The sequence below is a fragment of the Mustela nivalis genome, assembly GCF_964662115.1.
Source record: "Mustela nivalis genome assembly, contig: HAP1_SCAFFOLD_2171, whole genome shotgun sequence".
Taxonomy (NCBI): Eukaryota; Metazoa; Chordata; class Mammalia; order Carnivora; family Mustelidae; genus Mustela; species Mustela nivalis.
This window is the reverse complement of record NW_028134494.1, coordinates 677-72,765: the sequence shown is the minus strand read 5'-3', so window position 1 is coordinate 72,765 and position 72,089 is coordinate 677. Positions and strand designations below refer to the sequence as shown.

The window sequence follows — 72,089 nt, the reverse complement described above, 5'->3', positions numbered from 1 at the left end:
ATCAAGTTTTATTTTTAACATATTAATGGCTACTACCAAACAATTTCTGGAGCTAAAATATGTACCTGAAGTAAATGGTGAGGTGTTAGGATAAAAGCAAAAAGAGCACAGATAAAAATATTATTTGCAGTTGTTCCAGTTGGTAAACTGGCCATAGCTCCTTTACCAGACCAACTGAGAACTGGCAGCCAAGAACTCATGGCACATTTGTACTGAAATTTGCTCTCAACCAGCAGGAGGTGGCACATCTGGCAATGTCTAGAAGGTTAAGGATTCCGCGTCTGCGCTCCCCCAGCCACCAGTGGTCACAAGCCAATATGAGGGTATCAAAGACCAGTCCTCTTTCCTCAAGGAGACACAAGTCTGTGGTGACATTCATTCTCTAGAGCTCCCTGTGAGATCAGGCTATACATCTCTCATCAGTGTCTCCTCTTCTTTCCTGTTTCCCTCACTCCCTTACACATTTCTCCAGAGCAGCACTACCCTCAGGAAGTCACTCACATGATTTGTCTCACACTTGACTTCCAGGGAACTGAACTAAGTATATTACCTTCCATTTCCTCCCTCTGCTCCATTTTCTCTTCCACAGAAATTCTCACTGAGTAGAAATGACCATGTCCTCTGATTTTTCCAGCCATGTTGGATATAGTCAGACAAGTATCTTGTTCTGAGAAGTTCTGACTAAAAGAAGGTCTTGGAATTGTAGCCTTCGGGGCACCTGGGTCACTCAATCAGTTAAGCATCTGCCTTCTGCTCAGGTCATGATCTCAGGATTCTGGGATTGAGTCCCACATCGAGCTCTCTGCTTAGCAGGAAATCTGCTTCTCCCTCTCTCTCTCAAATAAATAAATAAAATACTAAAAGAAAAAAGAGAAATTGTAGCCTTCATTTCAAGGGAATTGAGAATCCAAGTCCACATCTTTTTCTTCTATGTCTTTCTTCTGTTCTAGGATCTGAATCAGACACAGACGCCATTTTCCAAGGGGCTGTACTTACTTTTAAATGCACCATTGTGTGGTCCAAGGTAAGTTACCCATTAGTATTACTAGTCTCTGCTTCCAACATAGCTACACAAAAAATACTACCTATTTTACAATTTGTATTTATCATTGAGTTCTAATCGCAATGAGCACAGTTTCTATTCTTATCTTTAGTAGGCAGAATTAACACTTATCCATGAATTACAACTGCTAAATTGCAAATGATCTCACTAGAGATTTTTTAAAACGATACTCCTGTGGCTTGTTAGATTCAATAAAATGGATAATGTAGTTTCTAAATATATCTAATTTTCAGGAAGAATATTATATGAAAGAAAACATTGTCTCAATATGTTTGATGATTTCTAAATTTAATTACACTATCAGTAGTGTAAAACATTTGCTTATATCTTTGTAAAAGCAAAGTGTTCCTATGTAAAATAGCAGTCTTAAAATTGCGAAGTTATAGATGTGGTTAAGGCACAGGGATAGGAGAGGGGTGAGAAGTTTGGCAGGTCAGATTCTGGTATGTTTATTTATTGAACATCATAAGGTAGAGTGCTACATTAGATATTTAATATAAGGCATCCCATGTCAGAAATTGGCTCCAGGTGGATTTAAATAATTCACAGTTTAATGAAATGCAATCTAGAAACCCAATAGCTTTAGCAAGTGACATAGCCAGTGTCTCAGTTTGCACTTCTCTCTTACCCCAATACTAGCTTCTATTTCATATGTATCCTTCACTTTGACCAGTCTCTACTAGTGGTTCTGTCCAATGGATCTCTTCCTACTCTCCCAGGAAATGTTATCTGTTCTCAGTCTTAAACTTCTCTATTGGCTTTTCCCAGTTAGGTTAAAAATATATTCCAGTCACTTGAATCTTACAAAAACCATTCAAGTCAAAACAAAAACTTTTCTGTCCACCTAACAGCCAATCAGCAACACTTAAATAAAAGGGTAATTATTTTTGTTAATTGATTTTTAGTTACTTAAAAATACCATGAAATAAATCTTGCATACAGAAGAATATGTAATATTTACATGGACAATTTAACAATATAAATATGTATGTATCCATTAATCAGATTAAGAAATAGAACACTTAAGTAACATAGAAGCCCTCCATGTCCCTCCATCAATTGCAATTGCATCCATCTCCCTTCCCTTGAAGATAAACATTACCTCAAAATTTATGTTAATTAGTTCCTTCCTTCAATTTATAGATTTGCTGGAGCCTGGGTGGCTTCAATCAGTTGAACATCTGTGTTGGGTCAGGTCATGATCCCAGGGTCCTGGGAATTGAGTCCCGCTTTGGGCTCCCTGCTCTGCAGGGAGTCTGCTTCTCCTTCTGCCCCTCCTCCCCCTCATTCTCTCAATCTTTCTCTCAGATAAATAAATGAAGTCTTTAAAAAAAAATTTATAGGGGCGCCTGGGTGGCTCAGTGGGTTAGGCCGCTGCCTTCGGCTCGGGTCATGGTCTCGGGGTCCTGGGATCGAGTCCCGCATGGGGCTCTCTGCTCAGCAGGGAGCCTGCTTCCTCCTCTCTCTCTCTGCCTACTTGTGATCTCTCTCTGTCAAATAAATAAATAAAATCTTTAAAAAAAAAATTTATAGTTTTGGGCACCTGGGTGGCTCAGTGGGTTAAGCCGCTGCCTTTGGCTCAGGTCATGATCTCAGGGTCCTGGGATCGAGTCCCGCATCAGGCTCCCTGCTCAGCAGGGAGCCTACTTCCTCCTCCTCTCTCTCTCTGCCTACTTGTGATCTCTGTTAAATAAATAAATAAAATCTTAAAAAATATATAGTTTTGCCGCCTACGTATGTATCTCTAAATAATATATTCCTTAGTTTGAAAAAAAAAAAAAAAAGAACAGAACAGCTGAGCGCCAAGTGAATAGCAAGAGATAATCTTTCCCTATGAGGAAGGGTGACTCCAGCTTCTAGGAGAAAATTGGCTCAACAGAGCCTATGGGTCATGATTTGGCGTCAGGTTCCCTGAGCATTTACAGAAGTCCTTTCTAGGAAGGTCAGAGGGCAAGGGCCTTCAGGCAACTTGACAAACATAGGGTTCACCATAGTTTGAGTGCTCTGACCAGATACTAGGTATTTAGCAAAAGTATGGCTAGAGAGGGGCACCTGGGTGGCTAAGTCAGCTAAGCGTTTGCCTTTGGCTCAGATCATGATCCTGGGGTCTTGGAATCCAGTCCCGAGTGGGGCTCCCTGTTCACTGGGCAGCCTGCTTCTCTCTCTGCCTCTGCCTTCTTGTTCTCTCTCTCTCACACACTCTCTCAAATAAATGAATAAAATCTTAAAAAAAAAAAAAAAAAAAAGTATGGCCAGAGAGAGTAGAGCGCTCTGTTTTCTGCTTCTAAACCTCCCCTGGTTCCTTCCAGACCCAGGAGAAAGTCAAAGCAGAAACCTACAGAGAGAAGCAGTGGAGCACGCAGGCAGAATAGCTACTTTACAAGCTAAGTACAGAAAAGAATCTGAGCATGGCCAGTGGGGGTGGGGTGGGTGTGTGTGGATTCTGTCCTCAGCTAGAGGAGAAGGAAAAGGAGAAATACTTCTGTTTCTTTGGAGATTAATATAGTCATCAAGACTAATCTGGTTATGCCCTATAATTTTATTTATATCCGTCAGTACTAGACATCCAAGGCTTCCAGCTCTCTACCCCCAAACTCTCATCACCATGCAGCTCTATCCATGCTCTTGCTCTCTCCCCCATCCCTTCCATCCCTAACTCTCAAATTCCTTCTTGGTGTGCTATGGAATTCAAGATCAAACATCAAAAAAATTCCTATAGTCAAAATTCTGAGAGGTGTTTTTGTTTGTTTGTTTGGTTTTCCCCCTGGAAATTCTCTAGAACGTCTCTTTACTTTGCTGTGACTAAAACCGAGCTTTCTGCTGAGGACATTGCTCCGTGCAGTCCTCTCAAGTGGCAGCCATTTTCTCTCCCACTCTGTCACAGTACTTGTGGGAGCTTTATTTCCAGAAGGCTCACAGTGATCCTGCTTTCTGGGAGTCAGGTCCTATATAGTTGCCTCCCACAGAGAATCAGATCTAACCCTTTAACCCAACAGGAGGTGTGTGTGAGACAGTGCATAATTCCCAAGGCTAGGTCATAAAAGGTGCTGCAGCGTTCAGTGTGGTCTTTTGCATCAACATGCTCTGAGGAAAGGCTCTACCATACGAAGAGGGCTCAAGCAGCCTCTTGGGTAGACCCACGCAGAGAGGAACTGAGGCTCTGGAGCAGCAGCCGACACCATGTTGCTGGTTGTGTAAATGACACACCTTGAATGTGGTTCTTCCAGTTTCAACCAGACCTTTTGATGACTGAAGCCCCGCATGGCTAATGAGGGCTAGCTCATGAGAGACTGTGAGCCAGAACTGCCCAGCTAAGCTGCTCCCAAGTCCTCGACCGCCAAGAAACCATGAGACATAATGAATGATTACTGTTGTTTTCAGCCACTAGGGATTTAGGTTATGTGTCATGCAGCATAGTAAATAACTGGAACATGACTGGGTCCAGAGAAAGTGATTGCCTGTTCTCTCATTACTGCCAGACTCCTCTCTTTCACTCTTCCCCATACCTAAAACCCTAGCTTTGAATTTCATGTGAGAAAATAATGTCACGTGGTTGGCTTGGTCAGTTGATCATCTGCCTTTGGCTCAGGGCCCTGGGATAGAGCCTTGCATCAAGCTCCTTGCTCAGAGGGGAGTCTGCTTCTTCCTCTGACCCTTCCTGCTCTCATGCTCTCTCCCTCTCATTCTCTCTCAGATAAATACATTTCTTACATAAATAAATAAATAAAATTTAAAAGAAAAAATAAAACAATGCCCCAGACTATCTATCTTTATTATGATTGTGTACCAACTCATTCATGTTCCTTTTTTTATTGAAGATTTTTATTCCTTGCTCATGGTCACTTTCCTCTATGCAGTCATTTTTATACTTGCTGTTTTAGTCCATTTAGGTTGTCATAGCAAATACCATAGACTGGGTGGCTTATAAAAACAGAAGTTTAGGGGCACCTGGGTGGCTCAGTGGGTTAAAGCCTCTGCTTTCGGCTCGGGTCATGGTCCCAGGGTCCTGGGATCGAGCCCCGCATCAGGCTCTCTGCTTAGCGGGGAGCCTGCTTCCCTTCCTCTCTCTGCCTACCTCTCTGCCTACTTGTGATCTGTCAAATAAATAAATAAAATCTTTAAAAAAAAACAAAAGAACAAAAACAAAAAAAAAAAACAGAAGTTTACTTCTCACTGTTCCGGAGGCTGGGAAGTCTAGGATCAAGGTGCTGGCATAGCTGCGTTTAGGTGGCATGCTCTTCCTGGTTCATAACTGACACCTTCTCTCTGTGTCCTTACATGGTAGAAGGGGCAAGGAGCTCTCTGGAGTCTCTTCTATAAGAGCACTAATTCCATTCTTGAGAGCAGAGCCTCCCAAAAGCCCCACATCCTGCTACCATCACCTTTGGGGGTTGGGATTGATTCAATATACAAATTTGGGGGGGACACATTCAGACCATAGCACTTGGTGATTTCAATATCCACTAAAATTGTATCTCTAATCCTTGCTTTTTTAGTTCCTTGACCTTGCCCTCATCATTTTGTCTACTCTAGGCAATCACCCCTTCTGAGGCTCATATCAGAGAACTTGTCTTTATAACCACAGCTTGTCCACAATCCCAATCACAAGCATCAATTCCTATTTTTCCAACTTTTCACTTCTATAGTTATTTTCTTTAAAAAAAAATTAATGTTCTGGAGAAGCTAGGTGCCTCATTAGGTTAAGCATCTGCCTTTGCCTGAGGTCATGATCTCGGGGTCCTGGGATCGAGCCCCATATTGGGATCCCCACTCAACTCCCTGCTCAGCAGGGAGTTTACTTCTCTTTCTCCTTCTGCCCTTCACCCCCACTTGTGCACTCTCTCTGTCTCAAATAGATAAATAAAATGTTTACAAAGAATTAATGTTCTTACCCATTGTTGTGATGAGCATCAGGTGTTGTATGAGTGTTGAATCACTACATTGTACACTTGAAAGTAATATTACGCTGTATGTTAACTAACTGGAATTTAAATAAAAACTTAAAAAAATTAATGTACTTATCCAAATTTTTATGGATTTTGCCACGTGAGAAACAGAATGAGCTTCTTCTTGTCACATTGTTTACATAGAGCTGACAACTCTTAATTGTAGCTGTCTATTACCAGCCATCCTTCAACCCCCAACTAGATTTACCAGCCTTTAATTCTAATATTTTTCACTTGTCTTTCACACTCCTATAACCTTACTTTACCTCTTACCCGGTTTGGATTCCAAGGACAATTGTTACTGGCTTACACATGCACACTCATCTCCCTTGTTCCCCTCTTGCTTTAGTACATTCATTTGGTAAAATTCAACTCTAATTAAATCCAACTCAGCCCTTTCTGTATTTGCACTAGTGCAACAGCAGAAAAACACACACCTGTGCAGACTGGTTTTGCTTTGTTTTGACAGGTTATAATAGTTTTTAATTTTATGAAATAAGGGAAGTTGAAAAATAGTATAGAGTTCCCATATACCCTTGACCCACATTCCCCAATTATTAACATTTCTGTGTTTGCTTTATTTGTTTGATTAATCTCTCTCTCTGCACACATAACTTTTTTCTGAATATCTGAGTGAGTTAAACCTAAACACATGACTTAAACAGAAATAAATATATAGCAGTATATTTCCCCAAACAAGGACATTCTCACCATAGTATGATTATCAAAATGGAAATTAATATTGAACAAATACCATTGCCTCATCTGTAGACTTTATTCAAAGTTTTCCAGTTGTCCAATCATGTCCTTTATAAAAAAAAAAAAAAAATTCTGGTACAGGATCCAATCCAAGGTCATACACTGCAGCTCATTGCCATGTATCTTTCAACTTTTTAAATATGGAGCAATAGTACAATCTTCCTATGGCTTTTAGGAGCTTGATATTTCTGAGGAATTCAAATCAATTATTTGTAGAATGTCCCTCAATTTAAATTTGTCTGATGTTTGGGGTGCCTGGGTGGCTCAGTGGGTTGGGCCGCTGCCTTCGGCTCGGGTTGTGATCTCGGGGTCCTGGGATTGAGTCCCGTGTCGGGCTCTCTGCTCAGCAGGGGGCCTGCTTCCCTTCCTCTCTCTCTGCCTGCCTCTCTGCCTACTTGTGATCTCTCTCTGTCAAATAAATAAATAAATAAAATCTTTAAAAAAAATTTGTCTGATGTTTTCTCCTGATTAGATTCATAGTTTTATACCTTGCTTTTGTTCTTTAACAATGTATTTTGTAGCTCTTTCCATAATCAATACCTAATGAGTTTCCTTATTCTTTTTTGTTGTTGTTGTTGTTGGCCATTATCTCCTCAAATATTCTGTCTCTCTCTCTCTCCTCTCCTTCTGAGGACTTTCCTTTAGGTATGTTGGTCCATTTGATGGTGCCAGAGATCTCTTAGATTCTGCTCATTTTTTCTTCAGACTTTTTTTCTCTTTCTGCTCCTCAGAATCGATAACTTCTATAGACCTATCTTTAAGTTTGCTGACTCTTTCTTCTGCCAGCTCTAATCTGCTACTGAATTCCTCTAGTGCATTTTTAAAAAAGATTTTATTTATTTATTTGACAGACAGAGATAACAAGGAGGCAGAGAGGCAGGCAGAGAGAGAGGGGGAAGCAGGTTTCCCACTGAGCAGAGAGCCCGATGCAGGGCTGGATCCCAGGACCCTGAGATCATGACCCAAGCCGAAGGCAGAGGCTTAACCCACTGAGCCACCCAGGCGCCCCTCTAGTGTATTTTTCATTTCTGTGATTGAATTTTCAACTTCAGATGTCCTAAGTGGTCTCTTTTTATAATTTCTTTATTGATAGTCTCTATTGGGTGAAACATCGTTCTCATAGTTTCCGTGTTTATACATGGTTTCCTTTAACTCTTTGAGCATATATAAAACAGCTGATTTAAAGTTTTGTCTGTTCAGTGTCTGGGCCTTATTAGGGACAGTTTTGATTAACTTTTCCTGTATATGGGGCATGCTTTTTTGTTTCTTCTTACAAAAGCCTTTTAATTTTTTGTTGAGAACTGGACATTTTGAATATTATATTGTGGCAACTCTGGGAAATCAGATTGTTCCCCTTCCTGTTCCACAGAGTTTGTTGTTGTTATTTGTTTTACTACTTCTTGTTTTTTTTTTTTTAATTATTGTGATAAAATATACACAAGATAAAGTTTACCATTTTATCCATTTCAAGTGTGCCATTCAGTGGAAGTAAGCACATTCATGTTGCTATGCAATTGTCACCACTGTCCCCCATCAGAAATTTTTCATCTTTCCAAACTGAAACTCCATACCCTTTAAACAATAACTCCCCATTCTGCCCTTCCTCCAGCCACCTGAAACCACCATTCTACTTTCTGGCTCTATAAGTTTCAATACTCTTAAGTTGAACTAATTTTGTAAATGTATGCTCTTTGTCATGTGTGGCCACAGAAATCTCTATTCTGTTAGCTTAGTGATCAGCTAGTGATTTGATAGAGATTTTTAAACTCCAAAAAGCAAAGAAAGGAAGGAAGGAACGAACGAACGAAAGAAGAAAAGAGAGAGAGAAAGAAAAAAAAAAGAGAAAGAGAAAGAAAGAAAGAAAGAAAAAAAGAAAGAGATGTGGAAGAAAGGAAGAAAAAAGATAGAAAGAAAAAGAAGGAGATAAAGAGAAAGAAGGAAGGAAGGAAAGAAAAAGAAAAAAGAAAAGAAAGGAAAAGAGAAGAAAAGGAAAGGAAATGAAGGAAAGAAGGAAAGAAAAAGAAAGAAAGAAAGATCGATGGATCCATAGTCTTTGCAGGTAGTGTTTTGGCATGCCTACAACATTCATTCTGACAGTTTATAGCTCCTCCTTTGCTTTGCCTTCCTGCTGTGCAGAGCCTCCAGGCAAGAGATTAGTGCCTTTTCTGTGCATGCTTCTGTGCATATGTGTGACTTTCTAGATTCCCTGGAATTTGGAGGAAATTCATTCCCCAGGCCCTCATTCCCCAGACTTTCCTCCCAAACTTTTCAGACAGCCCACTGTTTGCCTCAACTCTTTTCCTTTGCTCTAAGTTGCAGGGGCAAATTCATTGGCCTGCAAATGTTTGCTACCAGCCCTCCCCTTTAAGGTATCTGTCCCATCCCTGAGTTGTGAGTTAGGTGAAATAAATTCAAATCATTGTCCTTCAGGGAGCCACCAGACAGGTCAAAGCAAACGACCCCAATTCTTTAATGAGGTCTATGCTACCCCTTCCAAGACTAGGAACTTGAGCCAGGAATTTGGGCTGTTGTGGAGTGGGGGATGGTACCAGAGTCAAATAAAATGTCACAAAGCTCTCTTATTGAGACTCAGCTGGTTTTTATTTTGTTTCTGATTTTGTTTTAGAGAGGTGGAAAGGCAGGGGGAAGAGTAGAGGGAGAGAAGAAAGCAATTCTCAAGCAGGCTCCATGCCCAGAGCAGAGCCCAACAAGGGACTTGATCTCACAACCCTGAGATCATGACCCAAGCCAAAATCAAGAGTCAGACGCTTAACTGCTTAACCACCTGAGGCACCCAGGCACTGCTGTCTTTTCTATGGTTGGGTATCTTAATAAATCATACACAGAAGGTGGGAAGAATAAAGTGCCGTAAAAACTGTGGCTGGCAGAGAGGCAGCAGTGACTCCCATCTACAGCATAGGGAATGTTTGGTCCTTTGGGTCCTTTTTGAACCATGTCCACATTTTTGTCTCTGTTGACGTGACTATGGACTGGACTTGTTTTGGTCTTGTTCTATCATGGTCGCAGAGTGGCTCTTTTAAAACGTTGGTGTTGTGTGTGATTTTTTTATGTACAGCAGACCGCCGTGGCCTGCTGGGAGGACCCTGCCATCTCCTGGCTGTCATGGACTACTGGCAAGCAATCCCAAAAGAACTTGCACATGTCACATCTATTCACTTGTCTGCACTTGTGCCCTTATATTCTTTTGTGATAAGAAGGAGGAAGGATGAAGGACAAAGGACAACCGGTCCCACATTCCTATTCTAGGCCAACCCATCCATTAGCATACTAGATCCTATCTCTTAACCCAATACTAGATCCTATCTCTTAACCCATTCAAGGTCTTCACTCCAGCAGCTCTTCCTATCTCTCCAGCATCAGAAATTTTCCCTCTCTGTTGGATTATTCCCATGAGTATTCAAATATGCCGCTATTGTTCCCATCTAAGGAAAAAACATATAAAAATTTGAAAACAAAGCAATAAACAAATCCTCCTTTGACCCTAAGTCTACCCTCTGCTTCCACCTGATTTCACTGCCTCATTTAGAGCAAGACTTTTCCAAGTAGTTGTTTATACTGCCTTCTACTCCCTTCCCTTTTCTCTAGAGTCTACTTTCTACTTTTTGTTCTTGTTAAGGTCACTAATGATCTCCAGACTGCTAAATACAGAGCAATGCAGAACTATTCTCAGTTCTCATCCTACTTGACCTGTTAGCAATATCTGACATCTCTGATTTTTTTCATCCTCTTTGAAATATTTTATTTGGCATCAGGGTGAGGTCTTTTACCTCACTGGCTATTCCTTCTCAGAGTCTTTGGTGTTTCCTCTTTATCTCCTCAGCTTCTAAATCTCTATTTAAAAACAATGTCATCCTTGGGTGCCTGGGTGGCTCAGTTGAATAAGTATCTGCCCTTCAGCTCAGGTCATGATCCCAGGGTTGTGGGATCAAGCCTCATGGCAGGCTCTAAGCGTAGCAGGGAGCCTGCTTCTCCCTCTCCCTGCCCCTCCCCCTGTTTATGATCTCTCTGTCAAATAAATAATAAAATCTTAAAAAATAAAAACTATGTCATCCTTTTCACATTGGGTCTAAAACCTAGATTCACTGAGCCCAACCTCAGGATCTTTATTAGATTATTTTCATTTTTTCCCCCTTTACAAGTACTTTAAACCATTTAGTGGGATGGCACTGTGAGGGGTTTTAAAATCTGAGCAGGGTAAGACAGGTGTACACACAGAATGCAGTGACCATGATGCTAGGGCAAGGTGTGTTAGGGTGGGATGGAGGAAGAGGGAGTCTGTGCAGGGGGCATTTAATATTGCACATTGAAGGAGAAATGGTAACAATTGATAACATGTGATTCAGGGCTAGATTATTGCAAAGGATATTATTGGGACAATTGGTGGAATTTTAATGTGGTGTAAGAATTAGAAGGTAGTAATATAATGTTAATTTCCTAATTTTGTTGGTCATATTATGATTGCTGGAGAGAAATACTCACCTAAGTGTTCAGAGTTAATAGGGCACACTGTTGACAGTTTACTTTTAAATCGCTCAGAGAAAAGGTTATTGTAACATATTTACAACTTTTCTGTAAGTTTGAAATTCTTTCAAAATTTAAAGAAGTTTAAATAGTTTTAAAATACTTTATATAATAATCATATTCACCTTGTACCATTAAAAAATATTGGCAATATTAAATTCTTTCAATACAAAGTAGAGTTCTTGGCATGACTTCAATTCGAAAAGTAGGCATTTTTGATTCAGTCTATTCTTGCACACAAGGAAGGAAAACACAATTTGTGCTAAGTTTTGCAGGAAAAAGACAAGAGTATATCCCTTCTTGATTATCATATTAAGTAATTATTCTTTAACATGTAATACATTAAAAAATATAGGCAGTATCTGACTTTTTGTGCAAGTGGATTTGACTCTCCCTCTTCAACTTTACATTATGATTATTTTCAAACAGATTATTTTCAAATAGAAAAAGAAAAACCGAATGGTGGTATACTCTCTACATAAATTGAATAATTGTCAACAGTTTGCTATTTTGCTCTCTCTTTCTCCTTATCTATTGTCTTAGTTTATATAGGTAGTTAGAACAACAACAACAAAAATACCATAGGTTAGGTGGCTTAAACAACAACATTTCTCACAATTCTGGAGTCTAGGAAATCCAGGCTTGAGACACCTGCAGATTCTCTGTCTGGTGAGAACCCCTATCCTGTTCATAGACTGCAGTATTCTTACAGTGTCCACACATGGTGGAAGGGGGTTATGGGCCAACGTATGAATTTGGGGAGGACACATTCAGCCTATGGCATCTCTATTTGTTGAAGCATTTGAAATCAAGTTGCAGGCAAAATGACACGTCATTCCTAAATACCTGAGCACGAAAGTTCTGGTAATAAAGACATTCTCCAAGGGGTGTCTGAGTGGCTCAGTGGGTTAAGTCCCTGCCTTTAGCTCAGGTCATGATCTCAGTGTCCTGGGGTCAAGCCCCACATCTGGCTCTCTGCTCAGCAGGGAGCCTGCTTCCTCCTCTCTCTTTGCCTGCCTCTCTGCCTACTTATGATCTCTTGTCTGTCAAATAATAAACTCTTAAAAAAAAAAAAGACATTCTCCAACATAACCATAAAGTATTAATAATTCGTAAATGAATATCAGCAACTTTATCCACAAATTGTTACTTCTTTCATAACACTAACTTTCATATGCATATTTCATAATCAGTCTTCCTCAATTGCTCTAGAATGTGTTTTATAGCTGTTTTTGGGGAGGGAGGGATCCAGGATCTGCAACACTCAAGAGCTTTTAATCAGTAACTTCAAACCCTTATTTGAAAGAACAAGACTGCCTGCGATTCACTTCTTTGCACATTGGAGCAGAGTATGTATTGTGAGAAAGAGAAGGTGAGGGGGTCCTTATGAGCAGTGACTTGTGCACAGGAATTTGAGGTTGGGAGGTCGGTAAGGACGGGGGCTCATCTTGATCCCTAGTAAAGACTGGAGTCCAGGCTAACAAATTAATATCACATCCTTACTAGTTAGCCCAGGGCAACTGCCGCCAGAGGGCGCAAGGCACCGCCGCCAGGACCTCAGGTGGCCCTCGGACGTCGGGCGGCCGGGACGCGTGGGGCCCAGAGTCCCGAGCGCGCGCCGGGGAGGGGGTGTTGGGAGGAGGTGGGCTCGGGGCGCGCGCCGGGCCGCCCCCTCCCCGCGCGGGGCGCGCGTGCGCGGTTCCGCTGCGGCGGAGGGAGCCGCGATGGAGGGCGCTTTGACTGTCCGCCAGGTAAGCGGCGCCTCGCTTTGGGGCGGCTTCCCTAGCGGTGGCTGGACCGGCAGTCTTCTCCACCGTAGTGGTTTGAGCCCCCTCAGATTATGATCATTAATTCCTCCCTTCCCCGGCCTTGGTGCTCTTTGGAGTCACTTGGAAAGTTGTTACCGAGGAAACGGTTTCCTGTGCTTCCTGCGAGCCTTCCCCTCTGGGCGGCGGTGGAACGTCGGCCTCTCTGGGGGCGCGGAGAACTGGAATTTGGTCCCGAAAAGTCCTAGCCCAGATGTCTCAGCCTCAGGCCCCACGGACTCAGGCTCCAGGGTCGCGATTCTGACCCGACGTCCCGTCGGTCCAGTCCCAGTCGCTTACCGAATCAGCTCTGGAATAAAGGGCCCAGAATGGAGTTTAAATCACTGTTCTGCCAACCATGCTTTGGGTTTCAACTGGTTTTATTTGTTTACTGCCTTAGTGGACAAACAAAAGAACTTGCTGATTAAGATTCGGGGTGAAACCCTACTTTTGGTGCAGGAGCCCCTGCATTGCTGAACACGATGCTCGTTACTTTTACATTGGTTGTGTGTATTTTACTTTTGGAGAATTGCAATCAGTGCGATACCTTTTATCCGAGAGGCATTTTGCAGTTTACTAAATTGTAGAGGCATTCAAATAATTTTGTTGAATGAGCACATGAAGGTACTATTGCAATGGATTCTCACAACGTTACTATGAAATAGGCAAGGTAGATATTAACGATCCCAATTATTTGTTCATCCCTATGTCTGGTACTGGGTGTTGAGAGAAGATGATGAGCAACAGAGACATGATCCTTGCTCTCAATGAGTTTATAGTCCAGACCAGAGAGCGTTATTGCCCCAACTGTAGAGTGGAGAAAACATTTAGAGAGACTGCCAAGATCATAAAATCAATAAGTTAAAGAGGAAAGATTCTGTTGCAGGCACTCTATAGAGCCGAATGAACCTTCTCCTCCTCACCAAGAATTTGATTTGGTATAGAATGATGCCACATACACCCCCCCCCCCCACACACACACATACCGTGAGTGTATGAAAAGGGTTATTACTTATGTGTAATTTCTTATTAAATACTTACATAATGAAAAGGGAAGAGCGGGACAGGCTTCTCAAGCAGATCCTAAATGACTTAAAAGGGCAAGAAAAGGAAGCTAGATCCGGGTTCGTATTGAGGTTAAAGTTGGCATCTGGGTGAGCCTTCCTGTGTGTGGACTGGGGCTTGCTTGGTTTGACGCTCTCACCCACACTTTCTTACCAGATTCCCCACTTGAGGGACAGAAGAAAAAAGGAGGAGCTTAATGGGTGTCCATAGGCAAACATAAAAAAATTGAATGAGACTCCTTACTGTAATTCACCCCACATGTTCAGTTCATGACTGAAATGTACTATTTTTCATTTAGTTTTTGACCTTTTGTAAGTGAGCCATTATGGCTGTCTGTGAGGCCTGCCACCTGTACCCCGTAGGAAGATGAAAGTTCTATTGAATGCCTTGTTCAAGAGCCTGATGCTGTATTCTGAGAAATAAAATGAGGGCTTTAGTCACTGTTAATAAGGAACTCTAACAAGGATAGCAGTGTTTTTGATGAGGCCTTTAATTATGGTTTTTGCATATGTAGAACCATGTGTGATCTTGACTTGTATTTTGAATATCTGTGAAACAGATTTCTGGAGTTCTTTACCCCAAAGGGTGCAGCTCTTAGGCAGTGCCCCAGGAGTCTGTAAAAAGGTGCAGATGGAGCCAATTGTTGGCCCAGGCGTCCTGTTAAGATGACTGTGGGAAGTTCAGCCAGTTGTGCTGACCCTTGGGTGCTTACCTTTATCAGGGACATCTTGGTTAAGGGATGAAAAGCAGTACATATCCAGTGAGCTCCATTGTGTGTAATGGTAGTACTACTGTTCCTTGAACAGAAAAATTTGTCCATTGAGCTTCAGATGGAAGTTTGAGGCGTACAAACTCTGATTGCACTTCACTCAGGGTTTCAAGAGATTACTCCTCAGGGTTTCAAGAGATTCCGAAGAGTGGTGACCTCCTCTAGTACCATGACATCTAACAAAAGAATGAGGACAGGGGAGAGCATGTCCTTTTGCAGGTGGGATATGTCATGTGGCCCCGATTTGGTTTTATCCTGTAGCAAGGAGGGCTTGGTGGTTGTGCTGAGCTGCAAGGTGTTGCTTTTAGAACCCAAGACATGCACAGCTGGGTTTGGAGGATTACAGGCACTGGGCTCATAGATCCTCTATTTCCAGGGAAGTCCATCATGCTGTCAGTAACTGCTGCTCTAATGGCATATAGTGTGGAGCTAGGGAGATAGTTTCTTGCATCAGAACCTGTGGACAGCTTACAGACACTGTGGGTGGTGCAGGCTCCAGTTGCTGAAGTCTCTATGGTCAAGGATTCTTTGTGTGTGTGTGTGTGTGTGTGTGTGTGTGTGTGTTGTTGGTGGGGAATAGCACTAACGGAAGTGTCTGTGATAATTTTGACAAATTTTAGCATCATTTTTGGGAGGGGTCCTCATTCAGCATGACTCATTTGCAAGTAACAGTGTAGATAGGCTTAAGTAAAATTTGTAATGAGGAATATTTTTCTCCAGACCCCAAAAATGCCTGATAAATATTGAGCTTGTTTTTAATATTGTGGGTGCTGAGAGGGTTTTCTTGACATTATTAAGGGTGGAGAGGCCCTTGTGATGAGGGAGTAGGAGGCTGGCTGAGGACAAAGCAAAAGCTGGCGCCTTGCACCCCCTCTTCACCCGCTCTTCTCCATATGTGTAGTATTCCTCAGGCACCTCTGACTGCCATAAAACGATAAATAGTTAACTTGCAGGGATCGCAATCCTGCAGAACAGGAATCTCCCTTGCCCTACAAGATGTCTTAGAGACCTAAACAGGGAGGTTACCTTATCAATAGCACAAATTTCCAGAGGCAAATAACTCTTGGTTCCTGAAGCCCTAATGTCCCTCTCCCACCATAAACTGGAGGAGACTGGAGTAGAAAGGAATGTAATGCCCCACCAAGAATCATAATGCCCCACCAAGAATCCCCCATTATCTTGATGTTAGTGCCTGACCTAAAGACGACATTGATCAAGCCATAAGGGCAAGGACTCCCCCCGGCACCTTGTAGGCCCTCCCTAGCATGTGAGAACTCTGTCGAAATCTCCCATTCCTTCACCACCTCCCCCCAACCGTGGGGTATATAACATGCCCACCTTCACAACCCGGGGCAGCAGCTCTTCCTGCCCACGGGTCCTGTCCCCGTGCTTTAATAAACCACCATTTTGCACCAACGACGTCTTAAGAATTCTTTCTTTAGTCGTCGGCTCCGAACCTCCTCACCCCACCGAACCTGACTTAGGTTCTGGGACTTCATCACTTGGTTTATTAAATACTTTACAGGAATTTAACTAAGGTGGCAGTCCTTATGCTGTGTTTGGGGCAATGGTCCATCCCCTTTTTGTGAACTCCTTTGTGCATATTTGTATGTCCTGACTGGTATGTCAGAAGAATGTCTTCAGGGGCACCTGGGTGGCTCAGTGGGTTAAGCCACTGCCTTCGGCTCAGGTCATGATCTCAGGGTCTTGGGATCGAGTCCCGCATCGGGCTCTCTGCTCAGCAGGGAGCCTGCTTCCCTTCCTCTCTCTCTGCCTGCCTCTCCATCTACTTGTGATTTCTCTCTGTCAAATAAATAAAATCTTTAAAAAAAAAAAAAAAAAAGAAGAATGTCTTCAGAGGAGAATGTAATCTATGTAATGTCATACCTGTGCTCCTGGAGAAAAATGGATACAATTACGATATTGCCTGTAAAGGTTGCATGTGATGGCAAGCCTTTTGAGGTATCTTGTGGCTAGCTAGATAAAGGTATATCGTGTCTCACTAGAGGTGAAGGAAAAATGTGACTGAGAGGTTACTGAGAGAAACATTGACTAGAATATTAGCCAGATTTAAAATATCAAATATTTCCTAGTTTCTGATTGGATAGAGTCAATAAGTTCCATAGTACTGGGGACAGGGACCTTAATGGCTAGGTGCACAGCATCAAGGGCCCAGTAATCCACTGTGAGGCACCATTCATCTTCCCAACTTTAACAGGCTACATTAGGCTGTTAAATGGAAAAGCAGTAGGGATAATAAGTCTTTCACTAATTAGGTCCTATATAATAAATCCCAATCCTCTAAGGCCCTGTTTTATATTATATTGAGTTGTATTTACTATTTTAGCTAGAGGTTGGCGGGGAGGGCTCACTTTTAAAAAAGCCATTTGTACGCTCCAAAGACTATTTAAATTTTTTGTTGGGTCAGAGCATCCATTGCCCATATAGGATATTTTAGGGTGATGTGTACAATACTCTATATTACCAGGGAGAATTTAGGCAAGGCAGTACTTCTGGGGGTTAAAGTGACGTATACCTATTTACGGTCCATTTTATGTTGAGTAATTCCCTTAAGATTATAGGAAGTGCCTGGTTTAAATTTAGTGGGGTCTCCAGGTGTAACTATAGCTTGAGCCCAGTATTGATTAAACTAATGAAAATTTGCCACTTGATACATTTCAACAGATGTTGAAGTTAATTCAAAAACCTTTGCCGTACAGATACAAAAGCCAATCTTTATCTTTTGTTGTATAAATTATTTTAATAAGTTTTGCATTTTGGATTTCCAACTAGGCCAAATTGTGGATTTCTGTTTCAGTTTTTTTGTTTGGTTTCTTTTTTTCTTTTTTGGTTTGTTGCTTTGTTTCTTTTTCTCTCCCTCTTGGTGGTGAGTGAATGTGGTGGTGAGTGGAGGGAGTCCTATCTACCATTTCATATTTATAAATTTGAACCTTCAGGGAGCCTCAAGTCAGTATTGCCAGGGCTAAGGGCATGTGGTTATTTTATGGAGTTTAAAAACCCTATTTGGGGACACCTGTGTAGCTCAATTGGTTAAGCATCTGCCTTCAGCTCAGGTCATGATCCCAGAATCCTGGGATTGAGCCCCCCTGGGGCTCCCTGCTTCTCTCTCTCCCTGCTTCTCCCTTTCTCTTTGCCTGCAGCTTTGCCTGCTTGTGCTGTTTCTTTCACTGAGTCAAATAAGTAAATAAAATCTTAAAAAAACCAAAAAACAAAAAACAAAAACCCTGAGCTTAAGTTGAGGCTGAATTACCCCTTTGCTGTGCCACCTGGGTGCCATGGGTGGTTTTCTCTGTAAACCCAAGGATCAGGATTTCTGTTACAACAGAGGCCTAGATGGCAGCAGCAGCAGGACAAGTAGGAACAACAGAGGTATTTAAGGGGTCTGGTGAGCTCTAATTGTTCTCACAATGGCTGCTCCCCTCCCTTTTGTAAACTCCATAATGGCTCTCTTTCACCAGCGACCACCCATTGGGCCCACATCTTGCACAGGGTGTGCTCTCCCCGCCCACCACCAGTCCTCCATGGGGGCCAATGCCAGATTCATTTGTTTTTAACTCAGTTGTTTGTATAAATCAGAGTGAATTTGCCAGCTTCCCACAAATGGTTACTAAGTTTGCTTCCATTCTCTTAGTATTACAAATATTACAAACATTGTTGACTCTATGTACACAGGGTTTTAAATTATACCCATTTTAGGCCTTACTAGACACTGCAGGTTACTCTTCAAAGAGGTTAAACTAGTTGTCACTCCTGTTGCCTGGTATTTTTGCTGTTTAATCTTCCTCTAGCCGACTATGAACTTCTGGAGGCTAAGGACTTTGTTTTATTCTTTTTTTTAAAAAAAGCTTTTATTTATTTATTTGACAGACAGAGATCACAAGTAGACAGAGAGGTAGGCAGAGAGAGAGGAGGAAGCAGGTTCCCTGCTGGGATCATGACCTGAGCCTAAGGCAAATGCTTTAACCCACTGAGCCACCCAGGTGCCCCTGTTTTACTCATTTTTTAATTCCCAGTGCTAATTAAACTACCTAACAGTAGTAGTCATTGGAGAATATTTGTCACATGTGTGAATATATGAACTGTAGAGGGGAAAAAATTACTGTTTTCTAAAAGCTTAAATATTGTTTTCAAGTTAAGTTATCTAGTTTGAACATTAACTCTTGTCATTTTAAAATGAACGTTCCTCAGTAAGTAATTTAAATTATTGGTACTTGTTCCCAGGTAATAAATGAAGGGGAGTCAAACTTTGCTGCTGAGCCCCAGGAAGAGTTAGAGGAGAATCCTGGTCCAGTTGTGGATGAGAGTAATACAGTTTCAGCAAAAAAACAGGGACCAAATTTACATAACTGGAGTAGTGACTGGAGCTTTTGGGTAATATTTTTTCTTCCTTATATCTTCATTGTAATCTTAAATGCAAATTTTCTTTAAGTTTATAACAACTCATAAAATATAATGTTGTCTTATTAGCATCTAGATTTCAGATGTTTAAGTCCAGAGTCCAAGACATTTCTGATTATGCTCTCCTTTGGCCACTAGAATGCACTGTTGTCTGGTTTGTTGGAGTGGAATTGTCTGCTTCGGTTTCCCTGGAAGAAAACTGCACCACAGAATTGGATTCCACTTACACTGTTGTTCACTGTATTAGCAAGACTAATGTTATGCAGAAACCGTATTTCTAAATGTTACTGAGAAATCAGCTATTTTACATAATTTTGATTTAAAGAATTAGTTTTGGTACGGAAAAGGAAGTGTAACAATATTTGACCTGTAACATATTAATAATTATAAGATAGGTTTTAAAGGTAAGAGTTTCACATTCTGTTTGCACTGTACTTACTTGGTTGTATAACCTGAATATGGTTCAGGTTTCCCCCACTGTAACATGAGACTCCTGCTTGTTGATTAGGTGCACAGAGTCTTTTGGGAAGAATAACATTTCTATTGCTGTATGAATGCTAGCATTTATTATTTTAAAGGGCTCATTCTAAATCTAGCGGTTCCTATGACAGTTATGAGATATTTGAAAGAGTCTGGTATAATGCAACTTTAAGTGAACTTTATATAAGATTATAAGGCATTTATAGTTCAATATTAATTCATTGGAAAGCTGACTCTTGACGATTAGGTATATACTTGGTAGCAGAATTTCTTTTCTTTTCTTTCTTTTTTTTTTTTTTTAAGATTTTATTTATTTATTTGACAGAGAGAGACACAGCTAGAGAGGGAACACAAGCAGGAGACATGAGAGAGGGAAAAGCAGGCTCCCCTCGGATCAGGGAGCAGAGAGCTCGATGCGATGCCTGGCTTGATCCCAGGACCCTGGGATCATGACCTGAGCTGAAGGCAGATGCTTAACAACTGAGCCGCCCAGGCGCCCCAGTAGCAGAATTTCTTAAAATTTTAGAGTAACCTAAAAAAGACATGATATTAACAGGTTATAAAGATTAGTACAAGTACCATTATTCTGTTCATAATTAATAGCTGTTTTTGAATATTACTGTAACTTTTTAAAAAAAGATATTATCTATTTATTCATGAGAGACAGAAACAGAGAGAGAGAGAGAGAGAGAGAGAGGGAGAAGCAGGCTCCCCTCGGATCAGGGATCCCAATGTGGGGTCTGATCCCAGGACCCCGGGACCATGACCCAAGCTGAAGGCAGACACTCAACCAACTGAGCCACCCTGGTGTCCCAAATGCTATTGAAACTTAACATAAATAACAGTTTCTTAATTCCTGTTAAGAAATGCAACTAAGTTTTTATTATTTATTTATTTTTCGTGCTCTTGATCCTTTTTGGACAAGAGCTTAAAGACTGCTGATTTTGAAGATTTTATTTATTTATTTGAGAAAGAGAGAAAGTGAGAGCAAGCATGAGAGGGAAGAAGGTCCGAAGGAGAAGCAGATTTCCCACAGAGCTGGGAGCCTGATATGGGACTGGATCCCAGGACTCCAGGATTTTGACCTGAGCTGAAGGCAGTCGCTTCACCAGCTGAGCCACTCCAGCACCCCTCAACATAAGTTTTTAAAAATCATATCCTAAGGAAAATGTTTAATTGCTAAGAAATATACCAAAAAACTACACATCCTGAAAATTATCTCATCTATATTGATTATATTACTTTTGGTTACATTCAGAGAAAGTTTATGACTATTATAATGTTTTAGCCATTCTGCACTATGATTTTTGTAGCTTCATTATAGATTGGAAATCCTTTATAGTTCTAAGAGCTATCTACAGGACTAAAAAGTCGCTGTGGTTATTCTTGGCAGACTTAAAGCAAGAAGAAGGGTAAAGCAAGAAAAGGAACAAGCAGGGGAATGAGGATTTAGTAATAGGAGAGAGAAAAAGAAGATACATGCGTTCTAGAGCTTTGCTACTCAAAGTGTAGAATGTGGGGCCAAAAGATTTGGCATCACCTGTCAGCTGATTAGAAATGCAGTCTTGGGCCCAGCGTCAGATCTACTGAATTAAAATCTTTATTTCACAAGAGTTCCAGGAGATTTGTATGCACTTTCAAGTTTGAGAAGCACTTGTTTAGAGCGTTTAAAGTCTACTTTGGCTGAGTTTGTGTCTCTGTGCTGATTACAAGCACTTTACTTTGAGGAATTTTTTTTTTTTAGGAGTTTTTGTATGAATTCACATGGAATAGATTTATTTATTTATTTATTTGTTTATTAAAGATTTCACCTATTTATTTGTTAGAGAGAGAGAGAGAGCTAGTGAGTGCAAGGAGGGGGAGCTGCAGGCAGAGGGAGAAGTAGGCTTCCTGCCGAGCAAGGAGTCAGATGTGGGACTTGATCCCAGGACCCTGGGATCATGACCTGAGCCAAAGGCAGATGCTTAATGACTGAGCCACCCAGTTTTCCCATATGGAATAGATTTAAAGACAAATACAACATCTTAAAAGTTTTACTGACTTTTTGGAGGTCACTTGCCCAGAAAGTGTACTATCAGAACTGAGAAGCAAACAAAACCAAAAGGAGCCTGAATAGCTAAATCAAAGGTCACGCTTATGTATCTTGTGGAGGAGAATTCCTCAAGTAGTCATTTGGAATATCTTTAATAATATTTTTGATGTATTTTTTATAAGCCTAAATCAGTTGGCTCCCATTTTATAGTTGAATAGGGTATTGGAGATAGGGGAATTATTTGGTGATAACACATGGACAATGGGAAGAAATGACATCAGAAGCTCAAAACGTGTAGCAACATGGGCCTCTTAATGTGGAGGCCAAAGGTCTATGTCGATTAGCTGGCTCTAATATAATACAGTTATTGGTAGAAGTGATGATTAAAAAGTCTGCAAAATAATGCACTTTTTCTCTGCCATTTTAAATCCATCTGCTTCTACCACTGACACCACCCTGTTGCTGTTTTCACATTCTCCTGGCAGTAAAGTTGGAATTGAATGAGTGTAGTAAGATGGTTGCATTCACTGAGGGAGCCCAGACCAATACAGGAAAGACTAGTACCACGGCAGGGAAATATTCATGAGACATATGACCTGGTAGTTAAGCAAATAATTGAAAAAATGTCAAGAGTTGGTTCACTGGAATACCCAAGGAATCTGGATTTGTGCTTTTACACTAATGGAAGGTTTCTACCAAAAGGAATTGATAACTTTTTAAAAATTAACATATTATGTATTGTTTGCCTCAGGGGTACAGGTCTTTGAATCATCAGGCTTACACATTTTGCAGCACTCACCATAGCACGTACCCTCCCCGGTGTCCATAACCCAGCCACCCTATACATCCCTGCCCACCCAGCAACCCTCAGTTTGATTTGTGAGATTAAGAGTCTCTTATGGTTTGTCTCCCTCCCCAGTCCCATCTTGTTTCATTTTTTCTCTCCCAACCCCCATGACCCTCTGCCCTGCCTCTTAAGTTCCTTGTATCAGACCCCCACCCTGCCTCTCAAATTTCTCATATCAGAGAGATCATATGATAATTGTTTTTCTCTGATTGATTTATTTCACTTTGCATGATACCCTCTAGTTCCATCCACATCATTGGAAATGGCAAGATTTTGTTTCTTTTGATGGCTGCATAGTATTCCATTGTATTTATATACTAAATCTTCTTTATCCACTCATCTGTTGATAGACATCTATGTTCTTTCCATAGTTTGGCTATTGTGGACATTGCTGCTATAAACATTTGGGTGCACGTGCTCTCTCAGATCACTACATTTGTATCTTTAGGGTAAATACCCAGTAGTGCAATTACTAGCAGGTAGTGTAGCTCTGTTTTAAACTTTTTGAGGAAGTTCTGTGCTGTTTTCCAGAGTGGCTGCACCAGCTTGCATTCCCATCAACAATGTAGGAGGGTTCCTCTTTCTCTGTATTCTTGCTAGCACCTGTCGTTTCCGGACTTGTTAATTTTAGCTATTCTGACTGATGTGAGGTGGTATCTTACTGTGGTTTTGATTTGTATTTCCCTGATGCCGAGTGATGTTGAGCACTTTTTCATGTGTCTTTTGGCCATTTGGATGCCTTCTTTGCTGAAATGTCTGTTCATGTCTTCTGCTCATTTCTTGATTGGATTCTTTATTCTTTGGGTGTTGAGTTTGCTAAGTTCTTTATAGATTTTGGATACTAGCCCTTTATCTGACATATCATTTGTAAATATCTTCTCCCATTCTGTCAGGTGTCTTTTGGTTTTGTTGACCGTTTCCTTTGCTATGCAAAAGCTTTTGATCTTGATGAAGTCCCAATAGTTCATTTTTGCTCTTGCTTCCCTTGCCTTTGGTGATGTTTCTAAGAAGAATTTACTATGGCTGAGGTCAAAGAGGTTGCTGCCTGTGTTCTCCTCAAGGATTTTGATGGATTCCTGTCTCACATTGAGGCCTTTCATTCATTTTGAGTCTATTTTTTTGTATGGTGTAAGGAAATGGTCCAATTTCATTCTTCTGCATGTGGCTGTCCAATTTTTCCAACACCATTTGTTGAAGAGACTGGAATTGATAACTTTTTAAAGTTTTAGTATTTAAAGAGGTAAGCTCCAGGAACATGAAAAAATCACTGGTGTAGAATAACTCATATACTCTGGCCTGGCTAACTCAGTAGTTGTTCCACAGTAGTGAATTTAGAGGGCAGTGTGATTGTCATTGGGTGAATTGGAGATTGGGCACAAAAGATCTGGGATGAAGTGTATACTCTGTCCCTGGTGATTACACTGTGTGGTGTTCTTGAGTATGTTATTTAATCTGTCAGGTTCCTCATTTATAAAATGAGAGATTGGGCCATAGTATTGCAACATTGGTGTGTCTTGAATTAATATGAGAAAAAAAGTGGAGGCGGTGTTTGGCTAGCAAGTGCTCATAATTTACATTCCTGGTAGCTGCATATCAGTTATAAAAAACTCTGGGCATATATAGTGGGAGTATGTTACACGGAGAACACCTTTCCTTAAGAGTGGTAAAAAGGGTTGAAAAGTGCTGGATAAGAGGACCTCCTATTTGTAATATTGGAAAATATGTTTTTATGAATTCCCCATAAATAAGAAAATTGTGAGAACTTGACAAAAGGATACAAGACAGTGAAGTAGAGTTCACTAAAGGTTTTTTGTTGTTGTTGAGGCTGGTTTCTTTTTAGACCTTATCCATTTAATCTCGTGCTGCTTAACAGATTGACTAGTGAGTGTTTTTCTGACAGTAGGACTTTATTTTTTAAGTTTTATTTATTTAATTCCAGGGCAGTTAACAGCTGACAGTAGGACTTTAATTTAAAGGCGTTTGATTAGGACACCTAGGTGGCTCAGTCTGTTAACCGTGTGCCTTTGGCTCAGGGCATGATCCCAGGGTCCTGGGATCAAGTCCTGCACCCTGCTCAGGGCAAAGCCTGTTTCTCCCTCTGTTTCTGCTGCTCCCCTTGCTTGTGCTCTCTCTCTCTCCCCCTCTCTCACTGTCAAAAAATAAATAAAATCTTTAAAAAAAAAAAAGGAGTTTGATTAAATCACCATAGACCTGAAAGTGAAACCAACAGCAGCAGATTTTCTATCCTGTATTATAGAAAGAGGAATCTTAATTGTTACATTTGCTTTCTTTTTTTAATTTAAAAATTACAGTATTTCTCAGGTCATGATTTCTCAGGTTGTGTTCCCTGCTCAGTGGAGAGCCTGCTTCTCCCTCTGCCTGCTGCTCTCCTCGTTTTATGATTTCTTTTTTTATTTTATTTTAAAGGACTATTTTTTTTAAAAGATTTTTTATTTTTATTTTTAATGATTTTATTTATTTATTTGAGAGAGAGAGAGAGGGCATGAGAGGAGAGGGGTCAGTGGGAAAAGCAGACAGGGAGTCTGATGTGGGACTCGATCCCAGGACTCCAGGATCATGACCTGAGCCGAAGGCGGTCACTTAACCAACTGAGCCACCCAGGCGCCCCTTAAAAAATATTTTATTTATTTATTTGACAGACAGAGATCACAAGTAGGCAGAGAGGCAGGCAGAGAGGGAGGGGGAGGGAGGCTCCCTGCTGAGCAGAGAGCCCAATGCAGGGGCTCATCCCAGGACCCTGGGATCATGGCCTGAGCTGAAGGCAGAGGCTTTAACCCACTGAGCCACCCAGGTGCCCCTGCTTCATGCTTTCTTTCTCTCTTTCTCTGTCACTCTCACTCTATCTATAAATAAAATATTTAAAAATAAATAAATAAATAAAATAAAAAATTAAAATTAAAATATTTAATCCTCATATGTGGGAAATGAGTTTTATTAATAACTTTTAAGTCCCAATGTGACAAAAATTATGTGAAAGGGAAAAAACCTTGAAATAAACTTAATGGCAAATAAATATGAATACTTTTGCTCTTTAACTCTTAGTAAAAGTACATAGCAGAAACAATAAAACCAAATCCCTAAAAACTGACAAAACAAAAACTCTTTTTTTTCCCCCCTGACTAAAATAATGGTGTATTCCAGGTGGATTAATGTCCCAGAGGAAGAGCCTACAGAGATTTGCAGCAGACATGTTGATTTAATGTAACTTCTTTTCGTGATGTAGGGCTAGTAACTATTAAGAGTAGAAAAAACCTTGAAGATTTTCTTTTGCTTATGCTTAGAAAATGACATACTGGGGCACCTGGGTGCCTCAGTTGTTTAAATGCCTGACTCTTGATTTCAGCTAAGGTCATGATCTCAGAGTTGAGAAATTAAGCACCACACTGGGCTCTGCACTTAGCATGGAGCCTGGTTAAGATTCTTTCTCTCCTTTCCCTCTATCCCCCCATTTCATCCCCTACTTGCATGCTCTCTCTTTCAATATATAAATAAATAAAATAAAAATAAAAACATATTTTTGTTCTAAAACATTTTTTTTAAGATTTTTTTTTTATTTACTTGAAAGTGAGAGAGAGCACATGAGCAGGGGGAGGGGCAGAGGGAGAGGGAGAAGCAGACTCCCTGCTGAGCATGGAGGTTGATGTGGTACTTGATCCCAGGACCCTGGGATCATGACTTGAGCCAAAGGCAGACGCCTACCCGACTAAGTCACCCAGGTGCCCCTGTTCTAAAACAAGAATAAAGCAAGTCTAGATTTTGAACCATTATATATGTACAAATAATAAATACTAGTGTTTTGTTAGAAAAACATTTAGAGTTGAATTTTTCTAGATCACCAGCAATTTTTTTCCAATTATACAAGAAATCAGGAGTCTTGACTCTGTACTTTATCATTGGATTATAGCATGATCATAGTCATGTTATTCACAAGTAAGCTTTCTGCTTATAAGTGAGGATAAAAGTTGTCACAGACCTGATTTGAGCTAGGTACATCATGAGGATTAATTAATGTTGCACTGTTAAATAACAATAAAAACCAAAACCCAAGAGGATTAATTAGTATGTTTGCAACATACTTTGGCAACTTTGGAGAGGTGTTTTCTATAATCTCTCCCAATGTACCTTGGATTTACTGAAGCTAAAAAGGATATTTTAGACTTTCACTTTGATAACTGATGGAAAGAATAAACTTATTTTCCAACTTCTGTTGGATTTGAAAGTCATATTTTATCCAATTAAAATTTAATTATAGATAGATTTTCTTTGAAAACCTAGATATCTTAAAACTTTTAGATTTAATTATGAGGGAATAGGAAATAACGTTTCTGGCAATACGGAAAGAGAACCATTTAACTTAAAAGCTCTTCCACTATAAAGTATCTAGAAATGAGGATAAAATGTTGCAAACATGTTTTTAAAATGAATGCCTGGGCTCACAAAATAGCAAAGGAAATACCTAAGGGCTAAAAAAGAAGAGGGAACTGATTAACAGAGTTGTAAGCTCAGGAGCTAATGCTGAGGCAGCCCTGAGGAGTTTATTTGTCTCAGTCATGAAAGCTTTAATGGCCACACTGGGATTGGAGATGATGCCTTGGACTTGTGTGAATTAGAACTGGGACCTCCTTATAAAGCCATGACTCTCGAAGAGTTATACATTCTGTGAAGTGCAGACTAGGAAGGAAATTCCTAGTCTACCCACACCTGCCTGTTTGAAGATAAGGAAGCTTACTGTCCAAACTTGTGCTTGGAGTGGAGAAGGATGGTCATCTTCCTGAGAATACACAACTGTAGTCCATCTCTCATGACATTTTGGGACTGGAATTTAATACTATATGAGTGGGCAGGAGATTCAATAAATAGCACATTACTATTACACCCTCAAAACTTCAGATAAAACTACCAGATAAAGACTATTAAACCATCATTAGATATTAATAAAGACTTAATAGAAGGAATTAAGCATGTGAAAATGGGTAAAGCATTTTTCTTTTTAATTTAGAGAGAGAGAGTGAGTGAGCAGGGGGAGGGTCAGAAGAAGAGGGAAAGAGACTCAGACTCTGTGCCACATACTGAGCCCAACATGGGATTTGATTTCATGGCCCCGAGATCATAACCTGAGTTGAAACCAAGAGTCAGACCCTTAACTGACTGAGTCCCCCAGGCACCCCTGGCTAAGACATTCTTAAAAACACCAGGCAGATTTGGGAGACAACCAAATACAATTTCTAGAAATGAAAAATGTAGTTATTAGGGGCACCTGGGTGGTTCAGTGGGTTAAGCTGCTGCCTTCGATCTCAGGATCCTGGGATCGAGTTCCGAATCGGGCTCTCTGCTCGGCAGGGAGCCTGCTTCCTCCTCTCTCTCTGCCTGCCTCTCTGCCTACTTGTGATCTCTCTCTCTGTCAAATAAATAAATAAAATCTTTAAAAAAGAAAAATGTAGTCATTGAAATAATAATTTAATAATTCAGTGGAAGGACACCTGGGTGGCTCAGTCAGTTAAGCATCTGCCTTTGTCTCAGGTCATGATCCCAGGGTCCTGGGATTGAGTCCCGCATCAGTCTCCCTCTGCCTGTCATTCCTCCTGCTTGTGCTCGTTCACTCATTCTCTCTCTCTGACAAATAAATAATATTAAAAAAAATAAAAATTCAGTGAACATGAGAAATAGCAGCTAAAGAGAAAAATCAGTAAACTGGTATAGGAGGAAATTGTTACACTGTGCCACTGAGAGATAAAAATAGAAAAATTTGAAAAAGAATGGTTTAAGGAATAAGGAGAAAAGTAGAGTCCAGTATGAATCTAATAGAAGTTTCATATTCAAAAAGATATGCCTGAAAATTTTCCACTTTTGATGAAAGACCAGTATCAGGAAGTATAGTGAGTCTCTCACAGGATGAATGAAAAGAATATATGAGCAGAAACATTGTTATCAAAAAAATGGCAAAGGTAGATATACATGAATTAAGATAGGAATAGCTTTTCCAAAAAAGTTTATTCATTTATTTTTAGTAATTTCTATATCTAGCATGCGGCTTGAACTCACAACCTTGAGGTCAAGAGTCACATGCTCTTCTGACTGAGCCAGGCAAGCACTCCAGGAATAGTAATTTAATAATTCATTTAAGTGTCTTCTTAAGAAGACTGCACCAGGCTGTTCTAAGTGTCTCCGCCATTCTAGAGCTGATTGGGAAATGAATAGTATGCATATTACCAAATGTATAATGTATTTCGTTTCAAGCTTTTATTTAAATTCTAGTTAACATATAGTATAGGTATTGATTTCAGGGGTAATTCAACGATTCATCATTTACATACAACACCCAGTGCTCATCACAAGTGGCCTCCTTAATACCTATCACACACTTAGCCCATTCCCTGTCCACATCCCTTACAGCAACCATCAGTTTGTTCTCTATAGTTTATATAGCTAATAGTCTCTTATGGTTTGCCCCCCCCCCCTTTTTCCCCCTGCAAATGTGTAGTGTTATGTCAGGTAGTAAGAGAAGACAATAGAGAAATGTAAGGTATAGAGAATCACATGGAAGGGAGTAGCATTTTTAATTAGGATGGTCTGGAAAAGCTTTTCTGAGGAGGTGCCATTTGATATCCTTATATCAGGGACAAGGAAAGAACATAGATGAATCATGTGAGGAAGGGGAAAAGGAAGTGGTGCTCCGTGGACAGGCAAGAGGCAGGAATGAGACTGGCTTGTTTGACAAACAACTTACTGATGGAGTCAGATGTGGTGAGTGAGGAAGAAGAAAAAAGTCAAGGATAATGATTCCTAGATTTGTGATCAGTGCAACTAAGTGCATGGAAGCATCACTTAGGAGATGAGAAAGACAGGAGAGAAGTAGTTTTGGGGGTTCAGAAAATCAAGTTGGAGATCCATATATGATATGCAAGTAGAAAAGTCTAGTAAGTTATTGGATTTATGACTTGAATCTCAGGAGAGAGATTGAATAGGGAAGTAAATTTGGGAGACTTTGAGTATGGATGGTATTTAAAGAAAGATTTATAAAGATTAGATGAGATCACCAATGGAAAAAATATGGATTAAAAAAAAGAAGTAGGGGCGCCTGGGTGGCTCAGTTGGTTGAGCAACTGCCTTTGGGTCGGGTCATGATCCTGGAGTCCCAGGATCGAGTCCCGCATCGGGCTCCCAGCTCTGCAGAGAGTCTGCTTCTCCCTCTGACCTTCTTACCTCTCATGCTCTCTCTCACTGTCTCTCTCTCAAATAAATAAATAAAATCTTTTTAAAAAAAAAGAAAAGAAAAAAGAAGTAGACTCTCCAATGTTTAGAACCTCTCTCCAATGTTTAGGTGGTAGAGCAGGAACTAGATAAGAAACTGAGATTTGGCTAATGAGATAAAATCTTAGGAAGTGTGATATCCTCAAAGTGATTAATGTCTTTTAAGAACAGAGTGACCTATTGTGATAGGTAGAGTGAGGCCTGAAAAATGATTATTGGATTTGCAAAGTAGAGGTTACTAGTGACATTGAAAAGTACAGTTTGGGGGCAACTGGGTGGCTCAGTTGGTTAAGCCTCTGTCTTCTGCTCAGGTTATGATTTTTGGGTCCTGGGATTGAGCCCTGGGTCAGGCTCCCTGCTCAGTGGGAAGTCTGCTTCTACCTCTCCCTTTGCCCCTCTACTTTCTCCCTCCTCCCCACCAAATAAATAAATAAAATCTTTAAACACATATACTTCTTTAAAGATGACAACATCAACATGGGAAAATATTTTGGAAAAGCAACATGACTCCTAAGAAATTATGAATAAATTGACATAGATAATATGGAAAATACCTGAAATAGTAATGTGTTATTGGGATATTAATTAAGGGTTCATCCTAAGTATATCCTTTTGATTATCTAGTGTAATGAGAAATTTGAAAATTTTATTTATTTGAGAGAGAGAGAGAATGAGCGGGGTGGGGGCTAGGCAGAAGGAGAGGGAAAAGCAGGCTCCCCACTGAACAGAGAGCCTGACTGGGGGCTCAATCCCAAGACCCGAAAATCATTATCTGAGCTGAAGGCAGACACTCAACTGATTGAACCACCCAGTCTCCCCAACAATGAGAAATTTTAAATAGTACATATAAACCAAATCTAAAGGAATATAAAAATTCTAACCCAGCATTCTTTATCTGCCTTTTCAAAAAACCTTTTATTAGATATGAGATGTAAACTTAAAAGCCATGACATTGATCCTATAAGCCGCATCTAAGAGTGAGTTTCTATTACACCAGTCACATTGTTCTCAATAATTAAATAATTTTACTTGTGTTATTTGTCTGGTAATGTCATTATTAACAAGGAGTACTAAAATGGCCTAAAGATGCGCAGTTGGAGGGAGAACATAGAAGGATGTGAAGATACAAATGGCCAACAGATGCATGAAAAAATGCTCAACATCACTTGGAATCAGGGAAATGCAAATCAAAACCACAGTGAGGGGGCGCCTGGGTGGCTCAGTGGGTTAAAGCCTCTGCCTTTGGCTCGGGTCATGATCCCAGGGTCCTGGGATCGAGCCCCCACGTCGGGCTCTCTGCTCAGCGGGGAGCCTGCTTCCTCCTCTCTCTCTACCTGCTTCTCTGCCTACTTGTGATCTCTGTCTGTCAAATAAATAAATAAAATTAAAAAAAAAACACCACTTCACATGGAATTGCTGAAATTAATAAGTCAGGAAATGACAGATGTTGGCGAGGATGCAGAGAAAGGGGAATCTTCCTACACTGCTGGTGGGAATGCAAGCTGGTGCAACCACTCTGGAAAACAGTATGGAGGTTCCTCAAAAAGTTGAAAATAGAGCTACCCCACGACCCAGCATTACAATTCTAGGTATTTACTCCAAAGATACAGATGTAGTGACCCAAAGTCACCTGCACCCCAATGTTTATAACAGCAATGTCCACAATAGCCAAACTATGGAAAGAAGCCAGATGTCCATTGATAGATGAATGGATAAAGATGGTGTGGTATAAATACACAATGGAATGTTACTCAGCCATCAGAAAATTGAAATATTGCTATTGCAACAACATGGGTGGAACTAGAGAGTATTATGCTAAGTGAAACAAATCAATCAGAGAAAGACAATTATTTTGATTTCACTCACATGTGGAATTTAAGAAAGAAAATAGAGGATCATAGGGGAAGGGAGGGAAAAATAAAATAAAGTGAAATCAGAGAGGGAGACAAAGCGTAAGAGACTCTTAATTATGGGAAACAAACAGGGTTGCTGGAGGGAAGGGGTTTTGGGAGATAGGGTAGCAGGGTGATGGACATTGAGGAGGGCATGTGATGTAATAAGCACTGGGTATTATGTAAACCTGATGAATTACTGAACTCTACCTTTAAACTAAAAATACATGATATGTTAATTAATTGAATTTAAATTAAAAAAATTAAAAAAGAATGTGGAGAATGACCTGTGAATCAGCTTTAAAAGCACTTTAAGCATTTCTACCTCTTATGGAGAATTAACACATTTATTCTAACCCTACAAAGTTTCTCGTATTTTTTTTTCTACTTTTAGTCCGAGATAATTTTAGACTCACGTGTAGTTATAAGAAATGATACAGAAAGAGGCACCTGGGTGCCTCAGTTGGTTGAGCATCTGTCTTCAGCTCAGATCATGATCCCAGAGTCCTGGGATCGAGACCAACATGGTTGGGCTCCCTGTTCAGTGGGGAGCCTGCTTCTCTCTCTCCCGCTGTCCCTCCCACTGCTTGTATTCCCTCTCTTTCAAATAAACAAATAAAATCTTAAAAAAAAAATGATGCAGATAACCTGTACCCTTTAAATAATTTTCTCCCATGATTACACTTTGCAAAAGTATAGTACCATACCACATTAATACATGCTGATACCACATTGATACAGAACATTTTCATCACAGCAAGAATCCTTTTTACAGACAGAGCCTTTTATAGTGCCCTGCCCCCTACTCAACCCTTGTCAACCACTCAGCTGTTCTCCATTTTTATAATTATGTCATTTCAAGAATATTATATAAATGGTATCATAAGGTATGTAACCTTTTCAATTTTCATTCTTAATTTGCAGGCGTTCTATCTAATTTGGTGTGTGTACCAAGAGTTCATTCCTTTTTAAAGTTTATGTATGAATGTATGTGTGTGTGTGTGTGTGTGTGTGTGTGTGTGTGTGTGTGTGTATATTTAAAATTTATTTTAAGTAATCTCTATACCCAGTGTGGCGCTCAAACTTATGACCCAGAGATCATGAGTCACACACTCTTCTGACTCAGCCAGCCAGCAACCCAGTTTATTCCTTTTTAATGCTGAGTAGTATTCCATGGTGTGGAAGTACCACAGTTTTAACTATATATCCATTGAAGACTATCTGGGATAGCTCCAGTCTGGGGCTATGATGAATAAAACTGCTGTAGATGTTCATGTACAGGTTTTTGTGTGAGCATAAGTTTTTGTCTCTAGGGGTAAATGCCCAGGAATACAGTTGCTGGTCATTGATAGTTGCATATCTAGTTTTTAAGAAACTGCCATTCTGGTTTCCAGAGTGGCTGTACTATTTTATGTTCCCACCAATGTATGGGTGATCTAATTTCTCCATATTCTTGCCTCCTTGCTGAATGTTTTTATCATGAAAGGAGCCCTTCCTTGTTAATTTTGGAATAATTTTGTGTCAGATATTTTTTAGAATACCATTTTAATTCCTTTTGATATTTCCACTTCTGGTACTTTTCACTGTTTCTTGTGGATTTTAGTTACCATACTATAACATTTCTTTGCAGCTAAAGAAACTCCAGAATGTCTTTTTTTTTTTTCTTAAAAGAATTTAAAAAATGTATTTCATTTTGCATTTCTTTAAAGCAGATCTGTTGTCTCCATTGTTTATGATGAGAACAACCATTAATTGTCCTGGTTTCCACCTATATATATGAGTCATTTTTCTCTTGCTGTTTTCTCTTGCTCCTTTGTCTTTCAACAATTTAGCTATGCTGTAGTTCTTTAAATATTTTTTTAATTAAAAAAAATTAAAATTTTCATTATTTAAAATTTTTATCTTCTTAATTTTATATATAGGTGTATGTTTTAAGGTTTATTTATTTATTTTAGAGAGACAGAGAGCACACATGAGAGCTGGGTAGGGACACAGGAAGAGGGAGAGAATCCCAAGCAGACTCTCTGCTGAGTGCAGAGCCTGACATGGGGCTCCATCTCACAACCCTGACAGCAAGACCTGAACTGAAATCAGGAGTCAGACACTTACAAGCTGAGCCACCCACGCATCCTAGAATCTCTTTTCTTGGTTAATTGAGCTTCTTTGATCTATCAACTAATGTTTTTCCTCAGATTTTGAAAGTTTTAATCATTGTTTCTTTAAATGTTTTTCTGTCTCCCTTTTCCTTCTGTTGTTCTGTATTTTGAATCGATTAATGTTGCCTCACAGACCTCTGAGTCTGTTAACTTTCTACAGTCTTTTTCATTCTATTCTTCAAATTAGATAAGTTTTGCTAATCTAAGTTCGCTGATTCTTTCCTTGCCATATAGAATTTTGTGTTGAGCCCTTCTGGTGGATTTTTTATTTTAGTGAATGTAGTTTTCAACTCCAGAATGTATTTTTTTTTTTCTTAAAAGAATTTAAAAAATGTATTTGTTGACATTCTGTGGTTATTGAATCACTATTGTCATATTTTCCTTTAATTCTTTTTTTTTTTTTTTTTGAGCCAGGGGGCAGGAGAATAGAATAGTAATAATTTTGTGTCAGATATTTTTTAGGATACCATTTTAATTCCATTAAATAGGAGAGAGAGAGAGAATCCCAAGCAGACTCCATGCTGAGTGTGGAACCCAGTGTGGGGCTTGATCCCAGGACCTTGAGATCATGACCTGAACCGAAACCAAGAGTTGCATGCTGAACCGACTGTGCCACCCAGGCACCCCTTCCTTTAATTCTTTAGCATGGTTCTCTTCAGTTGTTTGAATATATTTATAATAACTGCTTTGATGTTCTTGTCTGCTAAATCTAGTATCTGGGGACCCTGAAAGACTGAAAGACTCTGTTGCCTGCTTCTCTTTCTTTAGTATGAGTCATATTTTTCTGTTTCTTTCCATGTTTCATAATTTTTGTTAAAAATTGTACAATTTAGAAGATGTATTGTAGCAACCATGGATTCTAATCACATCCTCTCTACCCCTAAAGCTTATCATCGATGATTTCTGATTGTTTAGTAACCTATCCTGGAGTAAATCTGTGAAATCTGTTTGTCCAGTCTCTGCTCAGTTTGTTGTTGTTATTTTTAAGGCTGACTTCCCAGTGCTCGCCCCTTATTTCAGCCAGTGATTGGTCAGAAATTGTGCTCGTGTAGCCACTCTGGAAAATAGCACGGAGGTTCCTCAGAAAGTTGAAAATAGAGCTACACTATGACCCAGCAATCATACTACTGGGTATTTACCCTAAAGATACAAATGTAGTGATCTGAAGGGGCACATGCACCTGAATGTTTATAGCAGCAGTGTCCACAATTGCCAAACTATGGAAAGAACCTAGATGTCCATCAACAGATGAATGGATAAAGAAGAGGTGATATATGTATATAATGGAATACTATGCAGCCATCAAAAGAAACAAAATCTTGACATTTGCAATGACATGGATGGAACTAGAGGGTATTACGCTGAGTGAAATAAGTCAATCAGAGAAAGACAATTATCATATGATGTCCCTGATATGAAGAATTTGAGAGACAGAGTGTGGAGATTTGGGGGGTAGGGAAGGAAAAAATGAAAGAAGTTGGGATCAGGAGGGAGACAAACCATAAGAGACTCTTAATCTCACAAAACAAACTGAGGGTTTCTGGGGGGAAGAGGGGTGTGGAGAGGGTGGTTGCTTTATGGACATTGGGGAGGATGTGTGATATGGTGAGTGCTGTGAAGTGTGTAAGCCTGATGATTCACAGACCTATACCCCTGGGGCAAATAATGCATTATAGGTTAATAAAATAATTAAAAAAAAAAAAAGAGAGAAATTGTGCTTGAATGCACAGAGCCAGTAGTATTTTTCCCTTCTGTTGAGAGATCTGTGAATAGGTTGGGGAATGCATTCAGTGTTCAGGACATTTTCAAGTTTGTCTCAATTTTTGTTTTCCCTCAGGAAAACTTATTTCTGTAGCCACAAATGCGTGGATAGTTTGGGAGTTCTCTAGTCTCTGCTACACATGCATGCTACTTCTGTTTAGCTAGGAATACATGGAAAGTTTATCAAGCCCATTTATGGTTGTCTCTCCTCCAAGATCTCTGTGACATGCCCTGCTAATCTGCCAGTGGGCTTCTTTCCGGCCCCAGTTGAGACTGCAACCTCACACTCTTGTGGACAGCTTCAGAATTTTCCTTTTTACTTTGGGGCATAGCTTTTCTGCTCTGCACTCTGAATCAACTCAGCCACCTCTGTCAGCGTAGCTGCTAGTTTTCATGGCCTGTCACATTGACTAAATTGATCCGGGGAGGAAGAGTAATGCGAACTGGTCAAGGAAACGGTGCCACAGACTTCTGCTGCTCCTAAGTTCAGTAGATTTTCATGAACAAATACTTCTCAGTTTATTGTATGCCTGTTTTCAGTAATTTGAGATGATGTTTTGACTTTTTTTCCAGCTGTATCTTTTCTTTTGCAGAGAGAATTTGTTAAACTCCTTACTCCAACATGCTGGGAGCTTCCTTTTGGTGATTTTTGAAATGTTTATGTATGTGGTTTTTCATATAAAAACATACAAAATATTGCATGAAAATCATGTTTTTTACAGCCCATTTAAAAATTATTTTTGAAGACTACATTTCTGTTAATCTAATGAAGATTATAATAACATTGAAATTTAATCTTTTTATTGTTGCAGAGTTCCACCTACAAAGACAGGAATGAGGAATACAAAAGACAATTCACACATTTACCTGATACAGAGAAGCTAATAGCAGGTAAAAAAAGACAGGAAGTTGTAAAAATAATTTACTACCTCATTATCAAAATAGAACTGACAAGTGAAAATATTTGTAGAAAATTTAAGCCTTTGTGCTAGATAGAAAATATTATTGAAGATAAGTATCATATTAGGCAATGTAAAACTAAGTTGTAGTTTGGGGAGGAGTGATTTCTCACATAAAAATATTAAGTACTTGCATGTGTCCTGTCCCCATGCTTTAATAAAACCACCATTTTGTATCAAAAAATAAATAAATAAAATGAAAAAGTACTAGCTAAGAAAATAGAACTAAAAGAAAATTATTGTCACAATTTCTTCTGCTGCTTGTTTCATATGGTTTGTAGGAAAAATTTTAAATTTGATGTTCAATATGTATTATCTTTCCCTGGAAAAATGTATTCCTTAACAGATTATAGAGCAATTTTATAAAATTTTCTAGGGCTATATTATTTTCTTTCTTTCTTTTTGTAAGATTTTATTTACTTATTTATTTGACAGAGAGAGAGCACGAGCTCACAAGTAGGGCTATATTATTTTCATGTAAACTTTAATTTCTTTAAAAGTTTACTTATGTGGGGCACCTGGGTGGTTCAGTGGGTTAAGCCTCTGCCTTCGGCTCAGGTCATGATCCCAGGGTCCTGGGATCGAGCCCCGCATCGGGCTCTCTGCGCTGCAGGGAGCCTGCTTCCTCCTCTCGCTCTGCCTGCCTCTCTGCCTACTTGTGATCTCTGTCAAATAAATAAAGAAAAAATCTTTAAAAAAAAAAAAGTTTACTTATGTATTGTTTTAGTAGTCTCTATACCCAACGTGGGACTCGAATTCATGACCTTGAGATCAAGAGTCACATACTCTTCCACCTGGGCCAGCCAGGTACCCTCATGAAATCTTTCAGATAGATTTTATTTGAAATAGACTTTAAGAGGAAAAATTTAGCCATTTTTCTTATAAAAAGTGCTTTACTTTTGAAATAAGCTTAATATAGATTTTTTATAATCAAAATAAAAATCAAAATTTTAGTGTGTATTTCATTTAAACCATTTATTCATAGAAATTTCTGATTTGATACTGTTGGGCAATATTCCATAAAATGTAACTGAATTTCTAGATAGTTCAGCTTAGTACCTAAATATCATTATAATGAATTAAAACAACTTCTAAGAACTTTTGAAAGTAATGCATTCTTATGACAAAATATTCAAATGCTATATAAGGGCATATAATGGGAAGTGAGTGGTCCTTTTGACCAAGACTACTGCAACATTTTTCCTGACCTATATAACCACTTTTAGTGATTTTTTAATGTATATTTCCAAACATTTTCTGCAGGTATTTCAAGAGGCATGTACATATATCCCTAACGGAATTTAAATTAGAACATATGGTGCCTTACTCTTTGAACCTTGTTTTGAGCTCTTTTTATTAGCCTTACCTAAGGATCTACTTCATTCTTTCAATGCCTGCCTGGTATTCCACTAAATGAACTTTGTACCATAATTTATGTAACAAATCCTTTATTGATGGACATTTTCTTTGCTTCTTGTCTTTTACTGTTTCTGCTAATATTACACCGAAACTTTTACATTTGTTTTGGCACATATGTGCACACATATTGTAGGATAAATTTTACGAAGTTAAGTTGTGGCAAAAAGGTAATGAGCATTTAAAAATTTACCAATGCCAAGGGCGCCTGGGTGGCTCAGTCACTGGGCGTCTGCCTTTGGCTCAAGTCATGATCCTGGGGTCCTGGGACTGGGAGTGAGCTCCACCTCAGGCTCCCTGCTCAGCAGGGAATCTGCTTCTCCCTCTTCTCCTGGTTGTGTTTCCTCTCTCACTATCTCTCTTTCTGTCAAATGAATAAACAGAATCTTTCGAAAAATAATTTAAAAAAGTTTCCTATTGACAATTTACTCCAAAGGCTTCACCAATTTGCATTTTCATTAAGTGTATGTAAGTACCTGTTTGCCACACCTCAGGAACTTTGCTTGAGTAGAATTTGGTAGAAATGGTACTTCATCCTTGTTTAAATATGCATTTCTTTAATTATAAAGGAGGTTGAACATTATTCATATGTCTGTAAACCATTTGTATTTCTTCTCCTGTGAACATTTCTCATCATAAACTTGCCCATTTTTCTGGTGGATGTTTGTCTTTTTCTTAATTTGTAGTAGCTTGTTAGATGTTTAAAAAATTAGATCTTTTTCATGTGTGTTGCAAATGTTTCTTGCCAGTTTGTCACTTGAAATTAAATACTTTTCATAGAAACCTTTACAAAATTTATCATACTTGTTGCCATCTTGAAAGAGTCTGATGATACAGTGACATATATTCATTATAAAACATTAAAGCTATAAAAAATATATAAAGAAAAAAGCTGAAAATTATTGGTCATCATAATACCTACATATAATTTTGGTTAAAATTGTTCAGATAACTTTTCTAGGTATTTTTCAGCATGTAAATTTGCTTTTAAAAATTTACATTTTGTAGTGTTCTCTCACTGATATAATAAGCCTGTTCATTTTATAAAATTTGGAGAGTACAGACTTTTACAAAGTAGAATTAATACCACATATAAATATACTAAGCTACAGACTGAGAGAAAATAGTTGATAATCCCATATCTGATTTTTTAAAGATGAACAGGACTGGCCCTCTTTGAAAGAATATATAACCAGGGCACCTGAGTGGCTCAGTGGGTTCAAGCCTCTGCCTTCAGCTCAGGTCATGATCCCAGGGTTTTGGGATCCAGCCCTGCATTGGGCTCTCTGCTCAGCAGACTCTCGTCCGTTAGTGGTGGGAGTGCAAACTGGAGTAGCTGCTTTGGATGGCAAGTTGGCATTTTCTTGTAAAGTTACACATACACTTAACCAATCCTAATTATTTTCTTAAGTGAACTGTAAAGCTGTGTTCCCAAAAGTCCTGTGCATGATTGTTTATAGCATCTTTAGTAATAATTGGGGAATAACCAAGATGTCATTCAACTGGTGAATGAGAGCTCCTTGAAAAAATGGTCCATTCTGGGGCTGGGACATTGAAGAATACAAGATAAGTGACTGTGGAGTATCTTGTAGTCTTATAGTGCCAGAAAATAAGGAAGTGCTTAAAAAAAAAAAAAAAAAAGGAGCCAACTTGAAAAAACTCCCAGTGGTCAAAGACAGAATAATTTGAGCAATAGTAAAATCAATAATGACAATATTGGATTATAACCTGAAGAAATAAATAAATATCCATCAGTCTATATTGCTATAAATGCTTGAATAATTAAATGTGTTGGGGAGAAGACACAGATCTTCCTCCAGTAGTATTCCCAGGTAATTTATATGCACTTAAAGTTTGAGAAGTACTGTTGTAGGATAACACTTGAGTGCCATACCTAAGGGTGAAAGCTTACTAGGTTTTTATTCTCTGTACTTATAATAATGATGATGAAGAGGTTCTCTAAAAGATTTTAACCAATCCATGTATATTTATACAACTGATTTCACCAGTGTGACCCCATGCATAGCATCCAATATAAACAAGCCACTAATTTCACTAATGAAATCCCCTTTCTAATGTGACTATGCTGATTTGCCAAACATTTCTTTTTAAACCGTTAATAAAGGTAACAGAAGGGCTTAGAGTAGCCGCTGAAGGAGTATAGTCCTAATTAAAGTCTAATTGTTAGCTGACCTATCCCAAGTGTGAATCCCTGATTAGAACAACTAACTATCCCTAGAATATTTCTAAAAACGTTTGCTTTAGCTGGAGTCCACATTTTCACTCCTAATATTCATTTGTGCCTTCTTTTTTTCTTGCTTAATCCTGGCCAAAGAAAATGTTATGTTGGGGAAATATAATTAAAAAGAAAATATCCTACCCATCCAGAAAACTCCTCAAAAGTAGAAAAGAAAGAAAACAGTTTTATTATTGAATAAGCATTCAGCTGGAATGGGTCTTGCATCACAGGTAATCTGTAAAAGAGATTGTGAAGAAAGACAGAAATCTCACCTTTTTAAATAACTGAACATTTGCAACCCTTTAAAAAATGCTCTAAAGATAAATGATAACTAGTCTTCAAGAGGACTGGTAGTACTATTTATCGCACACAGTTCTTCATAAATTCACCTGATAATAGGGGCTACTCTCTGTTTTAACTAACTGGCTTTATGAAAAGGAAAAATAAGCATATCTTTATGACAAGAGTTAGTTTTACAATTTGGAGCGAGATGCCCACTGAAGTTAAGCTTCTACTGTATCACAGAAAGGGGGAGAAAGGGTGCTGTCTTTCTTGATGTTCACATTTTAAAGAGGTGACTGCTAGGTCCTTAAGAAAACATTCCTGGGTTGTAAAACTGGCCAGGGCTTTTTTCACTATTTTTTTTTTTTAAAGATTTTATTTGTTTATTTCACAGAGAGAGATCACAAGTAGGCAGAGAGGCAGGCAGAGAGAGGAGGAAGCAGGCTCCCCGCTGAGCAAAGAGCTCTATGTGGGGCTCGGTCCCAGGATCCTGAGACCAGGACCCGAGCTGAAGGCAGAGGCCTAACCCACTGAGATACCCAGGCGCCTATTTCACTTTTAAAAAGATTCACATATATCTGAAAGGAGCAAGAAAGAATTTACAAATTTTGTACAGAGACGTGAAGAAGTCTTTTTTCCCTTTTTTGTACCAGGGAAAATTAATTTTTTTCTTTTTCAATTTGTATTTACCTTTACAGTTGTCTCAGTAAAAAGCAAACAACACAAAAAAATGTAAAGTATAAAAAAGGAGATTGGTTGTGGCCCCTGGGAGGTTTAGTTGGTTGAGTGTCCAACTCTGATTTGGCTCAGGTCATGGTCTCGGGGTTGTAGGATCAAGCCCCACCTCCAGCTCCACACTGGGTGTCAGGCCTGCTTGGAACTCTCTCTCTTCTTCTCTTCTACCTCTCCCTGCTCGCTCTCTCTCTAAAAAAAATAAAAAATGAAAAAGGAGAATGGTTTCTTTTTTTTTTTTTTTAAAGACTTTATTTATTTGACAGAGATCACAAGTAAGCAGAGAGGCAGGCAGAGAGAGAGGAGGAAGCAGGCTCCCTGCTGAGCAGAGAGCCCGATGCAGGGCTCGATCCCAGGACCCTGGGATCATGACCTGAGCCCAAGGCAGAGGCTTAATCCACTGAGCCACCCAGGTTCCCAAGAATGGTTTCTTTTATAATTTAAATATTAAATCTGAAAGCAGATTTTAAAATGTTGTTCTGGAGAGTCTTTTTTTTTTTTTTTTAAGATTTTTATTTATTTATTTCAGAGAGAGAGACACACACACAGTGAGAGAGAGAACACAAGCAGGGGGAATGGGAGAGAGAGAAGCAGGCTTCCTGCTGAGCAGGGAGCCTGATGTGGGGCTCCATCCCGGGACTCTGGGATCATGACCTGAGCTGAAGGCAGACGCTTAACAACTGGGCCACCCAGGTGCCCCTGGAGAGTCTTTTTTAAGGCAATGTTAGCATTATTGTGTTCCCATAGATGATTGCTGCTAGATAAGGATATTTTGGAAAAAAAGAAAAGAATACTTTGGGATGTATGTTTCCTGACATGATTGTTTAAGAACACATTCTTTTAATTCACTGTTATCTCCCTTATAGATAGATGATGTCTAAATCCTTTGATAAAACTATAAATAGGTCATCTTGTTTATTTATTGTGCAATTTTACTCTAGAAGTATATGGTGCTTATTCACTCCATCTGTATTTCCATAACACTTGGTACATATTTCCACTCTAACCTTTGTTGTGTTATAGTTAATAAATCTTTAAGAATTGGAGCCATTCAATTGTTCTAAAATTGATTATGTAATAACTAGTTAGTTGATGCTAACACACATATCAAAGTGATCTATGTTGCTTGGTTAATTTACTTAATTTTATTCTATCTTTCTAGTCACTAATTATAAAGTTATAAAATCCACAGGCCAATTTTTTTTTTATAGACCAATTTTTGTTAAACATTTTCTTATTCCATTCTAGATGAATCAGATTGTTATTTGACTCAAGTCAGGTAGAATATTGCCTTCTGATATGATAATTACACGTTTGCTTATCAGTAGGGAAATTGGGAGTAAAAAAATAAAAATAAAATCTTCTGGCTTAAAAATTTTTTTTTTCATTTTCTGCATGGGCCATATTGCTAGAAAGCCATTTTATAAAAAAATTTTTTTATTGAGGTATAGTTTATTCCAATAAAATATATCTGTTTTGGGATTCCCACTCCCCTCCCCTTTTTCACCTCTATCCTAGAGGTTGGGGGAGGAAGAGAAGGAGAGGGAGCGAGACAATCTTCAGCAGACTCCTTGCTGAATTTGGAGCAGGATGGGACTTGGGGCTCTATCCCACCACGCTGAGACCATAACCTGAGCTGAAATCAAGAGTCAGATGCTTAACTGACTGAGCCAGCCAGGTGCCCCAGGGAAACCCTTTTTTAAAACACTGAAAAAAGTCTGTCAATCTATGTCAAATAGTCTTCAGTTAAAATAATCTGGTTGGTTGCTATAGCTTTGAACATAGTTAATGTAAAATGGTGCCTTTTACATAGTGTGGTCCACAGGCTAGCGGTGTTGGTGTTACCTGGAATCATGTTAGACTTGAAATTCTTTACCCTGCTCCAGACATATTTAATCAGAAACTTCTGGGGAGGGGCCTAGCAATCTGTGTTTTAATAAGTGTGCCAAGTATTTCTGATCTGAAATACAAGAAGCACTAAATTAATAAAATGATTCAGTGGCTTAGATAAAAATTTCAGGACACCTCAAGGTGACCTTAAGCCCAATCCCTGTTTTAGAGATGCATACCCATAATGAGTAACTTAATCTACTTAATTATTTACTAGGATTTTTGTTTGGGGGCATCTCAGTTTTGTTCTGCTGAAGAAAACATTTTGCAAGACTGAATTACTTTGCTCAATTTTTAGTATTTGCTTAGAAATTTAACATGATTGAATTTAAATATTTTGAGGTTTATACCTCAATGACGTTTTCCTAAAATTGTTAATCACTTTATATAGTTTTTAAATTTATCAGTTAAACTAAATCTTCTCACAGTGATAAGGGAGCAGAAGGCAAGCTGAAGACAAAGCAAAAGCTGACACCATGCCACCCACCCCGCACTTCCCACTCCTGGGGTGGGACACCTGTGACATTCTTCCAGGAATCTCCCAACTGTCTTAATGTTAATACCCAGCTAGAGGGGAAAACAACCTTACCTTGACAAGGTCATGGCCTCTAGTATTTTGTAGGTATCCTGTAGGTGGGTCCTCTTCAACATATGAAAGTTCTTTTGAAACGCTTTCCCTTACTTCCCCCTACTCCCGAGTATATAATCAGCCACCCCTCACAACCGCAGTTCAGCTGGTCTTTCTGCCCACGGTCCTGTACCTGTGCTTTAATAAACCACCATTTTGCACCAGAGGTGTCTCAAGAATTCTTTCTTGTTTGTCAGCTTCAGAGCTCACCCCACCAAACCTCACCAATATTCCCAAACTCCATCAATAGCACCCCTTTATATCTTGAATTATTGATAATTTAGCTATACTATTTACATTAGCCAAAGAGCCAAATCTAAATCATGGTATTAACTTACTGGTGGATAGTGGCATTTACCAGAACACTCCTGATTTTGCTGGATTTTAGTGCTGTGGCAGAGAGGACCAACTTTGAAACTAACTTAAAATCTATACAATTTTTTGAATAATGATTGTCCCCTTCCTCACCCTCTTCCAATGTCTAATCACCACTCCCCCATCAGTATTACCTCTTGAATATCTCAAGTATATTTACTTGAGTAAAGTAGTTACATAAAACTATTTCTTTCTCAATACTGTCATTTCTAAGTCTGAGCCACCATTAGTTTTCCCCTGGACTTTCAACCCATTTATATGAATCTATTCTCATAGTGTGAAAAAAGTAGTCTTGGATAATACACATCTGATCGGGCCCCTTCTGCCTGAAACTCATCAATGGCAAAACAAAACAAAACACCTCATCAGTGGCTTCTTGTAAAGTTCACAGTCTACCATAGCCTGTGAACCTTACATGATCTAGTTTCTCCAGCTTCTCTAGCCCAAAGTTCTTTGTATGCTTTTTCTTCTTTCTCAGGTATGCTTTTTCTTTCTACCACAGGGTCTTCGCACATGCTCTTTCTTCATAGTCCAGCTGACCATTTATTGACCTTTAGTTCTTAGTTTAAAAACTACTTTTTCTGATATACACTCTCCCTGCCCAATCCCCTCATACCTGTGTCCTCTTTGTTATAGTCTCTCATAGCTTTCTCTACACTTGATCATTATACTTATTTTGTATTTGTTTGTTTATTATATACCTTCCCTTCTAGACTGTTTCATGAGGGAAAGGCCCATGTTTGGTAATGCTAGTTCCAGCAAAATATCTGGTGTGTGGTGCCCAAAGTATCTGAATCAGTGAGTGATTGAATGAACAAACAAACTAATGAACAAAGAGTGATGACTTTTCATGTGTTAAAGTAGGATGAGATTATAAAGTTGCCAGATTTTTGTGAATAAGCTGTTCCTTATTCTTGTGTGTTTAGATTATGCTTGTGCTCTTCAGAGGGACATTTTGCTTCAGGGACGTCTATATCTTTCAGAAAACTGGCTCTGTTTCTATAGCAACATCTTCAGATGGGAAACTACAGTAAGATGTATTTGGATTTGATTTGTTGATACAAATAATTGCATAGGTAGAAATATATGCAGTCTTCCTAAAAATAATATACTTTAGATTCCAAAGTAAATAAATATATATTTATATTTGTATATTGTACTTGTATTGCATGTAATAGATATATATATACAATTTATATACTGTTGAATTATGTAATCTATTTTCTTAGTACATTGAGCTCCATTTGTACATATTTAATACAGTTTGAGAAAGAGATTTCAGGTTGAAAAAAGCTTGAACATACATCCATTTGACTGCCAAAATCATGTCTTATGTGACAGACTGTCTGGATTTTGTTTGTGTGTGTATGTGTTAATATGGAACATGAACACCCACATGTCTTTTCACACTCTATCCTAAACTTAGAGATAAGAGCTGTGGAGGAAATTATTGACGGGGGAGAATGTCTGACTGCTTACCCTGTTTATTTCAGAGAATGAAAGCATGTACTTATTATTATTAACTCCTTCATGTTTTTCAGTGGAATATTCTGGATTAGGTTGATGTAATACTTGGTATTTTGTGCTGTACATGTTTCTGAAAAATCCATATAATAATTTTTCATTCTTTTGTGTGTTTAGATTTGTATTGCATTAAAGAACATAACCTTCATGACTAAGGAGAAAACTGCTCGACTCATCCCAAATGCTATCCAGATTGTTACAGAGGGTGAAAAGGTGAAAAGCTTTTCTGCCTTTGCTTTATTATATAATGTGGAGAAAATCTGCTTCATACTGATACATCAGTGTTAGTAATTTTTCTTGGAGTTAGGAATTTGTAGTAGAAATACATTGTATTTAATACTAAATTTAATACTAAATTAGTTGTTGTGCTGTGTAGTATTACTGAGCCACCCAGGTGCCCCTTTAACACTGTTTTAAGTTATGTATAGATATTTTCTTATTTAATTTTCACAAAAATTTGTTACTATATCATATTCTCATTTTTCTCAGATGAGGAAATTAAGCAAAAGAAAAAGAACCCAAGGGGCACCTGGGTGGTTCAGTGGGTTAAAGCCTCTGCCGTCAGCTCAGGTCATGATCCCAGGGTCCTGGGATCAAGCCCTGCATCGGGCTCTCTGCTCAGCAGGGAGCCTGCTTCCTCCTCTCTCTCTGCCTGCCTCTCTGCCTACTTGTGCTCTCTGTCTGTCAAATAAATAAATAAATAAATCTTAAAAAAAAAAAAAAAGAAAAAGAACCCAAAGTCATAGGACTAAGTGGTAGATTATATACAAGAGTGGACAGAATTGATAAATTATTTAGTTTAAGAAGTGGGACCTATAGTTTTATCTTTTCTTGTTCAGATACCAATCTTTTAAATTCTTGCATTTTAGTAAGAAAGTTACCTTTTTATGAATGTTAGCAGTTTATTGACCTAATATTTGTAAATGGTCTATTTGGGCAGGTAAAATTATGTAATGCAGTGATGCAAATGGAAATTTTTTTTCATTTTGTTTCCTTTTATTTTTTATTTTTTTATTTATTATTATTATTATTATTTTAGATTATTTATTTATTTATTTGACAGGCAGAAATTACAAGTAGGCAGAGAGAGAGAGGAGGAAGCAGGCTCCCTGCCGAGCAGAGAGCCCGACGCGGGGCTCAATCCCAGGACCCTGGGATCATGACCTGAGCCGAAGGCAGAGGCTTTAACCCACTGAGCCACCCAGGCGCCCCCCTTTTATTTTTTTAATTGTATAATGTCCCTCAAGTTATGGCAGTGTACCTTGTGCCACTGAATTTTCAAAATGTACCTTTTTTTTTTTTTTTTTTACTGTGCTTCAAATAAATAGAAAAAATAGTTCTAAAAAAAAGAAGTAGGAACCAAATGGACTAGGAGATTTTTCTTATCTATATATCTGAAAAAAATGATATAAGATTATGATAATGCAAGAAAGCAAAACAGTTTGGTCTAAGGAAAGGAAATAGAGGATAAGTAGTTATCATTAAGTAGTTATCATTAGGCCATATATTATGTATATAATTCTATTTGGAAAATCTCCTCGATATAGTCTTGTTATGAAAAGTTTTGCTTCATGGAGAGTGTTACATAGCAACATTTCAATTTATTAACTGGAAAATAGCACTTTAAAAATTTTCTATAAAAAGTATAAATGCCCAAAATATTATTTGACTTTTTTTTTTTTTTTTTTTTTTTTTAGCAAATCAAACATATAACTGAGCTTTCTCATCCTTAAAAATAACTACTCAATCATGAAAAGTCACTAACTATGGGGTCGGAAGGATGAAACACTGAGAGACTGTATTTAGTGCTGTCACTTGTCAGATTTTCTCATAAAAGCCTATTTTAAAACGTGACTTTGCAAAATCAGTTAAATGCAGAGGAAGAGATGGGGCTAAAAGCAAACATAGAATTATAGATTGAAACATGCTATTTTTTTTCTATAGCATTCAAAGCAAAGTTAAGTTTTAACATGGGTGTTTTACATCTATAATTAGTAGAAATTAAGCATTTCTGGATTTTTTTTAGAAGACTATGAAAGATATGATTTGAAATTAAGATCCTTAAAATAAATTGATCTCTGAAATCCACTTGAATTTTTGAAAGATTTATTCATTTATTTATTTTTAGAGAGAGAGGAAGTGTGTGCATGAGTAGGGGGGGAGGGGGAGGGGCAGAGAGAGAATCTTCAAGCAGACGCCCTGTGGAGAATGGAGCCCATGACTCATAAGATCTTAATCTGAGCCAAAACCAAGAGTCACTCATTTAACTGACTGAAACACTTAGGGGGCCCCACTTGCATTTTTTTTTAAGGCTTTATGTATACTTGGCTCATATGGGCACCAAATCATGCCTCTTTGAAAAGTTCAGAATAAATAAAGTTTTAATCTTTTTCATAAGTTTTAAAGATTATTGTAATAAACTACGTGTAGATAAATATTTACCTATTTCAAGCTCCTTTTCTGAGTAAATATTGATAAAATTGTATTTCCTGTAAGATAAAGTTTTTAAACATTTTATTTCATTAGAGAGAGAGCATGTGCCTGTATGGGGGTGCAGAGGGAGAAGGAGAAACTCTAAGCAGACTCCATGCTGAGCACGGAGCCCAATGTGCGGTTTTATCTCAGGACCCTGAGATCAGACTCAACAGGCTGAGCCACCCACATGCCCCTGTAAGATAGTTTGTAAAGATACCTTGTTCAACCTCTAATTACCTATTTTTATTATATTGTAGCAAAGAGTGAAACAAAAATAATATATGAAATAGGGTTGGTGTCCCTTTAGTTTGCTTTAATCATAGCAGGTGCCAACAGATCTTCATGACAGATCCTGTCACCCACCCCCACTTGTTTTTAATGACACTGAAATTATCTCACCATTTTTCTTTGCAGTTTTTCTTTACATCTTTTGGTGCCAGAGATAGAAGTTACCTCAGTATCTTTAGGTTGTGGCAGAATGTACTATTAGACAAGGTAAGTGTTCATACCAGAGGCAGGTGCTTCTTATAATAGCAGCCTCCCAATGTGTACCTCCACAGTGTTTGCAAGTTGAATTTTTCTGGAGTTAATTTGACTAGACTATACAAATTCCACGATGAACCACGAAGCAAAACAGAATCCATAGTTATGTTAAGATGTTAATTTTACAGTAAGTCTCCCTTTTATTTGCAGGGAATATTGTCCAAGGCCCATAGTGGATGCCTGAAATTGCACATAGTACTGAACTCAATACATATGCTATGTTTTTCCTATACATCCATACCTATGATAAAATTTCACTTATAAATGAGGCACAGTAATAGATTCATAAAAATAACTAATAATAAAATAGAATAATTATAACAATATACCATAATAAAACTTATGTGAATGTGGTATCTCTCTCGCTCTCAAGATATCTTATTGTACTGTACTTATCTTCTTGTGATGATATGAGATAATGAAATGACTGCATGATGCAATGAGGTAAGGTATATGACAGGCATTGTGATGTATTGTTAGGTACTACTGACATTCTGATGGTGTGTCAGAAGGAGGACAATCTGCTTCCTGACTGTGGTTGACTGTGGGAACTGAAAGGGGGGGAAGTGAACCTGTGGATAAGGGGGGGGACTACTGAAATCCCCAGGGTAACCATCAAGAAAATAACTAAAAATATGGTAAAAGAAACATCAAGGGAATTAAAACTGGTACACTAGAACTATCTGTTTAACTGGTATGAAGGCAGTAATGGAGGAAGAGAGGGACAAAAAGACACAAGATATATAGAAAATATAAAAATGGCAGACATTATATTTAAATCATTAAACATAGATTAAGCACTTAAATCAGAAGGCAGAAGTAGGCAGAAAGAATGAAAAAAAAAAAAAAAGACATGCTCTGACTCTATGCTGTCTGTTTGAAACATGTTAAAGATACAAACAGATGGAAAAAAAGACACTATTACAAATAGTATCCAAAAAATAGCTGAAGTGACTGCAGTAGAATCAGACAAAATAGACTTTGAGATAAAATAAAGATAAGAAATGATATTTTATCATAATAAAAGGGTCAATCCATCTGGAATGTATAACAATTATAAACTTACATCTGATAACAGAACCTGTGTGTGTGTGTGTGTGTGTGTGTGTGTACGTATACTCCTAATAACAGAACCCTAAAATACATCAAACAGAACTAGAATGAAGGGGGAAATAGATAATTTTATTAATACCTAATAATAATTGGAGATTTCAATACCCCACTTTTAATGATGGGTAGAATAACCACAGAGATCAACAAGGAGATAGAAAATTTGAACAAAACTATAAACTAACTAGAACTAAAAAACATCTATGAGACTCTCAAAGGAGAATATACATCTTTCTCAAGTACACATGGAACACTCTCCTGATAGACCGTATGCTAGGTCATAGAAGCAAACTTAATAAATGCAAGAGGATTGAAATAATATAATGGACTGTACAGTGAATGAAATTAAAAGTCAATAACAGAAATTTGGCAATTCATAAAAAGTGGATATTAAACAAAACATTCCTAAATAACCAATGAGTAAAAGAAGAAATCACAAGAGAAATTAAAACATACTTCAAGTTAAATGAAAACAAAAACATAACATACCAGAACTCATTGGGTACAGTTAAAGCAATGAATAGAGGAGATTTTATAACTATAAATATCCATATTAAAAAAAGGATTGATCTCAGGGTGCCTGGGTGGCTCAGTTGTTAAGCATCTGCCTTCGGCTCAGGTCATGATCCCAGGGCCCTGGGATCAAGCCCCACATTGGGCTTCCTGCTCATCAGGAAGCCTGCTGCTCTCCCACTCCCCCTCCTTGTGTTCTCTCTCTTGCTGTGTCTCTCTGTCAAATTAAAAAAAAAAAAAATCAATAACCTAACTTTCCACCTTAAGTATTAGGGCAAAGAAAACAAACTAAAGACAAACAGAAGCAAGGAAATGCTAAAGACTAGAACCGAATGAATGAAATAGAGAATAGAAAAACAGACAGTCAACAGAATGAAAAGTTCTTTCTTTGAAAAGATCAGTGAAGTTTAACTAGACTGACCAAGAAAAAAGATTAAAATTATTACATTCAGAAGTGAAACTGATAACATTACTATTGACCTTACAAAATGAAAAGGGTTCATACTATGGACATTTTATGCCAACAAATTAGTTAACCTAAGTGAAATGGACAGTTGTGACTAGAAAGTCATAAATCATTGCAACTGACTCAAGTAAGAATAAAAAATCTGAATAAGCCTATAACAAGGAAAGAGATTGAATTAGCAATAAAAAAAATCTACCCACAAAGAAAAGCTCAGGCCCAGATGGCTTCAATGGTAAATTCTGCCAAATGTTTACAGTAGAATTAACATCAATCCTTCATAAAGTATTTCAAAAAATAGAGGAGGAGAGAATACTTCACAACTCAGTCCAAGAGGCCATTATTACCTTCATAACCAAGTCCAGACAAAGAACTTCACAAGAAACTTATAGGGCAATATTTATGTTCACTGTGTCTATGTTCATTTTGTCTATGAATATAGACATAAAAATGCTCAACAAAACCTAAGTAATTTAGTGAAGCAAATCCAGCAACATATAAAAACAATTTTAAAACAGTTAAATGCCATGACTAGATAGGATTTATACAAGGTTGATTGAACATATGAAAATCATTCAGTGGGGGCACCTGGGTGGCTCAGTGGGGCCCTCTGCCTTCGCCTCTGGGTCATGATCTCAGGGTCCTGGGATCCAGCCCTGCATCGGGCTCTCTGCTCAGCAGGGAGCCTGTCCCCTCCTCTCTCTGCCTGCCTTTCTGCCTACTTGTGATCTCTCTGTCAAATAAATAGATACAATCTTTTTTTAAAAAAAATCATTCAATGTAATACACTATATTAGTAGAATAAAGGACAAAACCCACATGATCATCACAGTAAAAAAAAAAAAAAGTGACAATATCCAACATAAAGAAAAACAAAACCAAAACCAAAGTAGGAATAGCAGGGAATTTCTTTGACTTGATAAAGCTTACAGCTAACATACTTAATGGTAAGAGACTAATGCTTCCCCACCTTAGGTCGGGAACAAGACAAGAGTGTCCTTTCTTGCCATTTCTATTCAACATTGTATTGAAGGTTCTGACTTCATTAGGGAAGGGAAAATAGGCAAGAAAAAGAAGTAAAAGTCATTCAGATTAAAAATGAAGAAATAAAACTATATTCACTGGCAGATGATATGGTTTTGTATTTGTAAAATTCTAAGGAAATCATTAGAAACCCATTAGAACTTACAAGTTCAGGAAGTTGCAGAATATATGATCAAAATACAAAAATCAATTATATTTTATACACTGACAGTGAACAGTCCCAAAATTAAAAAAAATGATTCACTTATAATAATATAAAAAAGAATAAAATACTTGGGAATAAATTTAACAAAAGAACTTTAAGATGAACACGGGAAGTTAAAATAGTTAAAAGAAACTAAAGAGGACAAGTGAAAAAAATCTCATGCTCATGGGTCAGAAGACTTGATATGGTTAAGATGGCAATATTCCCCATTTACCAGGTTGATCTGCAGATTCACTGCAAACCCTATCAAAATCCCAACTGGCATTTATTTATTTATTTATTTAGTCTTTTAAAAAATTTTTTTAATTGAAAAGCAGATCGTAAAATTCATATGAAATGCAAGGTACCCAGAATAGTCAAAACAGTCTTGAAAAAGAGCAAAATTGAATTAATTAGTCTGTTACGGCTGCCATAACAAAATACTACAGACCTGGCAGCTTAAACAACATAAATCTATTTTCTAATGCTTCTGGAAGCTGGAAGTCCCAGATCGTGGAATAGACAAGGTGAATTTCTGGTGAGACCCATCTCATTGGCTTGCAGCCTTCTCATTGTGTCCTCACATGGCTTTCCCTCTATTCATGCACATTCTTGGTGGCTCTTCCTCTTACATGAATACCAGTCCTATTAGGGTAGGGCACCCTCACAACTCTTAGTTGGGGCTGCAATAACAAAATGTTATAGATAGGGTGACTGAAATGACAGAAATTTATTTCCTCATATTTCTAGAGACTGGAAGTCTGAGATTGGGGTGACAGCTTTGGTGGGGTTCTGGTGAGAACACTTCTTGGCCTTCTCATTGTGTTCTGACACAGCCGGGAAGGAAAGAGAGAGCCAGAGCCAGAGCCAGAGCCAGAGCCAGAGCAAGCTAACTCTCTGGTGTCTTCCTATAAGGGCACTAATCGCATCATGAGAGTCCCACCCTCATTTACCTCATCTAAACCTAATTATCTCCCAGAAGCCCTACTCCAAATGTTGGGAGTTTGGGTTTCAACATGAATTTTGAGGGGAAACAATTCAGTCCATAGCAACCTCATTAACCTTAATTTTCTCCTTAAGGTCCCTACCTCCAAATTAGTCACGTTGGGGGTTTAGGGCATTACATACCAATTTTTTTTTTTTTAAAGATTTTATTTATTTATTTGACAGAGAGAGATCACAAGTAGGCAGAGAGGCAGGCAGAGAGAGAGAGAGGAGGAAGCAGACTCCCTGCCAAGCAGAGAGCCTGATGTGGGACTCGATCCCAGGACCCTGAGATCATGACCTGAGCTGAAGGCAGCGGCTTAACCCACTGAGCCACCCAGGTGCCCATTACATACCAATTTTAGGGGAATGCAATTCAGTCCGTACCATTGGAGGACTTGCACTTTTTGTTTTGATGTTTACTACAAAGCTGCAATAATGAAGGCAGTAGGTTTACTGATGTAGGTCTAAACATACACGTTAATGGAATAGAATTGAGAGTCCAGAAATATAATCTTACACTTATCAGCCCTAATTTGATTTTTGACAAGGGTGCCAAAACAGTGACACAGGAAAAGAAGTCTTTTCATCAAATGGTACTGGAATAACTAAATGATCCATACAAAAGAATGAGTTTTGATTCCTACTTCAGGCCATATACAAATATTAAATCAAAATGGATCATAGACCCAAAGGTATGATCTTAAAGTATAAAACTTTCAGAAGAAACTGTAGCTATAAATCTTAATGACTTTTGGATTAGACAGTAGTTTCTTAGATATGACACCAAAAGCTCAAGTGACAAAAGAAAAAAGTAGATAAATTGGATTTTATCAAAATTAAAAACTTTTATGCATGAAGGTGTCCATCAAGAAAGTGAAAAGACAACACATTAGATTGGGAGAAAGTATTTGCAAGTTATATATCTGATCAGGCATTTATATCCAGAACATATCAAGAACTCTAACAACTCAACAAGAAAAAGACAAATAGCCTATTAAGAAAATGCACAAAGGATTCGAAAAGTCATTCTGCCAAGGAGGGTATACAAATGGCCAATAAGTGCAGGCAAAGGTGTGCAATGTCTTCAGCTACTGGGGGAACATAAAACCACAATGAGATACTACTTCACAACCCCTGGGATGGCTGAAATAGACATTAACAAATGTTGAGGATATGGAGTAATGAAATCTCTCACACATTCTGGTGGGGTTGTTAAATTATGAAAACTTTGAAGAATAGTTTGGGAGTTTCTCAAAATGTTAAACATAGTTACTGCATGATCCCGCAATTCCACTCCTAGGTTTTTATGCAAGAGAATTGGAAGTGTGTGCTCACACAGATACTTGCACTTGAAGGTTCTTAGCATTACTCATAAAGCCCCAAAGTGGAAACATCCTAAATGTTCATCAACTGATGAATGGTGAGAAAAATGTATATTCACACAATAGAATATTATTCATCAATAAAAAGGAGTGAAGTACCAATACATATTACAACATAGCTGAACCTTGAAGCATTATCATATGTGAAAAAAACCCATCCCCAAAAAACATATACTGTATGATTCTGCTTTTATGAAATGTCCAGAGTAGGCAAATTCACAGAAGTAGAAAGTAAATTTGTTTCCAGGAGGAGGGAGGAATGAAAAGTTGACTGCTAATGGATTTGGGTGACTTTGGGCAGATGAAATGTTCTAAAAGTTGTGATAGTTGTACAGCTCAGGATATGTGAAAAATTCTGAATTATATACTTAAAGTGAGTTTTGTTCTATGTTATTTATAGTTCAATAAATCTATTTTTTTTTAAATGGCTTGGAGGGTGGAGTAGAGATTTCCAGCTGATAAGAAAGTTTCCTTTGCTGCTGAAGCTCAAACACCACATGCCAGAACTCTATCTTCTCTCTTCCCGACTCTCCAGCTAAGTCCCTCACTGGAGTGGACAAATTGTGGCCTTCTTGGCTCTTAGGGTTGAATGTTTTTCCAACTTTGGGCCAGCTGCTGTGGTCAGGGACTTCCAAACAGTGCCCCACTGGGATGCTTTCACTTCCCGGAGTGCTGGGGGTAGGAAGTGGCCTGGAAGTCCCCAAATGGAGGGTGAGGGTGGGAGTGGGGGAGTTTCCCAAGCCCAGCCCCTCCTCCCTCCTCAAGGGACTAGAAAGGCTGGCAGCAAAGCACCATGTCCAAGCTTGTCCCACTCTCCTGAGTCTTTCTTGGCATTTGGGCATTCTGCCTCCTTGGAACCCCATGGCCATGGTCCCGGACAGGGTGATGCGGGCCTCAAAGTGAGGAGTCTGGTGGCCTGAAGCAGCCACTGGCAAGAGTATGAAGTGGCTGCATTAAGGCTTGCTGCCCTACAGCTCTGTGTTGCCCTTTCCAGGTTGTGCTGCAGGAAGCTTCTTTCTGGGCTTAGGCCCGCCATATTCGGATGCATTGCTACAGTTACAGTGGGCTGCTCTTAATGGCATAGGGTGAAAACTCCAGTGTTGCCCTAGAGACCTGGCTAGTGCTACTCTCCAGGGCCAAGGTTTTTGAGTGGTCTGGAAATACCCCAGGTGCATTTCCCTCATTCCAATAAGGAGCCAAAGACTGCTACTGCATTTGGTTATGCACCTGATCTGAGTGTCCCTCCCCAAATCCAGTTTGTGCTTATCACAGATGAGAAAGTTGTGATACATCCTTATGAAAACAACTCCAGGAAAGTGATAAAGTTCAGGTTTACAGATGAGCCAAGGAAGAAACTGAGATCTGAATTTTAATGAAAAAATGGAAAAAGTTCTTTGGTTTTTAAAAAAGATTTTATTTATTTATTTGAGAGAGAGAGAGAGAGAGTGAGCATGAGAGAGAGCATGAAAGGGGGGGGGGCAGAGGGAGAAACAGCCTTCCTTGCTGAACAGGGAGCCCAATATGGGTCTGGATGTAGGACTGGATCCCAGGACCCTGGGACCATGATTAGAGCAAAGGCAGGTGCTTAACCTACTGAGACACCCAGGTGCCCCATCCTTTGTTTTTTAAAATGATAAAGCCACATTGGTTAGATTTCTTGATCTTTTGTAATACTATTAAAAAAAACCCCACAAAATCCATAAAATGCACAGCATAACTACAGAGTTCTATAAAACAACACAAGTCTTTTGAATAATGTCATATTTATTAAAAATATTTTAAGAGACTTTAAGTTCAGAATATTATATCATATTTACTTGTAATTAGGAATCTGAGAGTAATAGTAAATATGTCTACTTAGCTTACTTTTTATATGAGAAGGCCTTAAAGCACATTAATCTAGAAAAAAGATGAAGGTAAATATAACAAAATGATTTTAAAATCACATGTGTCTCTCTGTGTGTGTTTTGTATGTGTTTTATTGATTTCTCAAATAAAACAAATCCACATAAAGGGAAAAAAAAAATGGAGACAAGTATGGTTCCTTGAGAAAGAATGCTTTTAAAAGTACATTTTTCCCCCCAAGGTGCCTGGGTGGCTCAGTTGGTTAAGTGTCTGCCTTTGGCTCACGTCATGGTCCCCAGGTCCTGGGAACAAAACCTGAGTGGGGTTCTCTGCTCAGCAGGAGTCTGCTTTTCACTCTCCCTCTGCCCTTCCCCCTCATGTCCTTTCTCTCTCAAATGAATAAATGAAATATTTTTTTAAATTTATTTTTTATTTATTTTCAGTACAACAGTATTCATTATTTTTTTTTAAAGATTTTTTATTTATTTGACAGAGAGATCGCAAGCAGGCAGAGAGGCAGACAGAGAGAGAGGGGTAAGCAGGCTCCCCGCTGAGCACAGAGCCCGATGCGGGACTCAGTCCCAGGACCCTGAGATCATGACCTGAGCTGAAGGCAGCAGCTTAACCCACTGAGCCACCCAGGCGCCCACAGTATACATTATTTTTGCACCATTCCCAATGCTCCATGCAATCCGTGCCCTCTATAATACCCACCACCTGGTACCCCGACCTCCTACCCCCCGCCCCTTCAAAACCCTCAGATTGGTTTTCAGAGTCCATAGTCTCTCATGGTTCACCTCCTCTTCCAATTTCCCCCAACTCCCTTCTCCTTTCTAACTCCCCATGTCCTCCATGCTATTTGTTATGCTCCACAAATAAGTGAAACCATATAATTGACTCTCTCTGCTTGACTTATTTCACTCAGCATAATAAAATCTTTTTAAAAAAAAATAAAAGTACATTTTTTTCATTCATGGTTTCCTCTGATGTATTGCTTCAGAAAGAACAGTTTATTTCAGATATTTGACTTAGTTTAACATAAATCCTCAATGTTGCAACATGTGTTTAAACTGTCACTATGCTTATTTGTGCAGTAATATAATGCAAGTCAGTTTAGTTCACAGCACGTTGAGTATCTGGGATTTGTGCAGCCAAAAGACAGTGGCAGCTCCATTCTTCCATACAAATAATGGATAGTTTCTGTCTTTTGTAAATAACTGTGCAACCATGGTTTAAGGTAATACTCTAGGCCCCTCCCCCCCCAGCTATTTTGTTTAGTTTAAAGCTCTTACCCCGTCCATGCTCTACATCAGAGCCCAACAGTCTTGCCACCTGTTTTTCTATGGCCCACAAAGAGGGATATGGCTTTACATTTTTATTTTATTTTATTTATTATTTATTTTCTTTTTAGGGGAGTGAGGGGCAGAGGGAGAAGGAAAGAAAGAACCTTAAGCAGGCTCCATGCCCAGCACGAGGCTGAATGTGGGGCTTGATCTCAAGATCCTGAGATCATGACCTGGGCCGAAATCAAGAGTTGCATACTTAATGGACTGACCATCCAGGGCCCCTAGCTTTACGTTTTTAAACAAATAAAAAAAGGAATAATATTTCATGACAGAAGGATATTTCACGACAACTCAAATTTCACTGTTTATTAATAAAATGTTACTGAAACATAGCCATGCCCATTTGTTTATGTATTACTTGGCTGCTTTCACACTGCAGTGGCAGAGCTGAGTAGTTGCAGCAGAGATGGAATGGTCCACAAGGCCCAAACTATTTGCTATACAGCCTTTCACAGAAAGTTTTTGACCTCAGAACAATATTACAGCCAAATTTATCTTTCTAAAAAATGCGTACCTACTAATATTAGCTTCCTGCTTAATACCCATTTCTCTTGGAATAAAAATGTACAATTTTTTATAGGGATCCCATGATCTGACAGTAGCCCACCACTCCGGCTTCATCGCAGTACATCTTCCTTGTTCTTAAGTGTTCTGCCTTTTTGTTTTGCTTCGTTTGTTTTTTTCCCTTCACGAGATCTTCAGACTCCGTCTTTGTGCCTGCCTCTTTCCCACCCCTCAGTCTGAAGCGAAACTCATTAATAAAACTAAGTCTAAGTCAGGTCGATTCCTTCACCTTCCTATAACACCTTGTGCTTTTCCTTTGTAACATTCATTACCCTTCTAATTTTTTGTTCTATTTCTGTTCTTTTCATTTGAGTATAAACATCTTGAAGGTAAGGACTATGTCTGTCTTGCTCATCGTTTTATGTCCAGGGACGAATGCAGTGTTTACTGTAGAGCTGGTTTGGCGTACATCTTGATGTACTCACTGTCTTCTGGCACTCTGGCCATAGTGCCCTTTATTCTCAAAAGAGGACAGTAAGTTAAAGGGTTGTATTATAAATAGATGACGCTCAATAAATACTTTTTTGTCGCTCTCGCCAGCAAGAACGACCAGGAGACAGGGAGTGACAAGCTTTCGGATCTTTATTGTTCTCCCCTTACCGGGATGTTTACCCCTATTTATATCCCCTCTCCTCCAATCAGCAGGCTCTACACGTGAAAGGGAGCATGATCAACACTTAGCATGATAAAAGGCATGCAGTGTCGGGGGCTTCCTGTTCTGGGCATAGCCAATCATTTTTCAGGTGGTGCACAAGTCCTCTGTTTAGCTGCAGGCGAAAGCGCCTTGTTGTCTGCTAAGTACATAGCTGCCCCCGACACTTTTTGACTCAATTTAGTAAAACCTCAATGATTTAGACTCCTGATAATCATTACATTTAAGTAACAACACTTCTCTGCTCAAGGGAAAGGCAAATGATGGGAAGATAATACAGGCTTTTAATTACAGAAAGAGCATTCAAGGTATGCCCTAAGTTCAATGTTCATTTGACTCAATTTCTTAAATCCCTATGTTCCGTGAGAACAAGTGATTAGACAAACTAAAGAATCCTCAATTGCCAAAAGAGTGCTATTTTCTGTGTACTTGAATTATTACAAAAGCAAGTTGTAGGGGCACTAGGGTGTCTCTGTTAAGTGTCTGCCTTCCGCTCAGGTCATGATCCTGGGGTCCTGGATCCAAGGATCCAAGGCTCCTTGCAAGGAGGGAGCCTGTGTCTCCCTCTGCCTGTCCCTCCCACGGCTTGTGGTTGCGCTCTCTCTGACAAATAAATAAAATCCTTTAAAAAAAAAAAAGAAAAAGCAAGATGTATATATAAGGTTATTACTTTTAACAGGCTTAAAATTTTTGTTAAAAGCTCAAATCTTAATTTTGATCCTTTCATGTTCCTAGTGATATAATATTATTGGATTTAGGATTATTGATACAATACAGGCAGGATGAAAATGTTCTTTCAGTGAGATAATAATGGTCTCTCCTGCCAGTACATAGGGGCTTCTATGAAACTAGCTCTTGATGCAAATTTAAGAGTACATTTGAGAGTGATTATTATTATTTTTTCCTTGAGAGAGAGAGAGAGAGAGAGTAAGTGCTAGTGGGCAGAGGGGCAGAGGGAGAGGGAGAGAGAGAACACCATATAGCCTCCATATTCAGAATGGAGTGTGAAGTGGGACTCAATCTCATGACTTTGAGATCAAGACCTGAGTCAAAATCAAGAGTTGGACCTTGAATAAGCCACCCAGGTGCCCTGAGAGAGTGATGAAAGAGTGATTATTTAAATCCAGGGCCTCTAACAGCAGAAACCTATACACGTTTAAAATTCTAAATGAGACAGAATGGCTTTCAGACTTACTCCCTAAGGGCAGAAGGAGGTATATGTGGCAGAATTAGGGACGAGGTGATAAGAGGTGCTCTTCAGATGTATAGAGACCCCACCTCCAAATTATGGTATCTGTCATTCTAGCTTCTATTTTGGGAATTGCTAATAGGAGAATGACAATAGGGTGTTCTGTTCTTCAGGGGTGTTGGGGGGAAAATGGGTTTAAAACAGTTGATTGATTGTGTTAGTATATATAAAGAAGGAATATGTCAGTCTGAAGGGGGTTTGGCTGGACTTAGGCCAAGAACTTAGGACTTAGGACAGAAAAATAGAGTCACAGAGGCAGACTGTGATCACTAGACAATGTACAGAGATGAATCATCAGGCCACACCAACATCACAATTGGTCCTTGAAAACTGTCCACCTTTGCTCTGATTCCATGCTTATCATGCAAGTTTCTGATTACTAATACCTGGCGCCAAGGTGTTGAGGCACCCAGTGTGGCAGAAGGAAAGACTTCGGATGATTAGAAAGGCCTGCTCCCCTATTGTCCGTGAGTGTATTCGCCACTGAGTGAGTATATGCCGTCTGGGAGTGTGGCTTGTTAACGTCAGCCGCTCTGAGCGCAGCTTCAGGGTGCAGACAGTGCTGAGGCCCTTCTCCAAAAGGTGGTCAGTTGATGAAGTTAATGTCAAATTCTGAGACCTTTTGGAGGAGTGTCATCCATCCTTCTGTAGACTCCTCAGCCTTATCAAATCCCCTTGCTTTTTCTTGGGCTTCTCCCCAGTGATCACTTCTTTTGGAATTACTTGGAAATCTGGAAGTTTTCTAGTAGTGCAACATTCAAACCTAACTGGAAAAAATAAATGTAAAATTGCTAACTATTTTAGTCACATTTTCTATAAAATAGCCTGGTAAGGGGGAAGTATGTGTATTCTTATGTTGTTCCCTCTTGTTTACCTTTTTGATTAGTAGAGCTCCTCCACCTCTTTTCCCTTGGTCAGTGAAGTGTATGTGTCCTTCTACCTGGTCCCCCAAGCCGGAAACCTGGAGGTATCCTTGTTTCTTACCTCTTCTTTTCCAGCCATGTCATGTTTTTCATGAAGCCCCTCATAATTTCTAGCTTGAACCATTACAGTAGTCTTCTAATGATCTCTTTTTAACACTGTAATCTGTCCTTTAGATTGTTACTACAGTGATGATAGTTTTAAAAGTGTGTCTCTCAAAAAACACAGTGTTGAACTTTATTTACTTTTCTATGTGAAATTAGTAGGTGGCTTATTATATTTTAACAGTGTAAACCCCATATTCTTTTTTTTTTTTAAGATTTTATTTATTTATTGGACAGAGATCACAAGTGAGGGGGTTGGAAGCAGGCTCCCTGCTGAGCAGAGAGCACGATGCGGGACTCGATCCCAGGACCCTGGACGCATTACCTGAGCCGAAGGCAGAGGCTTTAACCCACTGAGCCACCCAGGTGCCCCATAAACCCCATATTCTTTAGCATTGTTTGCAAGGCTCCTCATGCCCTGGCTCCTTCCCCCTTCCCCACTGACTCTTTCCCCCTTTCCCTTCTTTCCCTACCACCAGTGCTAGCCTGGTTTTCCAGGCTGTTTCACTCCCTGGCACCCTTGTACTTGCCATGTATGTGCTCCTTGTACTTGCTCTGTCAGCAGCATTCCACACTGCTATATGCTTCCTCCATTTTGAGCACCTTCTTCCCTTGATTTACATGACATCATTCCTTCTGGACTTTGCTCATACCTCCCTGGTATTTCCCTCATTCTTTCTTGCTGGTGACTCCTCTTCTACTCAGCCTTTGTGCACCAGGCTTTCTTTCTTGCGGCTTAGTGGGGGAAAGGTCAGGTCCTGTTTTCCCCCTTAAGCCTCCTAAATTTACTGTATATTCATGGTTTACTCTAGGGATTTTTATATTTAGCAAAGGTATATAAAATCATTTCCAGTATAGCTAATCTATATTTTTCTCATAGTAATTTGGTTACCATAGTAGAATAAGGATATCTGTCCACAGTTACAGCCTTTGAGAACTACCATATCAAGTCAAGAGCACTAATTTTTAGACAGTGGACTCTAGCCCCCAGGTGTGCTCTCTACAGTTTGGAGTAGTATTCTCCAGTGTCGCTCTGAATACTCACTCTGCTATTGCATAAAATTATTGGGTTTTAGCAACCCCCCAAAAGGATATCCTTGCAGTTCATTGAGTAACATTTGATGTTGTCTGTATATCTTACTAAATTAAACGGAATAACTAGGTAGAAATTGGGGCAAAGTGTGATTTTTCATTTAGAAGAAAATTTTTCTTCGGAGAAATAAATTGAAATTGGTAGATGAGACTCTCAGTAGTGTTCATTACAGTCCAGGTCCCTGCCAGGAAATTATTCTGAAGAACGTAAAAAATATTTTTAAAGGAAAGAACTATTGAGTAATGAAGATGTAAACTTTTCAGTGATGAATGATGTGCTGAGTGCTTATTGTAATAGCTCAACCTGAATAGCTTGCTCTTCCTGCTATTTCCTGGCATTCCATTTATAATACTCAAGAAGTAATCTTTGAAAGTTGTAAAGGGTTAATGTGCAAGTCTGCTGGAACTGCTACATCAATACTGAAGAAGCGCATATGAAGAAGTAGTAATGACATTGCCAGAGTTGAATAGAACGTGTTAGCATGGAGAAAAAATTTAACCCCTAATATATTTAATCTCTGAAATGAGATTGGAATAATATTGTGATAGGCATCTTACATAATTGAGCACAAGCAGATATTTTCATTGGCATTTTATTGTTTCTAATCTTGCGTGGAACGGAAGAAATTGAGATCTGTCCCTTTAATAAAACTCTGTTTACCTAGCCTCTTCTAGTGGGAGTGGCTTAGAAACCTGTAGAGTGAGGTGTAACTACCACTTCTGCATTCTGACCGCAACCTTGGAAAGAGTGCTGGTACTACAGACCAGGAAGTGACAAAAATGTGCTTTAAACTCAAAAGAACATGTCTTTCATAAGGAGAAGCCTCTCATAACACAAACAAGAAGATTGAAACAGTGATTTCACGTAGTTGTCATTAAGTATTTGGAACTCTGCTGCAGATAAAGACTGCAGAATACTTAGAACACAAAGCTTTCTGGGCCAGAAATTGATCTTCTGACTTGAGTCTTATCTGATTGCTACTTGGTTCATCTTTATTTTGTTAAAGTACTCTCTGTCAGCTGAACCCAGGAGACCCTCCATTGTTTGCAGGTAGGTGGTCTGCCTTTGTTTAAAATTTAGGTTGTTTTTTTTGAAACAACCTTATTCAGAGAATTATTATTATTCAGAAAATTATGAATATCAGTCTGGGTATATGTTTTAATGTTTAAATATTCCACATGACTACAAATAACCACATTTTTTGTGACTTCTGACCAACTTTGTAGAAAAAGTTATTTTTTTAATTTTTAATTTTTTTAAGATTTGTTTGAAAGATTTTATTTATTTGTCAGAGAGAGAGCATAAGCAGGCAGAGTGGCAGGCAGAGGTAGAGAGAGAAGCAGGCTCCCTGCTGGACAAGGAGCCTAATGTGGGACTCAATCCCAGGACCCTGGGATGGATCATGACCTGAGCCGAAGGCAGCAGCTTAACCGATTGAGCCACCCAGGCATCCCTAGAAAAAGTTATTTTTAACAAATTAGCAGATCTGTAAGATGGTGAATTTAGGATGGTAAAAAAAAAAAGATGGTTAACTAAATGAATTCTATTTTGTTTTCCATTAATTTATATATATGTACATACTTTATACCTTTATATAAAATAGTAAGTATATACTTTTATATTTGTATATAAAAATATACTTTATATATAAACTAATAGATTAAAAAAAAGTATATTACCCTATTTACTGTTAACTTCCTGATAGTATTTGATAATATATTTTAAAATTGCATTTTTGTTGTTACTATTTTATGTCTACATTTCATGTCTTTCACTCTTGGAAAGCTGTCTGAATATTTATCATTAGTTTATCTACTTCCTTTAGTCTGTTTGGAATACTTTGATTTTTATTATTCCAGAGAAGTTTTTGTAAAAGGTTAATCTTCCATAAAAGTATATTGAAATTTTCTTGTTTCTCTTTATAAAGTTAACCATCCATATATGACACTAAAAGTATTTCAAAGGTAGTGTCTTTGAACGATTGAGTTATTAATATGAGCTAATTGCTATTCACAAATGGCTTTTCTGGTGTGGAAGTCAGAAAAGAAATGTGTGGGGGTATCTTTAGGATGAAGTGGTTCCTTAACTTTTTCTGCTACTAGTGATCCTTTTTATTTTTTCATTCATGGATACTAATCTTCAAAAGACTTTGCCCACCAAACAAGTGGTGTATACTAAATAAAAAAATGTTAGAACATTATTGTTTGTTAGACACACATTATTTACAATGAGAGTTTCTTATCAGCCTTAGATAACTCTTCTAGGCTAACGTAATTCAGACCCAAAGAGCCCTGACAATTACTTAGCTTGAATAACTTTATTGTAGGTAACTGTTTGGATATTTTTGATTTTTTAAAGTACTGATAATATCTGAATTTTCTTCAGCTGCTTTTGTGGAAACCCAGTAGTCTGGTTATGGCAAATTGAAAACTGGTGGTCTAAAGTGTAGAAATTTTGTTCTTATCTCTTTGAGGTTCCATGAAATATACTGAAGGTCATCTAGTGTAATGTAACAAAGATTCCATAGCCACCAGACAGGGAGAAGAAAGGAGGAAGAAGAAAACTAAGAAGTGGCAATTGTCAAAGGGAATATCAGGGAGGAATTTAAGGCATGTGTATGTTTAGGCCTCATTAAATCTTCGTCTTTATTTGCTGACTTCAAATCTGACTTAATTTTTTTGACTTAAGTTTTTTACTGCAGTTAGGTGAATAAACTGTTAAGTGACTTCTGAACAAGTTTTACTTAGGGCATCTGGATGGCTTAGTCAGTTAGGTGGCCAACTCTTGATTTTGGCTCAGGTCATGATCTCAGGGTCCTGGGATAAGCCTTGCCTGGGGGGGGGGGGTCCATGCTCAGAGGGGAGTCTGCTTGAGGATTCTCTCTTTCCCTTTCCCTATGCCTCTCCCCCTACACACATGAGTGTGTGTGCTTGCTTTCTCTAAAATAAAAATAAATAAACCTAAAGAAAAAAAAAAGCAAGGATTACCTATGTTCTTTCTGTATATATTCTGTATTTGTATTTCCTCATTTTTCCATTTTCCCCATTCATGTCCTTCCTTCAGCTCTGCTGGAGACCCTTCTCCAGTGTGTAGCCTTATCTAATACAAATATTACATGTAAATGCACAGTAATATTTCTTGCATTTAGACTTTTATAATATGTTTAGTACTGAATAAATACTTTAGTACTTAATAAATTATAGCCTGTCATATTTAACTTAAAAAGTCTCCCATGTTTCTTCAACTATATTTAAGTTGTTTGAGAGCAAGGAGCTTAACTTATACATTTTTTTTTATTATTATGTTCAATTAGCCTATACACTACGTCATTAGTTTTAGATGTAGTGTTCAGTGATTCATTAGTTGTGTATAACACCCAGTGCTCATCACCACACGTGCCCTCCTTAATACCTATCACCTGTTTACCCCATCCCCCCCCCTCCCTTCTGTAACCCTCAGTTTGGTTCCCAGAGTCCAGAGTCTCTCATGGTTTCTCGTCTTCTTAGATTTCTTTCCATTCACTTTTCCTTCCTTTCCCCTGTGGTCCTCCATGCTATTCCTTATGTTCCACATATGAGTGAAACCATATGATAATTGTCTTTTTCTGCTTGACTTATTTCACTTAGCATAATCCCCTCCAGTTCCATCCATGTCGATGCAAATGGTAGGAATCCATCGTTTCTGATGGCTGAGTAATATTCCATTGTAGATATGAACCACACCTTCTTTATCCATTCATCTGTTGAAGGACATCTCAGCTCCTTCCAGAGTTTGGCTATTGTGGACATTGCTGCTATGAACATTGGGGTGCATGTGCCCCTCCTTTTTACCACATCTGTATCTTGGGTAAATACCTAGTGGTGCAATTGCTGGGTCATAGGATAGATAGCTCTATTTTTAATGTCTTGAAGAACCTCCATACTGTTCTCCAGAGTGGCTGTACCAGCTTGCATTCCCACCAACAGTGCAAGAGTGTTCCTTTTTCTCCACATCCTCACCAACATTTGTTTTTTCCCATCTTACTAATTTTTGCCATTCTAACTGGTGTAAATAAATCTTTTTAAAAGATTTATTTATTTGAGAGAAAGTCAGGGTTAAGAGAATGAGTGAGGGGAGGGGCAGAGGGAGAAGCAGACTCCCTGTGGAGCAGGGAGCCCAATCTAGAACTCTCTCCCAGGACCCTCGGATCACAACCGGAGCCAAAGCCAGACGCTTAACCAACTGAGCCACCCAGCCACCCTCATTATGGTTTTGATTTGTATTTCCCTGATGGCTAGAGATGTTGAACATTTTTTCATGTGTTAGTTAGCCATTTTTATGTCTTCTTTGGAGAAGTGTCTGTTCATGTCTTCTGCCCATTTCTTGACTGGATTATTTGTGTTTTGGGTGTTGAGTTTGAGAAGTTCTTTATAGATCTTGGATACCAGCCCTTTATCTGTAATGTCACTTGCACAGTATCATCTCCTATTCTGTGGGTTTCCTCTTAGTTCTGTTGACTATTTACTTTGCTGTGGAGAAGCCTTTTATCTTGATGAAGTCTGAAAAGTCCATTTTTGCTTTCTTGTACATTACTTTTGCCCTCCTTAGTCATTTAATGCAGTGATACATGTTTGGTTGGTTCTAAATAAATATTTGTTGGATGAATAAGAGAGAAGAATCTTGCCAACAGTTACCTCAGGTATTATGTTGCCTCCCTCTACCTTGCTTAATCATGTAATTATATTAGACCTAAAATATTTATAAAAATCAGATCATTGGTTATCATACTATTATTGATTTTGTTTTGCTATGTAATGCATGAGTTTTTGGTATTAGATGATTTTAACTCTGATATGATACCTACAAAGAACAAGTTGGATTTTGTTAAAAGTAAATCAGAGAAAATACCCTGAATTCTAGCCTGTTGCCTTTTATATTTTAGGAAAGTATAACTTAAAGTTTACTGATATACCAGGTTATTTTTTTTTTTTTTAAGATTTTATTTATTTATTTGGCAGAGCACAAGCAGGGGGAGCAGCAGGCAGAGAGAGAGGGAGAGGGGAAGGAGAAGCAGGCTACCTGCTGAGCAAAGAGCCCAATGCAGGGCTGGATCCCAGGACCTTGGGATTATGACCTGAGCCAAAGGCAGATGCTCAGCTGAGCTACCCAGGCACCCCTGATATATAAGGTTTTTTAAATGGTTGAAATATTCAGATACATTACGGGTTAAGAGGATGATTCTGAATTGATGATTCGAACTCTCAGTGTTGACCCAGTGGTCACAGCAGAGGGTTGGATTATAGAATTTAAATTTCACATTGGTTATTGTCTGATATTGTGAACAAACCATTCTACGAAAAGACCATTTTAAACATCTTACTTCCCATTTACAGTAGTTATTATGTTACACACTTTAAAATCAGCATTTTATCAACTCCCACTATCCTGTTGGATAAGTTTTGTTGACACATTTTTTTTTTTTTTTTTACAGATACAGAAAACTGACATGTAGAAAGGTCAAATAACTACCAAAGTTACACATTTAGAATCTGCACAACAGATCATTTTGACTTCAGAATTCATGTTTTGAATCACTGTGTTATCTTAGCCTACCTTTTCCAATACTCAGTGTAATTTTTCTGTCCTTTTAGAACTTGACCAGACAGGAATTCTGGCAGCTGCTCCAGCAGAACTATGGCAATGAGCTAGGCTTAAATGCTGAAGAGATGGAAAACTTGTCTCTGTCGATCGAGGATAATGCACAGCCAAGGTAGAGCAAAATGTTTTGAAATTTCACGATTTATTAATCATGAATTCTAGCAGAATTATTTTAGACTTTACTAATTTAGAATTTCTATTAATTCATCCTTGGGTAGAATTTGCCTCTTTGTTCTCTGTAGTGGAATGCAGTGAAAGGCGAGGACAGCGAGTAGTAGTGCTAAATTGCAAAAGCAAATATAGGACATATAAGGAAATGTCAATTTTGTAACTGTGTCATTTAGGATTTACTTAAAGTGTGGTTTTAGTAAAGCTTTTTCTTAAGGATCTGGAGAAGTACCTAATGACATCTCTGATCTTACAGATAACAATAAAATAAATTAGCTGGTAGATATTTTGAGGGATACAAAGATAATATGATGTTTCCTTGAGAAAACCCTAGTGTGGTGTTTGACATGTAGTTGGTACTCAATAAATATTGAGTGCATTAATGAAAGGGACTGATGGTACTGTGGGGAATACAAATGATTATAATACGAGGTTGAAAATAATAAAGGCCAAGAGTAGCAATAGATAATGTGATAAAGAAATTCAGAGATGAGAGAGGTAATTTTTGGCAGGTGGGTATCCACTGGGAAGAGTGGACATTTTTATTAGCCTGTGCAAATAAAAGTACATTTTGTCCAATGGTAATTGAAGCCATAGCAGTAAAAACAACTAGGGATAATACATTAAAATTCTATAGTAGACATTATAAGTGAAAGAAGCAAATGAACGGAGCAAGTCACCAAAGACCACATATCGTATGATTCCATTTGTATGAGATGGAATCCAGAATGAGTAGAGCTATAGGGACAGAAAGATTAGTAGTTGCCAGAGGCTGGGAGGAAGGGGGAATGGGGAGTGATTGCTAATGGGTACAGGATTTCTTTTTGGGGATGAACATATTCTAAAACTAGACAGTGGTGATCATGATTGTGCAACTCTGTAACCACTGTATTGTACACTTTAAATGGGTGAATTTTATGGTACATGAATTATATCTTAATCAAACTCTTACTTAAACATTCTATAGCAAATAAATTTTAATATAGAAAGCTTTCAGAAGTCCACCATGTATACAATTTTTCCTTTATTTAGGTAGCCTTCTAGTTATGCTGATCTTCTTTATACCATTTCAGCTCAGCATCAATATTTTAGTCTTTTTTTAATGTGGTTGCACATGCATATTTTATTAGTCTTCTGTAAAGTTAAAAATTTCCATTGTACTCTTCTTGTAAAGTTTACTAGTCTCTCTTAGGTCTTGGAGCTGTGTAGAAAGACAATTGACATAATGCAGAGATCCTTGGATTATGATGGAGAAGATCTGGGTTCTAGTCTGGACTTGGCCACCAAGTAGCTGCGCTACCTCAAACCAATCTCCTGTCTTTCTGGTCCTCACTTGACTCATCTCTGAAATTAGGCAGTTCAACTCGATGAGCTCCAGGGTCCCTGCCAACTCAAGGAGTTTCTAGTCTTTAAAGAAGAAGAGACTGAATATTTTTGAGTGGATTCTTTATATCCTCTAAGGTTCAGCTTTTTGAAGTCACCAGAGAGGCTGCTGTTGTCTTCTGGGGATTGAGTGCTTTCTCAGAGACTTTGTAGCCAGATCCTCATCCCCCTTTTCCTTTTCCCTTTCTTCCCACTTCCTGAAAGAAGTGTATCTGTCTCAAACCTTTATTTCCTCAGCTATTCCGTCTTCATCTTCATTTTCATTTTCTCTATCACTATCCCTCCTTTTTCCTTTCTGGATTTCTCCGCAGTTCACTCCCTTCTGTAAAATCCTTACATGCAGATACTCATTTGCTGAACTAGTCTCCAAGGGGCCATTTTTCTTGTTGGGCCCCCTCAACCTTGCCATTTTGCCTGGCCAAGAGTAACTTGGTGGCAGATCTAAGTGTTATTTGGGTGGGATAGAATAGGGGTGTTCCTCGGGAAGACATGGCTGAAGATGTTAGGCTGCTACTTTATTTTAGAAGAGCTTTAAGTCTCTATGTAAGCAAAGATTTTATTGGAATAATTGCTTAGTAAGTTTGAGACTTAGACATTAGATCAGCTGTACTCCTTTTATGTTTCTTAGATTTTCCTTTCTTTCTTTTTTTTTCTTTTAAAGATTTTATTTATTTATTTGACAGAGAGAGATCACAAGCAGGCAGAGAGGCAGGCAGAGAGAGAGGAGGAAGCAGGTTCCCCGCTGAGCAGAGAGCCCTGATGCGATGCGGGGCTCCATCCCAGGACTCTGAGATCATGACCTGAGCTGAAGGCAGCGGCTTAACCCACTGAGCCACCCAGGCGCCCCAGATTTTCCATTCTTTATGCTCTTCCCTAAGAGAGGAAAAGTAGGTCTCAGTACATTTGTTAGAGTCACGTTCCTAGGGCCATATGAAAGCTGTTCCTTAAACTTTATTCTTAGGAAGGAGAAGAGCAAGAAGATGGGCATGGACTGATTGATGGGGTCTGTGCTCAGATATCGGGAGCTCCCCCTTCTGGGAGGGACTCACCACCTCAGCTGGAAGTGAATCAGAAGGAAGGAGATCTGAAACTATGTTCTGGAGTTGACTGGCATTCAACTCAGACCCCTGCCCTGCACCTTTCAAAGCTTTGTGGTGGTTCATAACTGAAATTTAAACAAGCTATAATATTCATTGTATTAACTGTTGTTACAGCCGCTTTACTTGGTTAATTTTTTAATGGTTTCTGAAATTTATCAAATCCCATGTGAGCATATTTTGTTTTTAGAAATAAAGTCAACCTGCATGTGATTTAAGAAGATGGCCTTGTTATAAGTAGGGCTTATTTGTTACATTACAAAAACCCATTTGTTGTCAAAATGCTTTATAATAGCAAAGGACCTCAGTGGGGAGACTGAATCACTTATTTGTGTGGAATTGACCTCGATTATGTTCTATAATGACGTGTTTCTTACAGAAGTCCAGGAAGAAGTAGCTTGGATGACTGTGGCGAGAGAGATGAAAAATTTTCCAAGTCCATCAGTTTTACCCGAGAATCAGTTAATCGGGTTTCAGAAGCAGAGTCAATTGATGGAAATCCACCAAAGGTTAGTGCATGATATCCCTTTTAAAATATATCTGATGCTGCCATGTGTTAATCATAATGCAAGATCAAGTAAAAATATACTATACAAAATGTTTAAAAATTTAAGGTGTCAGGCTGCTCCTTTGTCTTAGGAGAAAGGTTTTAAGTCTATAAGTAGCAGAGGTTATAAGGGAATAATGTGTGGTTTTGTTCAGAGCTGGATATGGTGCAGAACTACTAGTTAGTTTCCTGAGCATTAGTTTCCAAGGGGGATAGATGTCATTAAAAATATAATAAGGTAGAGTATTTTGTAGTTAGCAGATTTTTCAGATTAAGTGGCAGGAAAAATCTCTTTTGAAAGGGAAGATGAGAACCCTGTGCCACATGCTTGAATAACAGGAGGTGCTTCTTAAGTTGACTCTGAAAGCAGGCACATCAGGTTAATTCACGTTACTTAGCTTCTTCTTTTATTTTTTCAAGTATCATTATAAGCATATTGCTTTCTTTTTTTTAAATTTCAATGAATTTCTATCATTTTAGTCATTATTTATTTTTTTAAATGCTCATTTTGTCTCCTCTGCCAATGGGAGCCCCTTCAGGTTGGCTGCTTTTTTAATTTTTTTTTAAAGATTTTATTTATTTGAAACACAGAGAGAGAGATCACAAGTAGGCAGAGAGGCAGGCAGAGAGAGGGAGTGGGGGGAGCAGGCTCCCCGCGGAGCAGAGAACCCAATGTGGGGCTCGATTCCAGAACCCTGAGATCATGACCTGAGCTGAAGGCAGAAGCTTAACCCACTGAGCCACACAGGTGCCCTTGCTTTGTTTTTTTGAAATGATCAGTAATCTTTGATGGCTTCCTTTCTTTCTATCACAATAATGTAACCTAGGCACACTTTGTACACTTACTGTCCCAGACTCAGTATCAGCCATTTTCCTAATGGGCCACAGTTCTTCATGAAGGATGGTATTTGGAGACCACATTCTGAGTG

General features: G+C 38.7%; 1 protein-coding gene across 1 annotated transcript; it reads left to right on the top strand.

Moving 5' to 3' along the window:
- Positions 1-12,963: 12,963 nt before the first annotated feature.
- Positions 12,964-71,134, top strand: LOC309858314 (protein Aster-C-like; the record flags this gene model as incomplete). The annotated part of the gene is made up of 8 exons (XM_082750993.1): positions 12,964-13,061; positions 19,192-19,341; positions 36,621-36,699; positions 45,256-45,359; positions 45,971-46,066; positions 48,743-48,823; positions 67,959-68,077; positions 70,993-71,134. Exons 1-8 carry the CDS (start codon positions 13,035-13,037, stop codon positions 71,132-71,134), a joined length of 798 nt encoding a protein of 265 aa, XP_082607119.1. The 5' UTR covers positions 12,964-13,034.
- Positions 71,135-72,089: the final 955 nt, after the last annotated feature.